Here is a 71,738-nt window from a genome sequence, read left to right as displayed (position 1 = left end):
CGGGCTCTCTGCTCAGCAGGGAGCCTGCTTCTCCCACCCCCCTGCCTGCCTCTGCCTACTTGTGATCTCTCTCTGTCAAATGAATAAATAAAATCTTAAAAAAAGAATTATTCAACTTAAAACCTTGTTTTCATATGTTTCTTATATCTTTGGTTTTCTTCTGAAATGATGGTGTTCATTCCACAAATCTGGGTGATGTGAAGATTTTGTATTTCACTCCCTTTGCACAGTGGAAAGAAAATACGCTTCCTACCCATGCACGCTCCTCCAGGAGACTAATTATAGTCCCAAAATGAGCTCAGAAAGGGAGGCTGGCCAGGATGGGGACCCCACCCCTTACCTGAAGTCTTCCCTCAGAAGCAAAAGTGTAAGGTTGCTATTTCTCAGAACTAAAACAGCCCACCCTGCTTCTTTGTTCTAGAAGGTGCAGCTAGTGCTTGGGGTTTAAGGTGACTACTTCAGCTTGCCAGAATACAACATGTTTTCCTTTTCTCTCTAGGTGGCAGCACAAAGACAGAAAAGGGGCAAGTGACAGAGTGACAGCAAGTCCAACGCAAAGCCGGGCTGCTTCTTCTATAACTTAAGACACTCTCAAGGGGCTAAGATTTTTTCTTCTGTACCTTCTAGAAATTCTGCTTATGCCAAAAGGTGTGCTTTAAGGAAGTAACCAGTAAAGATTCACTTCTTTGATTAACACCACTAGTGCATGTGGGTAATGAATGGCCTTTTGTCCTTGAGGCCACTCTGTCATGAACTTGAATGCACCCCCAGAATGCCCAGAGTGTGAGAACTCAAGCCATGTCACCCCTCAGCCCTGGCCTATCTCCCATGGTACAGTACCATGGTTCTCATTTCAAAACAGTGGGAGAGGAAGGTACATGGTGAAATGGGGGTGATTTCTGAAACCTGACCCTGTTGACTTGTGTCCCCTCCTGGAGCTAGATGAGCGTGGGGTAGGTCTGTGTGCTGACTATCAAAACTTGATTCCACAGTAAAAACTCTTACGAGCCAACTTCCTACCCTGACATAAAAGAAAAAAGAAAAAGCCTGACTTTTCTTTACTCCTTATCAGTTTGGCAGCTACTAATTTAAAATGATACCTGGACATGTACGTTTTACAATCTGCTGGAGGTATAAACACTGATTCATTTTTTTTAAAGAAGTCTAGTATGTGTATGTGTGTGTGTGTTTTTAAGTAAGAGCATAAGACATGGGAAAGTTGCAAGTAGAGACCAAAAAGTAAGTTAGTGGGGAATTCTGATGCACAGTGTATACATTGGTGGGGAAAGGGGATGGTAGTGAAGAGATTTGTGCAAAAATACCCAGAGATTTGAGCTGGTGCATCCACATGACACACAAGAGGAGTAGGGTAGAACCCACTCAGTCATCTTCCTGCATTCGCTGCGGACCCAAACCTCTTCTTCCAGAAACGACTTTGTTCTGGTTCTCTAGTTCCAGCAGGTAAGTAGAACCTCATTCTGGAAAGTGCTCTGTGGTCTTTTCCACACCTCCTTTCACACAGAGAAATTTGCTTTAACATTGAAGACCTTTCAGTATTTCTGTAGTTGATACGTGAACCCTCCTCTTCAAAAACACAACTCAGAACCTGCTGTGGAAATCGGGTGTATGACAGGCTTCCAAGAGGGAGCGCTCAGCAGAAATCACCCGTTTGGACTCCAGGCCATTTGGGTAAGAACCAAGAGCCTGACACCGAGTGCAACATACAGTTGTGGAGTTAAGATCCTTTTCCGTCCTCTCCTTGCATCATCCCAAGCCCAGTCATTGGAGGCCGGTGTATATTTTGGCCCAAAACAACTGCCCATGCTAGAGATTTACTGTCAGGTGTGCTGTGCCTCCTTGTGCAAATCGGTTTGCCTCTCAGGACCTCATTTCAGGGCAGGAGAACCAGCTAACATGTTGGCTGTCCCTTATCTCTTTCTCCTCCAAAAAGACACTTCTGGGAAACCTCTGTGTGGGCACCATGTTCCCACAGGTATAAGGCTGCCCCAACTTCAGAAAGGCTTGTCGGAACAGTTCTGTCTTCCACTGACTCCACTGTCCAATTGTGTCTTTGGCCTATTGCTTCCTTTCTCTCTCTCTCTCTCCCTCCCTCCCCACTCCACCCCTCTACACACACACACACACACACACACACACACACACACACACAGACTTGCTCACTCACTGCCTCAAATGTAACCCACTCCTTAGTGACCAAAGCCACCGAATACTGGTGACACCTGAGTTGTCACAGGAAGCCCCACTCTCTTACCTGTGCCCCAACCTCATACTCCATTGGCCTCTGAACTTTAAAGAACTACTAATACTTTAAATTCAACACACCTAAATTATAAAAAAATCATGACTCTTTAAATCTTTACATAGTAATTCATGATATAGTCCCCCCCAAAAGTTAAAAAGACAAGCATAAAAATGAGCCCTACCCCTATCTTTGCCCAGGCCCCTCTAGGTACTGTTTCCTTGAACCTGAATCTGCTTCTTTTCTTAGTCATCCAATTTCCAAAGTTCAGTTTCTATCCTTTTTCTAGCTGGCAGCCCCCTACTTTCCATAAACTACTTTATTGTTTAACCTATATTGTATTATTAAATTGGTATATATTTATATATGCTATATGATATATGATTCTATTGATTCCTCCTTCAGAAATACTTCACAGGAAAACTAAAAGTAGATCAATAGCAGTAAGACCCCAGTCCTTTCAAAAAAGCCCATTCCTCTGCATGCCTGCTGCCACAGCATAAGGCTCTTTCCCACCTGGCCTGTGAGCAGCCTGCAGGCAGAGACCATATGGCCTGTGTCTCTAGTTTCCATGGAGCCACGGCCTCACATGTTTCACCCTCAGCATGTGGGTCACTGATACCCCAATAAAATGAGATACTCCTTCCTTGTAAGATGGTCAAGGACTTCTAGAAAACAGTCCTGCTTAGAGCCAGAGAAGATGAGGGAAATGGGCCACTGCTAGGAAGGATATTAAAAAAGGGCAACTTTGGGCTCCTGGGTGGCTCAGTGAGTTAAGCGGCTGCCTTTGGCTCAGGTCATGATCTCCGGGTCCTGGGATCGAGCCCCACATCGGGCTCTCTGCTCAGCGGGAAGCCTGCTTCCTCCTCTCTCTCTCTGCCTGCCTCTCTGCCTATTTGTGATCTCTCTCTGTCAAATAAATAAATAAAATCTTAAAAAAAAAAAAAAAGGGGGTAACTTCTGGAGGCCAAGTTGGGGAAAAATATATCAAAAGCCTTAAAATGCTGTAGTCTCTTTGCTTCAGCTATACCTACTGTTAGAAATATAGGAGATGACCAGGAATGTATGCAAAGATTTAGCTACACTCTGTGACCCCTCACAGGAAGCAGGGAGGGAGAGAGAGCTTAAGGAGACGGTACATGATTGCTCCCAACTCCACCGGTGTCTCTGTCCCTTGTGCTCTGGCTGTGTACCCTTAGTACACCACTGTAAGAAATCTAAGCTGTGAATCCAACTATTTGACAACTTCTCTGAGTCCTTACAGCAGATATTCAAACATGGGAGTTGTCTGCAGGACCCCTCAACTCACCATTGTGGGGACACAATGCATGGTACTTGACATTTATGAAGTGGTTTATTACCTATTTTTTAAGTTAAAGTGAAAACAACCTCAGAGAGCTGGAGTTAAATCTATCCTGTGAAAATTCTCCAAAGAACTAAGAAATATTACAATTGATTAACTAGATCCCCATGACACAAATAAAGAATGTACACTCTTCCTCAAAAAGCAGAATAAAAAATGATTCAGGAAATTTAATACAGTCAAAGCCAGTCAACCTTTTTTCTCAAGAAGAATTTTCTGCAGCTGAAGTTGGGGAGACACAGGGAGCAATGGCCTGGATGCAAGCTCCCTGGCTTTCCCCATCTCCTCTCTCCCCCACCCCAGGTTGGGTAATCCCATCACATAGGGTGACACACAGTATGGGCACCAGGGAAGGCTTCTCAACCTTGGCTGCACGTTGGGAGTCATCTGGAAGTTTTGAAAAAACACTCACGCTAGGGCCTCTCCCCTGCAAAGTCTGATAGAATTGGTCTGCAGTGTCTGGGCGCTGGGATTTCAAGGCGCAGCACCTCCCAACGCCCCCAGAGCCCTACCATTCCACGCTAGACCCTGCCTTTGAAAACTGTATTTCGCAAGGTCCAGGCTTCCACTCAAGGCCAATTTATTCTTATTTTCAAAGACTTCCTAAAACTCATTTCTGGTTTCCTAGCTCACAGCCAGTGGGCAGGCACACTAAGAAAAAACACCACCTTTTTATCTCAACAACATGAGAAGACGGGACCAGTTAGGACAAGCAGAAGAACTCAAAACCATAAAAATCAGGGTGATTTCAGAGTGGGTCCCTCCTACGAATATCCTGATGCCGTCATTCCTGAGAACGATGTGTTCAACCATGACCGCAGTCTGCACCAGCTCTCGGTACCACGCTCTGTTTTACACGCGTCGCTTGACATATATATGCTGAGGCCAATTAATTTTAATACGGATTTTGAATATTTGGCAAGAGCTCATTCTCAGTAATGAGCTGCATATGGTACCTACTGACTTGGGGAAGCCCCCTCTTCCTTCAAATGTAAGGCCATCCATTTGCCGTCTTTAAACTTTTCTCCAGGGAAGTACTGCAGGCTCAGAAGCCCATCAGCTGTTAACTGGCAGAGCTGTGAGCGATCCTAACTTTTCCAGCCCCTGGGCATGGCTGCTCAGGGAATCCAGGAGCAGCTCGAGGTCAGCTGGGTGACGGTAGCTTGCCCAGAGCCTGAAAGCCCGGTGGAGGTCTTCAGGTAGCCTGAAACTACATGGAAATGTAGTTTCACACGAGAAGAGCAGAGCCCCAGAAAGGGAGACATGGGGATTGCGGGGTGTCGAATGGCAGGAAATGTAGCTTCACAAAAATAAGAGAAGAGCCACAGAAAGAGAGCGTTGGGGATTGTGGGTGGGGGTGGGGGGGTTGGCGGAGGAGAGACCCGCAGGTGCCCCTGAACTGGAATGATTGGGATCCAGGTGGGCGTGGCCTGAGGCGAGGCGCCAGGAGGCGGAAGGGTCCGCCCCTTCCTCAGAAGGAGAAACAGGTGAGGTCGCAGGAGGATACAGTCTCGCTCCTAAGGGGTGTGAAGAATCTCTTCGGGATATCATTTCCCTTCTCCCGGCCTGGTGTCATGGCCGGAAGATGGCAGTGACAGGTTTCAAGATAATTTGTGGTTAGAGGGTGCGCTCCAAGGAGACACCCCAAAGACTAAGTGTCCTGCCAGGAGCAGCTGTGCAGAGGCCCTGGGGTCAGCAGGCCCAGGCAAGGCCCCAGGAAGACCCCATCTACCCAGGTGCGGAGAGGAAGTCTGCTTTCACAGCCCATCCTTCGGGTCTCAGTTGTCAACCAGCCCAGAGGTAAGAAATCATTAAATGGGCACTAATCATTTTACTACTCATTTATCTTCCCAGTGAATGCTTTTCAGCACAAGAGTTTACATTTCCAAAGAATAAAGACTCGTAAAAAGGGTGGTGGGGTTTATGGCTGCAGGAAACTGGCTCCCAGTTTGCTCTGCTGACAGGTTTATAAGACCAAGAAAGTTCATAAGGTAAAAAGAATTTCTAAGCAAATATATTTTTGGAAAATGAATTTTTAACTTTTTTTTCTTTTAACAAATATCAAGGTTATTTGCATTGATTTCATTAGTGAACAGTGAAAAACGGTTGAGATGCAGGGTTCAGTTTTTAAAACGTGATCAAAAGTACCAATGAGTTTTTTTGCTTGTTTTGTCTTGTTTTAAAAGATAAGCTCGGTAAAAGACGTGTTTTGTCCGTTTTAAAAATGGCTAATTTGCCTACAATTGTTTGATTAAAGTTTGAGTAAATGAATGCCCCTTTGTTTGGAGTATAGTTTCCAGAGCACTAGCCTGAACAGACAAAATGTAGTCACCGTAACACACCCTGGATTTGGCCATTGGGGGATTAACAGCAGAGTGGATCTAATTATCGTGGTTGTATTCTTGATTATATCAATACGATATGTATTAAAATGTCTGGTTTTTAAATAACTGCCATGGAGATAGGAAGGAAGGCAGGGGAGCCAACGGGCTTGGGGACTGGAAATGTTACCATAGTCCATGCATTTCTGGCAGAGCAGGCCAGCACATGGAAGAGAATTGTTTAGGGAAGAACACTGGGCTCCTAGACCAGGAAGGTCTTCTACCCCATCTAAGTATCCTTGAGCCTAATTTCCACCATCTGTGATTCATTTCTGAGAGTTAAAACTTGGGTTGTCCACTCTGCCATAAGGCTTTAGAAATCCTTCCCTTCGTTGGAGAAATGAGGTCCAGAGAAATGATTTGCCCCAGTGATAAACCAAGAAAATATCCGGAATACTTTAAATCCATCCTAGGCTTCAAAACATCTCCATGCTCTGGAAAGTAAGTTACATATTGTTTTCCGTGAGAAGATTTTCACCATATTCACAGCTTCAATCCTTTAGACTGTTCACATGGAATTTGAAATATGAATGTCCATGGACTTTTCCCAGTTTGAGTATAAAAATGGGAGAGTTGTCTCTCCCCTTCTTTGAAGTTGTGGAAGGCAAAAGTAAAATAAAAAATGAAAATAAAATATCCATTTTCAGCAAAACTAAGAGGGAGCTAAAACTAAGAACAGCGAAATAGCAAAAAACAGCATAAATAAATAAATAAATAGATAGATAGATAAATAGCTCCCACCCAGCAGGGGAGCCGGCTGGGGCATGAAAAAGAGGAGAGAAGAGTATACGGCTTCAGAAATCAAGATGAGTCAGAAAAATACCTTCATAAAAAGGGAGAGATGAGGTAAGGAGCAGAATCTGAGTTTCATGTGTCACTACAGAGGAAACCATGCACAAATAAGGGCAGCAAGAACTTTCTGGACCCAATTTAGGTGTGAAAAGTAGAAATGACGAGATGAAAGCACGCACACGTGCGCACACACACACACACACACACACTCTTTCTTGCCTGGCAAGCCCTATCTGCAAGAAACAAAAAAGAAGAGAGGTGCTTTTTGAAAACCCCCATAGCTGCCTGTCTTTATTGGCTGGGGAGAATAGATTTAAAACTCATGTACAAAATCTTAGCTCATAACGAAAATCCCTAGTAGGCTAGGATGTGATCCTGCAAATATTTGCTCCAAGAAAAACTCGTGGGCCTCCAAGGTGAGACATTAAAAATAACCTACCCCAATTATTTTAGAGATCCAAGAAATGAAACAAGAGAAAGATCAGGAAAAGCAAATGGCAGGTGAAGTGCTGCCAAAGAGTGGATGAAAATAGTAAAAGGTGTTTTACTACAGATGTGAAATATTTAATGGCACAGTCATAAATATTTGTGCCTACCTCTACAAAGCCGGGCACAAAGGAGAGGTGTGACTGTCCTACCCAATGGCAGTGACAGCAAGACAAGAGACCAAGAGTGAGCTGGAGAGATTCAGGGTAGAAACGGGAGAAAAAATAAACCGTCAAAGAAATGAAGATGAATTGAGAGAGAAAATAGACAATGATAAAACACAGTAAGGAGTTTAGAGGATAAAAAAATGAGAAAACCAAACAAAATGAAATGGATATGGGTGTAGGAAAGATTTATTAAACAGGACACGAGAACTGAGCTTAAGATTGATACAAAAACCTGGTAATAATTGTACAACATTTAAAAACCAAAGCTATTTAAAAATACAAAGCAAAATTCTACGAAATAGACTCAAATGACACATTAAAAGAATAGTAATACGGGCACCTGGGTGGCTGAGTGGGTTAAGCCTCTGCCTTCGGCTCAGGTCATGATCTCAGGATTCTGGGATCGAGCCCCCGCATCGGGCTCTCTGCTCAGCAGGGAACCTGCTTCCTCCTCTCTCTCTCTCCCTGCCTCTCTGCCTGCCTCTCTGCCTACTTGTGATCTCTATCTGTCAAATAAATAAATAAAATCTTTAAAAAAAAAAAAAAGAATAGTAATAATATGACAAAGTGGGATTTATTCCAGTCAAAGATGGTTCAATTTTAGGAAGTCTCCTTAAATGAATTCCCATATAAATGACCAAAGAAAAAACTATGTATTTATCTCTTTAGATGATTTGAAGATGTGTAGTAAAATTCAACTTCCACTATTGATCTAAAAAGAAAATCAGTGACATAGGAACAGATGTGTACTTGCTAACATAAACCAAGTTGAAAGTCAACATTATGTTTAAAAGAGAAATACCAACAGCATTCCTAGTAAAGTCAAGAATAAGCTAAAAATGTTATAAACAGAAAAGAATAGGCCCATAAGAATTAAAAAGATATAAAATTATCATTATTTACAAATTAAATAATCGTATGCTTTGATGACCCAGTAAGATTGAGCATCTGAAAAAGACTACCAAAAAAAAAAAAAAAAAAAAAGAATTTAATGAAATGGCTTAACATAAAATCAATAAATAGTTTTAAAAGCTTTCATACATTTAAACAACTGGTTAGGAGATGTAATAGAAGACCTTTTTACACTCAGAATAACAACAAAAAAGCTAAATAGCCAGAATAATGTTCCAGATCTTTATGAAACAAAAACTTTAAACTGATCTTGAAAGATACAAAAGCAGTTTTAAACAAAAGCAGGCATACCATATGCTTGGATAAAAGGAGTGACCCTCCTAAAGATGGCAAGTCTCCCTAAATTAAATGTCCCTGTGTGTAATTCCAATTAGTATACTGCCAGATTATTTTGTGACTCAACAAGTTGATTCTAAAGCTCACATGAGAAAATTAATTAGGAAGACTATTCAGAAGAATTCTTTGAAACAAGACTAACAAGGCACATATTAGCCATCTCACATATTAAATGATAGTTTTTGGTTACAAAAATCAAGAGTGTGATATCAAATGAATAGACAATCAGAATAAAAATACTACAGATAGACCTAAATGCATACTAAAATTTAGAATATGATAAAAGTAACATTTCAAATCAGTAACAAAAATATGGACCTATTTAATATGTGATTTTTAAAAGTACTAATTTAGAAAACAAATTTAGATGCATCGGGATGAATTCTAAATGGATCAAAGACCAAATGGTAAAAGATAAAAGAAGTGGAAGAAATATGGGAGACTTAAAAATAAAATTCTTCCTAGCAAAAATCAATATAAGCAAAGTCAAAAGACAAGATAAGTGGAGAAAACTATTCATACCTCATATCAAAGAACCCATTTTCTAGAAACTGAGATATAAAAGAACAAACCAGTAGGAAAATGGGCTAGGATTTGGCACTTTAAATGAATGAAAATGCACCAAATTGCAAATGCATGTCCTTTGACTCACTAATTCCAGTTTTGGGAATTTATAAACCTGCACATGTAAGAAACAATATATAGGTAAGTTTATTCATGACATCCACTGATTGACATAACAGAAGATCGGAAACAACCCGAACGTTGATCTAGAAGGGGCTAGTTAAGTGAATTATGTGCATCTGCATATTGTGTTCAGGTTACCAATTGCTATGTAGCAAAGGACCTCAAAATATAGTGATTAGGACAAAAATGCTTCATTTTCGCTCAGTGTTCTGTGGGTTGGCTAGACTCAGCTGGGCTTTCTCATGGGGTTAGAGTCAGATGTTGGCCGGGCTGAGATCATGGGAGGCCTCCAGGGTCTTCACTGCCACGTCTGGCACACAGGCTGGCGTGGCTAAAATAGCCAGGGACTGGCCAAACACCTCTCCACACGTGGTCTCTTCATTTGGCTAGCTTGGCTTCCGCACAACATGATGGTCTCAGGGGAGTCCAATTTCTCCCCTAGCATCTTTCTCCCAGGGGAGTGTCAGAAGGTAGAGGCAGCAGGCCTCTTCATGCCTAACCTCCACACACAGGCTCACTTGCACTGTATTCTGCAGTTGAACAAATCATTTAAGACCAACACATATTCAAGGGGAGGGAAGTAGAATCTACCTCTTGATGGGGAAGAGGAACAAGGAAAATGGGTCTGTCTTTAATGTGTCACCTAATGAAAACATGCAGCTGTAAAGAAGAGTCAGGATGTTCTCTATATACTGATGTGGAAAAATGTCAGGTTCTGTTGTTAAGTGAAAAAACAAAGTGTAGAACAATGTAGATAACATCTTTTGTGTAAAGTCGGTAGATGTGGGGAATAAAAACACCCATGTGTGTTTTGTGGCTATTTTCATAAAAAAAATTAACAAGAAATCAGTTAAAAATGCTTATCTATAATGAGAGCAATAAGTGGATAGATTAAGAGATAGGAAAAAAAAATCTTAATATGTGACCTTTTATATTACTTCGACTTTTGAGTTTGGAAAATTCGATGTGGAAAACAAAATACTTGGAAATCTTAAAGAAATGCAAAGTTGTTCAATCCTGCTCATTTCCTCAGGGTGCTGGAGCTGTTTGGGAATCCATGTGATGGACTCTATTTTGACAGTCCCATTGGTTACCAAGAAATCTTCATTTCACCATCACAATAATAAAAATCAACCCAGAAAATAGTCCATCTGGTCATCTGTTTAGTTATAGGCAATGGCCCCCACTAATAATACTGCCTACAGATTAATTGTTCTACTTGTAATGGTCTGAGAGTATAGAGAAGGGGGTTATTTTTCCTCATTGTCAAAGCCAAAGTGCCATTTCAAATGCAATTTTCAATATGTCAAAATTGTCAAAATAGAAGATTAGCCAGTGGTATGCTAATTGTTAAATATTCAGGAGTTTTCCAAGCCATTTGTTAAACCACTGGTAGCTTGAAATCGACCATGGCAGCTCCTTCCAGAACACATAAACAAACAAACTAGCATCAGGTTGCAATGTATGTATGAATGAAAAACACAGGGAACTGTAGAAGAGAAGGAACAGAAGGGGTGCCCACATACACCAGGGATCAGGGGAAATGGTATATGGAAATTATACTGACTTCATAAATGAGACTTAGGGTTTCCACTTTTTCTCTTTCTGTAAGAAACTGTACAGACGTGGACCGGGAAAGGATCTTTCTTAAATAGTTAACATTTATTGCACAGTTAGTTACACATGGAAGATACTAGGTGTTCTGCAAGCATTATCTCACTAGTCATCCTAACAACTTTTGAAACAGGCCCTATGATGGTTTCCGTTCTTCAGAGATGAAACGGGGAGCCCAAAGGTGGAAATTGCTTTGGATAAGCCAATGAGCCATAAAGCCAGACTCCAAATCTCATGGCTTGGCTCCAGTGCCCACTCATTTAAGCATCATGCTGTGAATGCTTCACATTATTACTTGGAAAACTCAGAAACTCATGATTAAGAAAAATGAAGTCACCCATAATTCTAGCTTCCAAAGATGACTACCGTTACCATTTTGATCTAAACCAATGGCCTTCAATCATTCCTTCAACTCAGTCCAGCTGAGATCTGTGACTCATGAGTCACTGAGTAACTGGGACTCCCTCTGAAAAGATTTTTCTCGAGGGTGTGAAAGGTGTAATCTGAAAAATCCTACGTGTGTTTTTTTTTTTTTTTAATATGGTCTGCTCACTATCTCATGTATTGCCTCTTCTAATAAATGGCATGGTTTTTCAAAGTGCATATTGTCCATAAACAGGTATAAAGAAATTTGATACGTTTTTGCTAGATTGGTTGATGGAAAGCTTTCCTGCATTGTCACATTTCTACTGGACCCTCTTTGGATCACTTTTTCAACCTGGTTCACTTTTCTTAAGATGCTAAGTACTATGGTGATATGCACACAAAGTCACATACAGAGTTACAATACATTTACAATACATGTTATCTGAGAGCCAGGTTCATATACACACACACACACACACACACTTTAGTTTTTGGAAGAGTTGGGTCAAAATCAGTTCTGATTTTGCCAATCATACTCACTTTGAAAATGTCACAATCACAAGATTACAATAATATCTTCAAATAAATGTGTTAAAGAGAAGAAAAAAGCAAAACAAACCAAACTCCTCTTCAATCAGAGGTTTAAAAAAAAAAAAACTGTATGGCAAACGGTTTAATCTGAAAATTTTTTAGAGATTTCTGTGTGAACTGATTTATTTTTTGTGTCAAATTTTAATTAAAAATACTTTTTGATATATAAAGAACTTACGATGAAGACATTAAGCCAAGTTCTTTATGGAAAGATAATGCTAATAACTGATCTTGGACACTAACAAATTGAATAGAAGTAGCTATGACATTTATTTAATTAACCTCTGCTTTAGCTCTTTTGGATTTTCAAAATTTTTAATTCCCAATTTTTAAATGGTTTTCCCATTTTCTTTGCTCCTATTTTTCTCCTTTGGGTCCTTAGTGCTTGTTGGTCTCTATGACACAGGGCCAGGCTGGTCTTGGGGGTTACTCAGCTTGGCTCATCCAACCCCCCATGGGGTAAGGCTCCTGCTGCTTTTTTGGGACTTGTTCTTGAGTGATTTTTCCATAAAGAACTTTTAAGTGACTTGTTCTTGAGTGATTTATGGCTTCGGTCTCTTATGCTTGTCATTAGTGTCTTCAACCCTTTTGGATTAGGGTCTTTATGTATGAGACTACTTTAACGATACTTTTCATTTCTGCAATGCAAGCTTATTGTTCTTGTATTTCAATCAAATGTACTCAATAGAGATGGAAAAAGTAAAGCTAATTTTTCCATCAGCAGATATTTAATTTCTTTCCTAACTTAAGACAAAGCTAACAGTCTAAAAAGTTTTGAATCCCCTTAGTTTTTCCACCCTGGGATAAGGTAATCAGAGAGTGCCATATGTGTGACTGCTGTTTATTAGTCACTAGCCAATTAGTAAATATCTCGTCTCCTAAAACCTGTGGTTTTGTTCCTTTAATGTTTTCTCCCTGCAATGGTGTTTTGTGGACTTTCAAAATGGCACCTGTTGATCTGGAAAAGTAGCAGCAATTACTATATACAGCTGTTTTATTAATTTTGTCATATGCTTAGTTTACAAATACATTTTCAGAAAAATAAAATGTCTTCCCTTTTCTCTCAATTATGTTTGTCATCAGCTTTCATGTTAGTCCAAGGCAGCCACATGATAGGGAAATTCAGGGACTCCTGAAGTCCAAAGCCATGAGCCAAAGCCTGCTGCTAGTTGTTTCCTCCTCTACAGAAGAAAGCGATGACCAGAATCTGGGGACACTTCACTTTTCGGTAATAGAGGTGAATTTAAACTCATTTTTAGACACATTGAGTGATGAATCTTACTGCATGTTTCAGGCTTCAAACGAATCATTCATTTTCACTGCTGGATATCTACTGGGAAACCGTAAGTTTTAACTTTTATTTACGTCTCTCCTATTTGGTTCGCTCCAACTATATGTGTCTGACATTACGGGCTTTGTCAAGGGCACATGAGCGAGTGCACCTCTGCACCCGCCTCACACATCCCCACCCCTGCCACTCTCCATTGAACCATTAGTGAGGCTGCAGGTAAACCACCAAGACCAGAGCTGTGCGGGGTGGGGCGGGGGGTAGGGAGGGGTCTAGAACTAAAGCCCAGTTCTTGCACTTAGTTCTGTCCCTCTTTTTTTGTTTTTTAAAGATTTTATTTATCTATTCATGAAAGAGAGAGAGGTAAAGGGAGAAGCAGGCTCCCCACAGAGCCGGGAGCCCGATTCAGGGCTTGATCCCAGGATCCCAGGATCATGACCTGAGCTGAAGGCAGACACTTAACTGACTGAGCCATCCATGCATCCCTGTTCCTCTTTCCCCACCCGTAAAATCAGTTACCTACCTCATGCTCCTAGGACCAGAGCACTTGGCTGGGGCTGGGCACATGCCAAGTACACGACCAGTTCCAGCCACAATAACGTAGCCGCCACATTTTCTAGCATGAGCACCTGCCTGTCTAACACTGAATGTTGACAGGAAGCGGCTCCATCCCACAGACCTCGGGCTGCAAGCAGCTCCTCTTCTCTATAGGCCAACCTGAGCCCCCTGTCAGAGAGAAGCAAAACAAGGGCAAACACTGTGAAGCTGTACATTTGGAAACGGAGAAACAGACGCACAGAGCAGCGTCCGTCGGTGTCTGAATGCACATTGTACCCGGGGTTGTTAATGCCGCCTTCACAAGGATGGGTTCAGCGGTTCATCGACCTATCATGATCCTGTATGGAAGTTAAACAGCCACAGGATCTATGAACTCCCATCCCACAGTTCCTAGATTTTTCTGCACGCTTAAAGCATATTCTGTTTATTTCCCCATCTCCTGGGAGCGCGGGTCGCCTTTGTCCCCACAGCACAGCCAGCGGTATAAAACTTCTGCATCTGTCAGATTTCTCCATGGGGAGCATAATTGCCTGATTTCCATTTGAAAGTACAGCGCTGACATTACAACTACATAGACCCACCAGTGGTAACAATAGTGTCCTGACACCTACAAGGGGACAGGGCGTGCGTAATGGTATAAAAAACACAGGCACCGAATGCACGCTTGCCTTCAGATGGACCAGGTCTGAGTGCAGCTGCGGATGAAGTACGCCCAGGAACAAAAAATTTAAAAATTAAAAAAAAAAAAAAAAAAAGAATAAAGAAAAAGAAACCCTCAGATTAGCATCAGCGTGAGTCTGGTGGAGCCAGATGGCTCTCTGTGGAAATCAAGCTTTCCCGCTTTCTTCCAGTAACCCCGACTAGCAGACAGCAAGCCTGCTAAGAGGGGAGAGAAATGATCTCATTCCTCCACCAGGCACATGATCCGCCTTCTTTCTCTCACACACAGCTCCAGCTGAAGGAAAGTTGGAAAAAAAGACAGGGTGAGAAAGAAGGGGTGGGGAGTCTGGCTCGCTGTAAAGAATTAGCAGTGCTACCTAGAGGAGGGGCGAGATCCCAGCCCCTGCCAGGCCCCCAGCATTCAGAAACCAGGCTCAGATGACCCGAGAGAAAGCCGGGTAGATGGGGACAGGGGCAGCAGAAGGGACATTCTGACGTACTGGTGTCCCCCTCCACCTGCGTCCATGAACTTCATCTCCAGAGACTTGGTGCACAAGGGTGGAGAGGTGGGGCAGGACTGGCTGTAGCAGCTCTCCATTAAGCCCTGGCCTCCTTAGGGAAGGAAGGTGGATGATGTTTTCAGGTTCTTACTAATGAATGTGTGCACCACTCTTGGTGGGCTGGAGGCCAGTGATTCTGTAACAGTGCTTGGCTAGCCAGACCAGGTCAGAAGCCGGACCCGCCATCTGCCTGGGTCTGAGTCTTCTGTGCCCAGGACCGTGGCCTGGAGTGCAGGGAGCTGAGGGGCTCGAGCCAGATGGGGTTGCCGCCTGAAATGAACCTAACAGGTGTGTGGGTAGGGGGCTGCCTCTCCTCCAAGGTCCTATAGCCTAGAGGGGGCTCAGCGTGGACTCATCGTGCCTTCCCTGCCTAGTAAAGCATTTGTGGCCCATAAACAACAGTCTGTTTCTGGAGTGACAGCCAGATGTTTGGTGGATGGACATCAGGCCAACCACCAGATGTTGTTGGAGCATAGCCCTTGCAGTGGTGTGCAGGGGTGCAGCCATCCCCCATGCTGAGCTGCCCTCCTCATGGATGTTCACACCCCCCAGCTTGGCATGTGGGCTCCTGAGGGCTCCCACACAGAGAAGCGCATCCAAGAAGGAAGGCTCTCTTGAGAGTGCCAGGGGCTCGAAGAGCATGTCAGCAGCCTGGCTGGGTTTCCCTGGGCACCTGAAATTGGTCTCCGCCAGTGTTTACTCCGGAGTCAACACTAGGCTCCAGCAGGATACCCAGTGCAGGATGTGGTCATTCATTTAGAGCTGGAAATAATGATTCCAGTCATAATAAACACTGAACAGAATCTGCTCCATTTTCAATCAGGGCAAGGGCACCTGCTTCCCAATTTCTGGCCATCTTGGGTATAACTAGGCAGTTAAGTGGCATATTCTATGGGCAAAGAAAGCAAGGCAAGCTGCTGGCTGGGAGCCCAGGCTGTGGGCCCCTGCTCTTCTTCCAAAAACAAAACAAAAATCTGCCACTCTACCAAACAACTGTTTGGGTCCTCTCTCCAACAGTGCTACCACCTACCAGGGTTCATAGTCTTGGGTGGGTTTGTTCTTGCTTACAGCTGAGCTAAAGGACTTTGAAGGGAAGTACACAGGGGAGGTAACAAGAATCATGAGCTGGATCATTTTCCTTTGTCCCTGCTCTAGCAGGGAAATCACTTACTAAGAGCATTAAAAAAAAAAAAAAAAAAAAAATCCCAGCACTTGAAAAGGGCTTGCAAAGTGTGGATAACTCTTCTAAATGCTTTGTGTATATATCTGACATCCCTACGAGGCAGGTTCTCTAAGTATTCCCATTTTACAATGGGGACACTGAGGCACAGAGACGTTAAGCAACATTCCCAAACTCACACAGCTGGTAAGTGGTAGGGCCAGGCTTGAAAGCTGGCTCTACCCGGCTCCAGGGTCCATACCTCCAGGCTGTCCTGCATGTTTTGGTGTCCCAACATCGGCAGCATGTATCTTGCTCAGGCACTTGGCCAGCATCAGCCATGTGGTCTCAGGCTACTGGATCTCCCTGAATTTGTTTCTTCATCTGTGGAGTAGGGCCTGGAAGAGCTGACTTAGTATGGGATTGTTGCCAGGAACAGAAGTAACGTGTAACATATATGAGGCCTAGCATGTGTTTGATGGTTAATAATTGTTAGTAGCGACATTACTATGAGTCTCGTGGTCCTATTTGTGCTTTAATATTTTACTGAATCTTCACCCAGAAAACCTTGGAGATAGGTAGGACTGCTGTCACTAAGCCTATTTCATAGTGGGTGAGGCTGAATTACCAAGATACTGAGCAGTAGAGTCAGGACAAGAACCCACATCTCTGGACTCTACCCCTTGCACTCAGCATACCCTGACTCGCTGTAACCTTGCCGAACTATGGGTCACACCTGCCTGTTGCCAGACACAAGACACAGTTGCCTCCCAGAAGCCTGGGGCAGGGAATTCAACTCTTGTTGCCTTCCCAACCCCTTCTGCCTCTGGGATTAGCTGGGGGCAGTCAGGTCCTGCCCATGTTTTCCTGGGAATGGTTGAAAACACTTAGTGCCTCTTGGGCCAAGTAAGGTCCTAGTGAGGGTGAATCACAACATCACGTGTGCCTTCAGCTTTTGTTTATTATCTAGGTAAAATAGAAGCAATTTTCTGTTCATCCCCAAATGCAGATGCATAGCCCATACCCACATCTCCACTTCCCGTCCGCTCCCCTCACCAAGCCTCTGAGAACATCCCCAAACTCTTTGAGGCAGAAGGTGTTTCCATCCCCACAGAGAGACGCCTAGAGGAGCCTTCTGGGTCCTGAAGGCAACTGGCCAAGGAAGCTGGGCGTCTGGCTGTGTTCTGCTTTGCTTCCCTATCTTTCCTAGCTCTGCCCTTCCTGTGATTTTTACATTTTCCCCTCCATCTTACTCTCAGAAAAGCCCTGGGGAATGCTGCTTTTGTTCTATTGCTTCACACAATTCCCAGGGCTGGGAATGAAAATTATTTCCTTTCACAACCCCTGGCCGGGTGCCTTTCACATCCCGGCTGTGTTACGGGGTGATTTATAAACTGCGGGGTCTGGGGCTCTTTCCTCCGCCTCCTCTTTCCCCTGCCCTCCCACCATCATTTAAAACAAGACATTGCACACGAGGCGCTCAGAGGTCAGGGTGTCCTCTGAAGTTGGCCACTGGGGCTTTTGCTCAGAGGCGAAGATTCAGTGGAACCATAGTGATGAGAGCATGAAAGCCATTCACCCCTGGTAGAAGAAAACAGAAAAGAGGCCCCACAGCCGGACTTATCATCTGTGGGAACAAACAGGACTCAGTCTCAACGTCGGGGGTGGGGGGGTTGGCTTTGAACTGAGAATTGTAAAAGCACATTTTCCAAACTTGTCAGGATTGTGTTTCATTTCTAGACTTTTATTCTCAAAGGGACCATGAGGAAGAGACGCAGCTTAAGAAGTTTTGAACTGAAAAATGAAAAGAAGTAACTTTTCTTTGTCTCCGTAAAACCGAGTAGAGGAAAAGTGAAGCCGGGGGGTTCATTTTTCCTGCATCACAACAGAGCACAGAAAGCAGATGGTAGAGCATCGTTAGGAAAGTGAGGTGTCTGTGTCCGCTCTGAAGACAGTTGTCTGTCAGCGGCCTCCACGGAATCCTGCCCTGTCACTGAACTCCCTTCAGGGGTTGGTTCCTCAGAAGCTGAAATGAGACAATGAGGTGAGCCAGTCAGTCAAGCTTCAGACTGGTCTCAGTGGTCAGGGGGTTTCTGTCCCAGCCAGACCCCAGCAAACAGTGTGGCCACCCTGGGCTTCCTCTCCTACCTTCGGAGCAGGAAATCATCTTTGGAAGAAGAAGTCCAAACAGACCTCAGCCTCGTCAGCATCGTATTTCTTTTGTCCCACATTGTGTCATCTTCTTGGTCACAGACCAGCTCTCTACTTGGACATAACTTACGGAACAGCCCCAAGCCTCCAGACTTTGCTGGCCCTATGACTGTCTGTGAGGTCCGAGCATCAGAATCACACAGGCCAAGGGTCACAAACCAGCCCGGCCACGGTTCACACTTAACCCCTTTGGGCCTCATTTGTCCTCATCTGAAAAGTGGGGAGATGATGATTACACCTACCTCCCCAGGTTGTGGTAATAAGCAAAGCAGATGATTTACAGAAAGTGATAAACATAATGATAACACAGAGTACAAACTCAAGATGCTGGTTCTTATTCTAAGTTTGGAAGGGAGCCCAGAGTGAAGGTACTGGAAAAGAACTACCTCAGGGACCGAGCCACACAAGGAAGGAGGGAGGGAGGGAGGGAGCAGGACTCAGAGAAAAAAAGGAAAGAAGAAGGCTGTTGGAAGATTGTCTCCACTTCATCCTGCTTGCCCTGTGGTTTCACTTGGAAAGGTGAGCATCTAAGATTTTCAAGTCGTGTATCATTCCCGCTTCTTTTTCTTTCTTTCCTTTTCTTTTTTAATACTGATCATTGTTCCAGAGACATTTGAGTTCAGAGAGGTTCACATAATAGATTTGTGGCTCAAGTGCTCTAGAAATCAGGAAACACAGGAGGAGCTTCTCACTTCAGCCTCATGTTCCCAGATTAATGAATGACGTCTTTCACCAGAAGGGGCCCTTAGCACTTCAGACTTCTTCTAGAAACCGGATCAGTGATTCACCTTGTTTTCCGATCCTAAAAGCTATGGTTTGTTTTCAGCACAAATAATTTGCTAAGGTTATGTCCCTAAGGAATATGCGGAAAAATTGGGGCTGCTGGGCCTGTCCCCACTCTCTCCCCTCTCTCTAGCCCAGGATGGGCTGAGAATTTGGGAAAGGAGCCTGGAGCACACAAGGAGGAAGATCATGGGCCACCTAGAATGAACTCACTGGGCCAACTCTGGGTGATGAGTCATATGGAGTTCACCACTCGTGCATACGTTAGGGCTACTCTGACAAGGAATCAGGGTTCGGAAGACCCTAGAATGTGGCATTTTTATGGAGTATGGCCAAAGAGGTGTTCCTTCAGTGGAGATGTCACTGAGTACATGTTCATTTGAGCTCTGTAGTATGTCCTCCCCCTCCTCCCCCTGAATTGCAAAATACTGAATCATGGTTAGCAATATTTTATCCTCTCCGGAAACTGTTAATTATATGGGTGCTTTTGGTTTTTTGTTAATTCTCTATGAGTTTTATTATTCCCAAACCATTTATCCCTTTCACTTTGAATCAAAGTTTATTGTGATAATGGCTTTTCTTTGAAAAAATAAGCACTATTACCATTTTTAAAGGAACACAATTTTTCCAAAATGGAAATATGCAAGATTAGTGATGAAGACAGTATGTTTGAAAAGTTTGCGATTGGTTTCATTGTGGTATCATGGCAAATAGAGGGGACAAGTGTTGATTACAGGTAGAAATGTAACTATTTCTGTTGAGAAGACATGGCTGCCCCTGCTCTGTCACTGCCCATCAGCACTAAAAGGGGCAACTGAACTCTCCCCATCTAACGTCCCTCCATGCCTCAGTTTCTCCAGATGTAAAAGGATTACTGCACCATACATCTGCCTTCCACTGAACTCCTAGAGTCGTTATGAGAACCTATAAGAGAACACCTCCACAAGATTGTGAGTGCCGAAATGTGGTTTGTGTCTTTGGAATTGTACAAAAAGTGGGGGTCACCCAAACAAAAATACAAACCAAACAAGAAGGGGTTGGAGTTACTAAAACAAGGGATTCCAACAAAGGAAAACTTTTCTTTAGTTATCCACAGGCAGGCTCTGTGTATGATATGCCCCTGCTTCCAGAAAACAGCACAGTTACTTTGTGGTGAAGACGACTCATCTGTTTTCTGGCTTTACCTCTCACAAAGAATTTTGGAAGTAAACTCAACACTAGGAAAGAATATCTCACAGACCCTTTAGCCTCCCTGTTATTAAACACTTTCTCACGTTTTCCTTCCTCCTAATTTCTCTTCTCAAAAAGTTTTCAACTTACTCCCCCCCACCCCTTTGTGTCTCTTGCTCCCACAGCATACTTTTCTTTCTTCTAACCAGGCCTTTTTTTTTTTTTTTTAACTTCCTCACTTGTGTCTTAATTGTGGTCCTCTTTCTCTTCCATTTCTACCCATGTTTCCCTTGCACTTTTATTAAACTCTGTTCTTTCCCTTTTCTGTCCTTGAGGAAAAAGTCCCTGATGGACAAGGAGGAAAAAAATGGCCAGCTAGCCTGTTGTTGGGAGAATAGCAACAGCATTATTGAAAGCTAACGGACCAAACATGACCTTGTCAATTTGAGCCAATGCCACCTGATGATTCAAACGAGACTTGATCAGTATGGAATTGCAAGACTCTCCTGGAATTTCTACACAAATATATATTTGACATTTTACCCCAATCAATTCCACACTCCAGATGGTGGAAGAATTTCCTTGTTTGCTGGAGATGAATTCTCACTCATCATCTTTTACTCTTAGAAGACCATGGCTCACAACCCCCAAGGATAGCCTATTAGTACCACCATCTTGCTACAGTTAAAGCTTATTATTGGGCATACTTATAAAATGGGGTGTCATCATTAATTAAGTTTTCTGACTGAGAATTCCAGTGTACATCTTCTATCTAAACACTAAAACTCAGGTTGAATTCGATTAGTCTCTCTCGGAAAATTCAGAGGCAACTTTAAGACTCACAGAACATCAGAGACATCCCAGAAGTATTACAGATTTGCAGAAGTGCAAAATAATTGGAGTTTCCACTTGATGCGATGCAAAATGTGACTTGAGATGTGCAGCAAACAGCATGAGTCACATGGGAAAAACTGTACCACATTGAGCACGTCGTGTCTTCTTAGTTTCCCTCTTCTGTTTTGAAATGTTTTTAAATGTTCAAAGGAAAGAAATTCATGACCTCCCAAGTTACAAAACAGTGTATGTGTGACAATCCCAATCACACATACACCATGGGACCCTCACATACATAAGTTTGGCAGATAGGCCCCCCAAATTTGCTATTAGTCTCTCCAGGTGATGGAATTATGGGTGATTTTGCTTTCTTCTTTGGATTTATCTGCACTTTTTGGTTTTAAGATAGTAATAATAATTCAGTATTCTGTCTATAATATAAATGAACAAATAATCTTCAGTTGAGCAAACCAACACAGCCCAAGAAAGAATTAAACGCAGCACAGAAACCCACTTCAATAGCTATTAAAAATAAATTAAGTTGTGGTAGAAGCCATCTTCCCCTGTTTGGAAAACAACCAGTGCTTAGGCGGTGTTGTCAAATATGAAATTGGGGGATGTCCTAGTACAGCGGTGAGAACAAAGAGCAGTTTGGGGAAAGGTTGCTGCCTTGGGAAATACACGAGTACTTTGGGTCACTGGCTGGTCATTACAGACAGGACTCTATGACTCATAAAGGGTATGACATGGGGTTATAAGAAGGAATTCTTACATTCGTGATGGCAATAATTCCTGGTCTGCATTCTTCATCTGTATCTAATCTCCTAGATAGAGTAAGATGTGGGAAACCGAGTCTTGGTTTCAGTACTGATTTTCCATTATGGGGATGATGTCTTCATCTTGAAACTTAAGTCTGACTCTCTGTTGGGTCTTCTCAGTCATCCTCAAGACTTCATCCCATTTGGATGCTTCCCACATGGGTCCTGCCAACGGGGGTCCCTTCCCACCTGTGCTCTCACCCTGTACCCTTTCTGGCCTTTACTCTGAAGGGTTTTCATGTGTGCAGAAACAGTTTATCTCCTCTGACTTGGTTCCATCTGGATTTATTTTCCAATGAATCCACCTGCTCTTGGGGGAAGGTCAGGCTCACCACACCGTACTGTTTGTAGGTGTGAACAGAGAAAGGGGCCACGAATTCTAGAAGTGATCTTTTTGAGGGGAAACTCTACCAGTGAGAAAAATTTAACCTTGTTATACAAATGGTGCAATGGGGTCTCCAGGTTTGGTGAGAGTGGTTGCCATTCTAGAATCACCCTCCCCTTTTTCTCCTATTTTCATCCATGGGCAAAAGGGGCCATGATCTGGAGGAACCACATTTCCAGCTTCCAGAAGCCCCTGCATTCTCTAGAGATCAGAGCAGAGGCCATCCCCTTGATCTGCCTGTTCCTGCCATCACATATTTGTTAAGCGAGTGAATTCCCAATATTAGGGTCCCTAACTGACAAAGCAGTTGGCACATGGGTCATGTCTTCCACATTTCACAGCTTCCAGATAATATACAGCATCTCATACATTCCTCAAAGAGACTGGGTAAAGCGGGCATTCTGCTTTCGGGTTGAGAAAGTGAAGCAAAGAGGACTTGCCCAAAGTGACACAGTTGGTTACTGGGCAGCAAGCCGTGGACGTGGGCCCAGGAATTCCGATTCAAGCTAATTCTCATTCCGTCATGATGGTGGTCCCCTAGCCTGGCAGCTCATCAAAATGCCCTTTGGAGATGGTAAACTAATAAACCAGAGTTGACAGCCTCTCTCTGAGCCTTCTGAGTCACTCTGGGGCGAGGCCCAGACATCTGAGTCTGACAATTGCCACCCATCGCCCTCCCATGCCGACCGACTCCCAAGGCCTCATCCCCGTCGATGATATCAAGCCCAATAACAAAGGGCCTTTAGAAGCCCCTTTAGAAGCCCTTTCTGCCGCTGACAGTGTCCTTCCATTAGTAAACTCCTCATTTGCCCAGAGTTGGTTCATACGTCCCAGGATCTTCCTTCTACAGAACATTGGTGGGTTAACAACTCAACTTCTAAAAAGACTGAGGTTAAAAACAGCTGTGCCTCGGGGATAAAAGGCACAGCATAGGGACTATCGTCAATGGTACTGTAATAACACAGCCTGGTGACAGACGGGCTACACAGGGATGAGCACAGTGTAACGTATACACTTGTCCAATCACTGTGGTGTACCCCTGAAGCTGAGGTGGCATTGTGTGTCAACTCTACTTCCATATTAATAAATAAATACGAAGACCAGTCCTCTAGCAAAAACAAACAAAACAACTCTGCCATTCGTCAGCCCCGAGTAGAAAAGGTTGGAAAGATCTGACAGCCAAGCTTACGAAGGCCTTAGCAAGGCCTACTGCTGAAAGGCCTGGGGGCCAGGAATACAGGCCCAGCCTCCTTTTGCTGCCTCCCCCAACCAGCCAGGCCCCAGCTCCCCGGACATGTCTGGGAAAGGCACTTGTATTGTCAAAAGTTTGCAAAGCGAGGGAGGGACAGGGACCTGCCGATTAAGTGGCCACAAACTCAGGCAAGACTCACTCACCAGGGGGCTTGCTGGGGCTGGGGAAGTTCTTCCCATTAGGATTTGAGGGACTCGGCAAAGCCCACAGCAGGTAGACCACTGAACTCCGACAGAGACTCCCACTACTAACGTGCTCCAGAGGAACAATTAGGAGTCCTCCAAAACCGACCTAGCCTGCCATGAGCCCAGCAAGGGGACCCCCCCTGGACTGATTTATAGGAAGGGGTCACCTCCAGAGAGGAGCCTGGGCCACGTGCCTGAATGCTGCATGCAGGTCAGCCTGGAACCCATTATTCTAATTGTCAGGAGAATCAGTTAGGAGACAAGTTGAAGCAAGTTGAAATTTGAAAAACACATTAACAGGGGTCTGACGAGATGCCAGAAGAGCCTGCCAGCAGGGACAGCTGGAAGGCCAATTTTTGAGTCAATACTGAAAGGTGGTCGCTCAAATATCTGAGTCAACACACACTGATTTCTCTCCGGCTCAATACTCCGGGTTAATTGCCCCGGGGAGTCTACCCCACTGACACATCTAACACCCAATTCCATAGTGGAGTCAAAGAAAAGCATGGTATTGAAGTGCAAATGAGGTCCTGGGTGCAGCCTGCAGGCCTGGGTCCTGCTGGAGGGTTTCCTATCACCAGGGCAGACACTTCCTGCAGAGATGCGGTGAGCCCCCCATTTGCAAGAGGGCCAAGTGGTGAGCATCACATCACAGCTGGCCCTCAGAGAGGGATCTCTGGGGTTCGTGTCTCGCCTCTGCAGCTCCCTGTGCTGCTAAGGCCAGAATATATGTTTCAGGAGTGGTGGTCTTCACGGGGAGTGGGAGTCGAGGGGATACCTACTTCCCAAATTTGGGAACAAGTAAGAGGGAAATGCGTGCCCCCAGAAAGGGATCCTAAATTTGGCAAATTTGTGAGGCTGATGGCCAATGTGATGGATGAAGTGAGCCTAGAGTGTCCTCCCGAATGCTTAGAGGTTGGACAGTAGGCAGATCTCAGAAGCAGCAAGAGCCAGCAGCCTAACCTTCGGGGTCCTGACAGGTTTTGGCTACTCATGGAAGCACTGTCCCATAACGGGACCCACAGAGGGGCCAAGTGGGATGACCCCATGGCTGGAGGTAAGAATGGGGGCTCCTGCAATGACCGTCTAACAGCCCTCCCCTACGTCAGAGCTAAGCATGACATCGTGAGATGCAACCCAAAACCTACGAGAACTGAGATCTAAATCACAAGGACAAGGCAGGCCCCTAGGAACAGGTGACATGAATCCTTCAAGGTGAGATTCTAGGTCTGCTGCCAATCATCACAGATAAGGAAGAAGCCTGTGCCATGGTAAAACGAAACTCAAAATTCCCCGGGGAAGCTGTGAAAAGCCGTTTCTGATTTGGTAGGTCTGAGTTTGGGTAGCCTGAGTGAGATTCAATGGCCAGGCTGGCTTTCCAAGCCTCTGGCTCAGTTTATCACTGTTTATCACTGACCCTCAGGGTATGCGTTGGTCCTCACTAACAGGCCTGCAGGATCACACGCAACAACCAGAAAGCTGCTCAGCTGGGGCCTGGAGGATCCCAGAGTAATATGGCGGAGCCTCTATGAAGCCTGGGGGTCCACACGCAGCAGCCTACCACCAGGGGGAACTGAAGTCCTTCTGGCCCATTGCTCACATGGACATGGGCTGCCTGAGACAAACCAGCATGAAGATCCAGTCCAGCTTCTTTCATTTACTTTGTCTGAATGACACCACCTTTCTGAACTTCAGGTTTCTTACATCTGTTACAGGGATAGTCAAGGGACTGTTGTATCAAGTGAGATAAAGTGGGTAAAATGCCCAGCACTAACTAGTTGCCCAACAAATGCCTCTTTTCTAACCATCCAGTTTTCACCCCCAAACTGAAGTGGCCTCAGTTTCTCCTGAGGTTGTCTCCTGTGGTTGTTGATATTGGTTTATGTCCAGGGAAGCAGCAGCTGCAGGAGCTACTAAATCAGGAAACTGCCTGAGAAACTTCTTCTTTTTAAGCAAGAATCCCAGCCCTGCCCAGACCTGTTGGTTTCTTCTGTGGAGGGATCTCCATGTAGCACAAGTCTGAAAAATGAGTTTGTTCATCTTCTTGGAGCATGAAGTTCTTAGACCTCCCAACCTGAGCTGGTGACGCAGCAGTCATTTCAGAATGCAAGTGCCAGAGACCTTCTCCTGGGGAACGTTCCCATGGAGTCCCAGCAGCTCCTTACCTTGCCTCTTACTTACTCTCAGACTTTCTGTATGTGGCTAGGAATGCTCCAGGCCACTCTGACTTCCTCCCCTACTGCTCCCTTCCCCTTCGACCCCTCTTTAGACACATGGCCTTCTTAGTCTTCTTTGAGCTTGCTAAGCTCATGTTTGCCTTCAGCTTCCTCTGGAAGCTCGCATGATAGCCTCATGGCCGGCTCTGGTCTTTCTTGCACACTTCAGCTCAAATGCTTCAGCCCCAAAGAAGCCCTCATTGGCCCTCTCTTCTCCATCACTCAGTTTATTTTCTGGCTAACATTTGTCATTATCTAAAGCGATCTTATTTTCCTTGATGTTGTCTATCTTCCATACTAAAATGCAGGCCGCATGAAGCAGGGACTCATGTCTTTAGTTCAGCGAGCACTGACAGATCCCAGCCTAGGGCCTGGCCTCCACTCTCTTGTCTCCCTGGAGCCTCAGCAGTTTTCTAAGAGATGCTGTTAAATGAACCTATGAATTATAATCCCATATGTAAGATGATCTCATGCTGTAATAACAGACTATAATAACATCACAGAGCGAACATCACTCAGAACCATACAACTGTAGGAAGGAAGGCGATGGGGTGGGGAGGGCAATGCCGCCCAGTAATGGCAGAAAGTCTGCTTAGAGCGGCTCATGCTCCAAAGTCCACGATTCCCCAGGATCCCCGATCAGAGCAAGGGACTTTTTATTCTGTCTCCTCTCAGAATTGAATGGAAGGGTGCTGATCATTCTCTCGACTTCAGATTCTGGGACTGAACTGGAAGGAAGTCTTCAGGCATCGGAACAACATCCAATGCCAAGGCCAAGGTCTCAGGCAAAACTCAAAAGATACTGTCTAATAAACATAACCATAATGTCTTAAAAGATACTATCTAATAAAAATAACCAGCTCTTTAACAGACAGACGCTGCTGCCTCGCCTCAAAAGCTTAATCCCCTCTGGATTAATCTGGACCCTCTTGCATGAGGTTTCCAGAAAGCAGGAGGGCGGCAGTGGCTGCACAAAGCCAGAGAGGACAAGTTGGCAGGGGGCAGTGAGGTGTCCCTACAGCAGTTCTTTCTGTAGACCCATCCCTGGTCCTTCATCACAGCTCTGTGTCCCCATCCTCCGAACCCAGGGGAGTCAGTGCTGCAAACGGCTCTTGAGGAAGCTGAGTGGCTCACCGGGGCAGTTAAGAGTAGGCATAGGTGGAAGGAAAACTTCCATTCCCACCACCTTCAGGGACAACCAGAGAAGAGAGTCATAGGGCCTACACTTTGTCACTGCTCCGAGGTTGCTCTGACTCACCCTGTAATGGAACAGTGCAAAAATCTCTGGCACTCCTTGTTCACAGGCGGTGTGCAACTGAGAGCATGGTGTCCAGACAAGCCTTGTTTCATGGGTACCGAGAGACCAGTATGTTTTTCTGAGCACTAAACATTCGTTTGGAGGGGGGCATAGAGAACCCTTCCAGAAGGAGGGTGCCCCGCACACTTGGGGTGGGGAGGTGGGTGGGTTGTGTTCAAGATGCAATGAGCAACCATCAGAACATCCTGCTCAGGACCCCAAACTCCATCTGTCCCCATCTGGCTCTGAGCCACACCTCTGAACCCAACGGTTCCCCCTCCACGCACCACAGCGCTGCGGGTATATGGAAGGCTCTGCGTACTCACCGTCTGCCTTGCCGCTCGTCAGGGGCAGTGGCTCACTATCCTTGTACCGCATGATGGCAACAGTCTTGCTGTCTTGACCTCCTGGAGCACTTCCATCTGCAAACGGGCATGCGGGGAAGGACAGTGAGAATGGCTAGCCGGCTTCATGAGCTGCAGAGGTGGGGGACCTTTCTTTGATGCCTCTGAACATCAGTCTCCCCTTGGGTATTTCCTTGGGCACCCGTTGTATGAAGGACCAACTGGATAGTGGTTCCGGCTGCTGGGGGGACGCAGGACACTTAACATGCCTAATGCCTTCACCAGCTAGAAGATGAAGGAGCAAATGCACCTGCTTTTGAGAACAAAGGGGAGAAAGGAGAATGGTTTGAGGAAGAGCACTCCGGGGTGCCGTCCCTTGTTCTGTCACTTCCTGGGTGTCCCCTCATGCCAGGTGGGGGAGGAGTGCGGGCTGATGAGAACCCAGGAGGGTCACTGCTGAGGACTTCTCACCCTGTTCCCCTGCCGTCTACCCACGGATGAGTGCTGGCTGCAGTTCCAATCTGCTCACACTCATTTTCTTGGTCTTCCTCCCACACCTCCCCCAAATCACCCAAAGAAGCCAGTGTGTGTCTCTTACAGAAGATCCTCAGAGGAAAGAGGCCAGTATGGGAAGAACAGTAGCATGCATATTAGTGTCTCTGCATCCCCATCCTCCATCCCTGGCTTTGAGAGACTCAGTCTTGCTGTGTGGGACAAAGTCCCTTGGTCTCTGCAAGTAAATGGGGTTCCCGTTCTTGCGGCCCCAGCCCCACACTGCAGTGGGGATGGGAGGGACAAGCAGTGCCTTCCCCAGGGCCAGACAGCTGAGGCTTATCGCAGGAGACCCTTGCCTGATGCGGAAAGGGGCAAGAGAAGCCAAGAGAAGCATGGAAAGAAAAGAAGAGAGGCAGAGATCTTTCCAGGTTCTGCACACAGGGTTGTGCCCTTTCTCTGCACAGAGATTCCTGGCCAAGAAGTTCAGGCTGGGGGCTGACATCAGCCCAGAGGAGCAGGTGACTTTCCTTTATCATAAGCCATACCTGGAGGGTTACCTACCCAAAGTGGGCCTTTTCCCAGCTTGCACGGAGAAGCTGGTTCGGGTCCACAAGGGGCTACCCCTCCCCTTCCTTCACATCCGTTCTCCTCTGTCTCAGGGTCCATATCGAATCTTTAACTGAAACAAGCTTACTCATATTCTACTGTCAGTTATTTCTGTTCTGTTTGGTTTTTCCAGCTCAGAAAAGTAGGTTGGAGTCTATTGACCCACACCATGTTCTAGAAACCTGTTCGTCAGACTTTCCCATTTGAGGACCCCTGCAGGGGGAACAGGAGAAAGTGGTATCCAGCTTGAGCCAAGGGCACCTTCTGAGTAGAATTCTGCCCTGTCCTGGTGTGAAAGCCTCCGACTCTGTCTCCCCTCTCCCACAATCAGGTGGTAGAACACCTCTCCCCATTTACATTGTCCAGTTCTGACAACAAAGAAATTGCTCATCCCTCCCTATCCGTCCTCCCTGTGGAGAGGGAGACGGTGAGGCCATGGGCGAGGCATCCCGAACCTAGAAATTCAGAGGCCAAACACTCTGTTGAGAGTGGCTTCTGGTCTTCAGTAGCCAAAGTTATTTCTAATTTTTAATTTACATCTTTCTATCTCAGTGTCTTTAGCACTAAAATGTGGCCAAAACCTGTCGCAGCCCACGGGGATATTAACATGCACCAAAAACGCTATGAAAACAAGTCTAAAAGTTCTTCCAATACCCATCTCTTTAGTAGTATGGCCTCACTTTTTGAACTAGTAACCGTGATTCATATGTCCCAAAGAGACATCCTGCGTGTATTAGCAACGAGAAAACTCTAGATTTCAAGATTTTCCTTTGCAGGCCCCTGGATCAGTTAGAGATTAGCTCCTGTCTAAAGGAATCCATTTCCTCCTCCAGTTTGCTTCGGAGGCTCAGGAAGGTTTGCCTTGTGCTACTGGGTCTCCCCCTGGGGTCAGCACCTCCCTGCATTAACCAGGGAAGATGGTAAGGAGCCCCAGCCACTCGGGGTAGAGGGCAGCTAATGGGGACCTCCTCGTCGGATTCCAGCTACTGCTGTGAGTCCTGTGAGCCTAGTGGTAATCCCCGGGCTGGCTTAGCACTCCGTTGTTTTAACCTAAACTCCCTCTCCTGTCATTCCAGGAGCTGGGTAAATCACAGATCTCGTCCTTCTTCCCAGCTTTAGAAGCCAGCAGCAAATCAGGAAGGTTGTGAGGAAAGCCCACTCGAGGCTAGGGAATAGGGAAAGATTCTAACATTGTCCACCAGCTGCAGGAGAGGCTGATGAGAAGAGCCCCTTTCTGGGGCAGGAGAGAAGCTGGAAAACAAACTCAGGAGGGACCCTCCAGGCTGGGCCCATCAGCCCAGCTCAAGGAACATCAGACTAGCCAGGATGCAAGGGTTCATCCTGGTTGCTCTGATCCTTGAGATGTCAAGGGATAATGCCCTTGCAGAGCCTGCATACTTAAGGGCCACACTGAACACATCCCAAGTTGTTAGTGGAAAAAATATCCAACACCGAGAGGTGGCTTTTCCTTTATGCTCACCCTTCCGGTCAAGCAGGCTTTGAGGTCTGCCCATGATCTCGTCCTCTGAGGCGTGCAGGTTCCGGATCAGAAAGTACGTGGTCATTTTTCCTTTACCTTTCACTTCAATTTCACCCCTCTCGATTATTTCAAAGCCTTGATTTTCCAGAGCGCTGCACAGAGGGGGTAAAATATGCACCAATTACCAAAGATTGGAGGTCTGCAACTTGAGAGTTGGCTACAGTGGAGAGGGTGATGCAGGAGAAGTCTGGGCCGTGGAGCACACAATGGATTGTGGGAGGGGAGGGTGACCACAGGACATTGGCCAGGCTGGTTAAGTGGGGCAGGGAGGCAGCTGGGGAGAGGAGGGAACCTAAAGTGGCAGAGTGAGAGCACAGGGGACCCACCCAAATCCTGTGACTCTACACCACCTTTCCTCCCTCCAACACACTGCTCATACCCACAGCTGCATGTCCTCTCTGGCCATGCGTGCACCAGCCCTGCGTGGTTCTGAAACAGGAGGCTCCTTGGAAATCAGCTCTCTCCTTTCCAGCCTCCCCAAGCACCTCCCCAATTACCCCCATGTGGTCAGCATGCTCATCCTCACCCCCCAAGCTTTCTGCATGGCTTCTGGCTGCCAAGGAACTGAAGGGAGGAGTATAGGGGGAGGGGACCCTGAAAAGAGACAGAGCTATGGGATAACTGGAAAATGTTTGCTTGTTCATTTATTTACTCGTGGCTGCCGGGTATTGGAGAGAAACCACAGAACAGTGCGTACCAGCCAAGTATCGAATTCACGGTCAGGTGGGTGCCTCAGGCAGCTCTCAGCACTCACTGACCTTCCCTTGCCCTTGACCAGTTCCATGGAGATTTCAGACCCTCACCATGCTCCTCTAGTTCCCCCACTTGGCACCCGCTCTCCTCACTCTCAGGTTTCTGACTCTGCCTCCTCCTTTGTGACCTTTGTGATTCTTCTCTAAAATTGCAGCCACTTACAGGCAAGACCCCACAGCATTTCACCCCCTCCTGGCCACACTCCCCTTTTGCCCCAGTCTCTGAGGCTAAGATGTCTTGTGCAAGAACTGTTCCCTTCCCACCTCCTTGAGGGCTGGCCGCATCAGCCACCTCTCCCCTTCTTTTCAGTTCCCACAATTTGCATCCTTCCCTCAACCTCCTAGCCAGCTAAGGTCTCCTCCATCCGAAACAGAAGGAAAAAACCTTCCCACTTCATTATTTCCTGCTTTAATCCCATACACTTTGCCAATCCCTGCTTTAGGTCAGAAGCTCCTTGGGAGCCAAGGTGTCATACAGGAGAGGCTCAGGAGTATTTACTCTCTGACACAGCGTCTTCTGTAAGCCAGGGTGGCATGACTTTCCTTTACTACCTGTGTCCCATGGCGGCTAGGCACTCTCTGTGTTCTGGAATTAGGGTAAGTCAAAGGAAGGCATGAATGCACAAAGGGCTACCTGTAGGCAGTGGGGCTGAGGTGCACTTTGTCGGGGAGCCCGTGACTTTCCATCCTAGAAGCTGTGTTCACGGTGTCACCAAACAAGCAGTACCGTGGCATCTTGTCTCCCACCACTCCTGCCAAGACCGGTCCCGTGTGGATGCCCACTCTGATCTGCACAGAGAAAACCTCACTGAAGCAAGACCATCGAATACTCCTGCTTTTCTTTTGAAATTGAGGTATAATTTATATAAAACAAGCAAACAAAAAAGATCTCAAGTTGTTAGCTCCGGGAGTTTTGACAAGAGCATAGGGCCCTGCAGCCCCCACCGAAAATCAAACACAGCCTACTTTCATGACCTCGCAAGATTATCTTGTGCCCCTTTCCAGTGAAGCTCCAGCCCTCCCTGCAGGGGTGACCACTCTCTTCTTTCTTTTCCCAAAGGTGAATTTGCCTGTTCCTACAAGAAAAGGAGCCTGTCCAACACCGAGTACCTCCGCCTCATGCAGAGTACGACCTCACGTATACTGAAGGCTATATGAGTGAAATAATAGAAGATCTCGAAGAGTCCTAATTTAAAAATTATTGAATTGGTGGCACAAAATGTTTCAAGTCCTTTTCCCTACTTCCTTAAATAAACCCACATGGTATGTTGTTTCTGATGGAGAGTCAATGATGTGCCTAACCAGGTCCCTCTTCTTATCTTAAACTTGATAACATCTTTTCCTGTTTTCTTCTTGGTAAATCCACCAGGAAAGTTTCCAGGAATGCATTGTTTAATTTCATTCTTAGTGGTGTAGCATTACTGTCATCTCTGTAGCTTTCTCACACACATACCCACACACACAGACACGCACACATGCACACACGCACACCCTATACACACACTCTATTTACACAGCAGTATATTTTCAATAATTCAGTGGCTTTATTTACAGCCCTTTAAGCAAAACTCGGATCTCTTATCTGACCTTTTTTATCTCGTTCCCTCATTCCCTCCCATCTTGATTTTTTACTGGGGCTTTTTTTCCACAGATGTATCTGTGTGTTTACATGGGCTGAGTACTGTGGATGTGTCCTTCCTGCAACCACCTAAAGCCAGCTTTTGCTCAGAAGGCTACAGTGGGCACGACCACCAGAACGTGCAGCATTTCCCAATGTTGGACTCATCATGAGGGTGAGTGGAATGCTGCTTCAGAATCTCCTATGGAGGGGCTGTAATTGAGAAAAATTGTATTCTTTTTTTTTAAATTAATTTTTTATTTTTTATAAACATATATTTTTATCCCCAGGGGTACAGGTCTGTGAATCACCAGGTTTACACACTTCACAGCACTCACCAAAGCACATACCCTCCCCAATGTCCATAATCCCACCCCCTTCTGAGAAAAATTGTATTCTATCTTCTAGTTGTCTTCATTTACTCTGAGTTGGCTGGGTAGCTTATCTTGAAGATCTGACTGCCAGAAAGAAAGAAGGGATTACATTTTAAACCCCAGAAACACTGCTCTGAAACATCTCAGGGCGGCTAGGATCTGCTGAGCAGACAGAAGAGGATGCTTACTTTTCATCTCCAAAATTATCCATCTTTTAGAGTGTGAACAAACTTCCATGCTTGGAAGAGTAGGTTCCTGGGAGAGAGGTGAGCAGATGTCTCGCTCAGGGCCACGTGGCAAAGAGGAAAGCTATTCGAAATATCTCATGGCACCCTGGTGCCTCCGCCTACTGCTGAGGGCATTTTCCCCCTTCAGTCTGACTCCTGAACCTCCGAGAAGGCATGTTGAATACACAGTTTCCTTTGGGGTGGGAAGGCTATTCAGTAAACCAGAAACACTTGTGGAACTGAATGCTTAAATTAAAAACCTGGAATTATTTAAAAAAAAACAAAAACAGCTATCAAGATGGATTGAGCCCTGCAGAGTAAATAGAGAGCTGAGCTCAACATTACAGACAAAGAAGCTTGCGGTCAATCACATGAAAGTACCAAGCTCTAAGACCTTCTCTGAAGTTAAAGAGAACTTGGGATGATGATGACCTTACTATTATCTCAATGACTTAGAACATGTGCAAGAGAAGACAAGAGGTGGGAAAAATTACCCATTTTAACTAGTGTAACATACCCAGTAACCATCTGAACAGACGTATAAGCAGAATTCTACCTTTTTGTGCGTGAAATGCTTCGTATTCAGCAAAATACTCAGTTTCTCTCTACCTGGATGGGTTCTCCGGTAATAGGATTCATGACTTCTTTTGCAGAAATTCTCATTCCCAAGGCAAAGTTGGCCACTCTTTGAGCATGGCTTCCGACAGGCACCGGTACGCCCCCCACCACCATGTAGGCATCGCCTATGGTTTCCACCTGGAAGGGGAAAAGAAGCATTCAGAGCATCCCCTTAATGCATTAAACATATGATTAAATATTTGTGTCATTTTCCATGCATTGACAGAAGGACTGCATTAAAGCTGGTATTTGTTTGCCAGGAGGATGAGGAGCATGAGGGAAGGCGTGAGAAGAAAAATGGTTCCACAAACACCCATGAGAGAGCCCAAAGGCCTTTCTGCTTCTGGCAGAAACAAGTTCCAGAGAAGATGAAGTTCCTGGGTTCGTGTATGACTATGTATTAGATATACATTATTTAGATTGGACTTTTTGCTGAATTCAAGGGGTAGAATTATTCCCTGGGAAAACAGGGTGCCCTTCAAAGATGCCTTAGTGCTGAGAATCATAAAAGGATTTCTGCAAAGACTAAAATTCCTAAAATAGCTCCAATCCCGTTTTAGCTCTACCTGCTGACCTCACCACTCCCATCCACACCAAACCGCAGACCAGGGAGGGTCCAGAAAGCTGAGTCCAGAGTCCCTGCCCTTTCTGGGGGTAGCACACCCCCACAGTTCGCAGACACTTACTTTGTAGACCTCGTGGACACTGGTTAGTCTGTCAAACTTGGAGTACATGGAATTCAGCATCTTCACTATCTGGATAGGTTGGCAGGCAGCACAGATGTTAGTAAATGTAACCACATCACTGAAAAGAATCGTGCACGTTTTAAACTCCCCTGCAACATAAACCAGGTGTCAGTGACAGTCCAGGATATGGAATAATAATCCTATGAATTCTAGGTGCAGGTGTCCTTTGGGAACCAAATCTGACTGTGCCTTGGGGAGAAGGAGCCGGATGCCATTCAGCCAGCAGACCTCCCCCGAGTGCCCACTATGAGCCAGTCTTCATACAGGGAGAATCACGTAACATGAAACAGACAGGACCTTGGCCCTTGAGGAGCTCACAGTCCAGTGGAGGAGACATACGTGTCATCAAACACCCTGTAAGGTGTGATGAGAGGCATGGGAGAGCAGAAACGGGTTGAGCAGGCCCTGGCTTACCAAAAAGCCCTTGGCAAGTGGGCTGAGGCAGAGACCCCGGGGCAGGGCAGAGTACTGCCCACCGCGACAGCAGAGACTGGTCACCATGAGGTGGTGAGTTCCGCTCTCCTTGTATGGCGAGAAGGCCACCATATCCTCAGCATGTGCTCCCAACTTGTCAGGCTACTTCCAGTCCTGCTAATTTTCGTAGAGCAGCTAGAGGACCTGCTTAAGTCAGACCCCCACCTCCTCTGCCTTACATCCATGACTTCCATCACACTGAGACTAAAACAGAAAATGTTTACCGTGGCCAGTGAGGGGCCCCCTCTGTCCCCACCACCTCTCTGGCTTCACATCTTCACCGCTCTCTTTGGTTTACTCCACTCCAGCCACACTGGCTTCCTTGGGGTTTTTGAAGTGCCTCCTGCTTGGCGTCCTAGCACTGGTTGCTTTCTCTCTCTGACCCCTCTTTTCACAAATATCCAAGGTTCTCTGTCTCACATCTCACATGTAAGCACCTCATGAGAACTTCCTTTACCACTCTATTTAAAATAACAGTCCCGGGATGCCTGGGTGGCTCAGTTGGTTTGACGACTGCCTTCGGCTCAGGTCATGATCCCGGAGTCCTGGGATCGAGTCCCGCATCAGGCTCCCAGCTCCACGGGGAGTCTGCTTCTCTCTCTGACCTTCTCCTAGCTCATGCTCTCTCTCACTGTCTCTTTCTCAAATAAATAAATAAATAAAATAAAATAAAAAATAAAAAAATAAAAAAAAATAACAGTCCCGAGACCCTGTCCTCTTAGCCTCATTGCTGCCCCCAAGCCCGTATGCCTTACATGTGGGATTATATGGGATTGTTTATTTGCTTATTGCCTGTTTTCCTCATTGGACTATAAGCTCCATGAGATGAGAGACCATTTTGGTCTCTGTTATATTCCCAGTCCCTAGAGCGGGACCTGGCACATAGTAGACGCTCAGTAAATATTTATTAGATAACTGAATATATGACTCCTTGAACACAGCTGGGTATTGTCTGTATTATTTATACCTCTGGTAATAATCTCCTGTTCATGTAACTTTCCCTTCCCTTTGGCTTCTGGTCTACCCTTCTTCTTCAGACTCTCCCTACCTTTCTGATCTTGTTTTATATATTCCAATGACTTTTCTTCCTTCTCAAATAAGCGGTGTTCCCTAAGTTTCAATGCCTAACCCTCTTCCCTTCTCACCTCATGGCCCCAGATGACCTTATTTATAACTCATACCGCCCATGATTAACCACCACCCACATTCCCGACAACTTCTAGATTGATAGCTTACCCTGGAAATTTCCATTGAGTTCTCCCTACAGTTCCTAACTACTTACTGGTCATGCTACATGGAGTATCCCACCGGCATTTTAAACTCAGCTGCTCCAAAACCGACCTTACCATCCTCCCCTCAAACCTGCTCTTCTTTCTGGTTCGGCCTTAAAATAAATGTATCATGTGTCTCTATGCCAGAAACTTCACACTCAACCCTGACCCCTCCCTCTTCCTTTCTCCTGTCTTCTTGGTCATGAAAATCCTGCTGAGACCCTTCCCATATGTGGGGTCTTAATTCAGGCGTTTACCATCGCTCACCTGTACTGGGACAGGCTTTCTGTCTGTCTCCCTCATGTGCATTCACTACTCTGCAGCCAGAATCATATTCATCAAACTAATCATGAAACTTTCCTTCTAAGAAAAAGAAACCTGAGGGAATCCTCACCCTAAGTGTCCAGCCCCACCTGGCATGGCTCTGCCACGTCCCCCCACGTTCTAGGGACAGTCCCCTGCAGACGGTGTTGGTGCTGCCCCACCTTTGCTCCATCATCCCATTCTCCTGCAATGCCTCATCCCTCTTTTTTTTTTTTTTCCTGAAGTAGAATCTCAAGGTTTAACTCAAGTGTCAGACACTTCATGTAAAGCCTCATAGCCCCTGACCCTGTGTCTTTCTCTCCGACGTCTACTTATTATTAACTTCCCTAGCATCTGTGTTTCCATACCTTTGCAACAGACAGAGCATGAATTCTGGAGTTAGATAACTTCTGATTGATTTTCAGCTTGTTTACTCATAAACCGGGGTGCACATAAATTTACAAAGCTAGTTGGGATAATAACACTTCCCTCACAGAAACGTTCAGAAAATTAAATGAAATGGCCTGTATGAAAATGTCTATTCCAGGGCGCCTGGGTGGCTCAGTGGGTTAAGCCGCTGCCTTCGGCTCAGGTCATGATCTCAGGGTCCTGGGATCGAGCCCCACATCGGGCTCTCTGCTCAGCAGGGAGCCTGCTTCCCTCTCTCTCTCTCTGCCTGCCTCTCTGCCTACTTGTGATCTGTCTGTCAAATAAATAAATAAAATCTTAAAAAAAAAAATGTCTACTCCAGATCCTGGAGCAATCAGGACTCCTTAACCCACACGAGTTTCCTTTCCTTTGGTTACCCTGCCCCCCATGAATAGATCCATATAGATGCCAAACCCACAAGACCGTGAACTCTTTTGGGTCAACACGGGGCAGCACCCTGAAATTCAGTAGCTTTCCCACGGATGTCTGGGTGCGAAAACACACCCGTGCCCGATGGAAAGGGAGTTCAGAGTAAACACGTCATTCTCTCCTCCATAAACGGCTTGCTCTCCCAGACTGGTCCTTCCAGGCACCCAGTGACTTATGTAAGGTGCGGGAGTGTTATTCCCGGGGTCCAAGCACACACAACTCTATTCACGATCCCCAACAGACAGGCCAGGCTCAGGCCACACTTTCAGGTCTTAGAGAGTGTGATATAGGTGGGCATAGTTGACGGGCATTTTTATTTAATCCGTATTTCACAACTGTGTTCTTTCCATTATTCTTATTGTTGGGAGAAGCAAACTGAGGCCACATGGCTTATGTAACCAGCCCAAGGTCATGTCATGAACGAGGGACAGAGCCCCAGTCCAGCCCTAGATCTGTGCGGGTTCAGAGCCTGCGCCCTGACAGCGGGGACACACCACCTCCCGCGCAGAGGTCCCTGGCAGGGAAGGGAAGCTCTACCTGCGGCGACCTTCTTGCCCTCCTTCAGCTGGTTGGCCACATGTTCCGGCAGCATGGCATAAAGCAGGGTCTCTGTTTTCTTCTTTTCTATGGCCAAGTGCTTGGAGAGGATCCGCAGCTCCTCCTTCTTCCTCTCCAGCTGGTTGGACAGCTCAATCTCCGCCAGTCGCTGCTGGTTCAGGAGGATGAGGTCCCTGGTGGTGTCGTGGGGGGCGATGTCGGAGAGGTGCATGCCGCGTTCCTCCAGCTCCTGCAGGCTGCGAAGCTTCGGGGAGCACATGTATACCATGCAGCCCACGGCCTCCATCCAGATCATCTGGCCTGCCCATCACCGAGAAAAACACGACAACAGAGCACGTCGCCGACAGGGGACACAGCTCACCAGATCACCACCCACACAATATGCCCTTTCATCCCTTGCACAGTCTCACGCCTTTCCTGTCAGCCCCATTTCTTGAGGGCTCTATGCATACTTCCTGTCTCCACTTACTCTTCTTCCCTGTCTCATGGGTACCCTTTTTTACTGGGACGTGGCCCTCTTACTCCAACACAAGTCTGTCTCCCTCACCTCCTGAGCCCCCCTGCTGTTGGGTAGTGTCATGCAGAAACCCCCTCCCTGTAACCTCACTTCCGGAGACTTCCCTGACACTGCTTTGTTTCTGAGATTCCCCCCACTTCTTTCAATTTTCCCTTTAAGGTCTTTTTTTGCTCATTCCTTCAATGCTGGTGTTCCCCAGGTTTCTGTCTTGGTATTCTCTTAGTATTCCACAGTGGCACCCTACATCGTGCTGACGAGGAATCTGAATTTCCAAAGAAACCCTGCTTCCTGCACTCAAGTGCATCTTTCCTTAAAAAGAGATACGTTTATTATTTCACTATAAAAAGAGTATTCATGCATTGCAGAAAATGGAAGAAGTCAAAGAAAACAACAAAAGTTGCCCATAATCACACCACTCAGGTAATTACCAAAAATGGGTTTTCTGCCATCTTCTTTTTGTAATCTGAATTTTGCACTTTAAATTTATAATAGATATATCCTTCCCTAGCATAAATATAGGTATGCATCATACTTTTTTTGCAGGCTGCATTGATTATACCATGTTTTATTCAACCAACTAGCTAGCACTGATTATGTTAGGTCCCTTTTATCAGTCTATAAACAGCATGACAATGGCCAAGCTTAAGGTAAGTCATTGTGTATAATCATGCCTATTCTGTTAAGGATGTAATCTTAGAAACTGGATTACTGAGACAAACAATATGCTCACTTTTAATGTTTTTGGATGCATATTGCTAAAATGCCCTCTAAAATGATCGTGACAATTTATACTCCCAACAGCAGTGATTTTTTTCTTAAACTACTCACCAGTATTTACACATGGTTACAGCTGAACTCACCTTCAGTCCCCTCTGCTTATTTCCTTGCCCTCACCCCTGCTATGAACCAGGCACACTATTCTAGGTATTAAGGAGTCAGCAGTGACTCAAACTGGCCAAGTCCCTGACCCCAAGGAGGTCACAGCATGTCTGTTCAGCTAGTTACCCAAGTTACCTAGTTTTATCACTCAGTTACCCAAGCAAGAAAGCTAATCATTAGCCTCAGTATTCTCTCTTTTTTGCAACCTTTACATCCAATCGCCAACTTCTATCTTAATTCTTTCCTGAATCTGTTCCTCATGCACCACCCCGGCACCACTGCTTGGGTCCTGTGGGGCTTTAAAGCTTCTCACCAACTCTCCCATGGCAGCCTCCCGCTTTCTATGCAACTTTTTGAAAAAACCAAAAACTCTGCCTTGTGCCTGTCTGAGCAATGGCCCAGATGGCAGAGAGCGATGAGGGGAGGGGTGAGTTCCTTACCTCGGAGTTTGAGTGCGGGCTGACTTTTCCATGCCTCAGGCATCCTTTCTCTTCGTGCCTTCAGGACAAATTGACTGTTGATAAATTTGCAGATGCTGAAAATGTTGAAGGTAACTTGGGGATGAATGATGGAGAAATACTCATCTAATCGAATCTTCTGGGTTTGGAGTCCCGGGACATACTTCTGAATATTCACTCCAGCTTGCTTGACCCTCAGCTATCCACAGAGGACAGATGTGAGACCAGGAAACAGAAAGCAACCTGCACCACGCACTTCCCCTTGGAAATACCACTCCGTATCCTCTCTGACTCACTAAGGAGGAGAAGGGGTCACTAATGGAAGAGATACCGTAGAAGTAATAAATATTATTTTAAAAATCAAATCTGCAGCTAATCTCTGAAAGAGGAAAGGGTAGTATAGGGTGCTCAAAAGCATATTTCTTACTAACAAGAAGTCTCAACTGGGTTGAGACTGTTCAAAGACTCAACTGGGTTGACAGTTCTTCTCTAACTCTGTGGGATTTCTCTGTTTCTGTCTCTTTCTGTCTCTCCCTGTCTTTGACTCTCTCTGCCTTCCCTCCCTTCAGAATTCATTAATAAAGAAACTAGCAAATTCTGTAGCTTAGATCTGACACCCAGGCCCCAGGTGAAGGAGTCCATCACAGACGTGAGGGGATATCTTCCATTGCTGCCTTCAGGGGACACACAGAAGGAAGAGGCAAAATGGGTCTCCTGTACATAAAATGTCCAATGTCTACATAAGTTGCCCATAATACTTAACATCACTAACCCCGGGCTGTCTGTTAGGCTACAGAAATTGACTTAACATTGTACAATAATTATCATTAAGTTTTCTGTGATTCTTAAAAAGAATCACTATCACTAAATTTTCTGTGATTCTTAAAAAGAAAAAGCAGTTTTCAAATACATCAGAATTTAAAACATTAATAGTAACAATAATAATATCCTCATAGCACCGGGGAAATGCCAAAGCATATTACTTTATCATTCCCTAGTTGTTTCTTATAGGAATGTTTGATTTCCTCAGTTAGATCGATTCTTTGCAAGCAGAGAAGACCCTCAAATGAGTAAATTTCATAGAATCTTTATCCAGCAGTCCACTGGAGGTGATGATTCCAACAGGTTTCTGATGATTCCAACAGATCAAATAAATATCAAAGAAAATCGCAACTACCCGAAGACATTTTAACTGATATTTTTTACCAAATTTATTTTGCCTCATTGCCCTTTAAATGAGCTTGTAATCAATTCAGTTGACATCATTTTAGCCAAGGAAATTGACACCAAACATTTTCCATTAATGGTCATCCTTACAGCTCCCACAAAACTGTGGCATGAGTTGGCACAGACCTCTCCCCTGATTTCAAGCTATAGAAAGAGAAGCTTGGTGGGATTGAGCCTTTCACAATGGCTACAAGGACGGCAAAGACCCTGATCTAAAATGTCACCCTGTCATTACTGTGTTCTTTCATCTCTCGGTGTCGTGAACTTTGACGTTATGTCTTTTTTTTCTAATAACAAACTTTCCCCCATGCACTCCCTAGTCTAGTCTCCTTGGTGCAGTCCCCAACCCATAGGTATGGGAGAAGATCCTGCACTCTGGTTTCTGGAGGATGCCAAAATGAAAAAGAAGTCAATGGTCCGTCACACCAGGCTAAATCCTAGTCTCCCAAACCCTGGGGACTCCTCAGGGACTTGAAAGTCCCCACCAGCCATGAAAGACCATACAACATCTTCCCTTCCCAGCTTATCCCTAATCCAAGCGACAGAGGGAAGGGGCCTCTTACTGATTCATCAAACACAATGTGGAAAGGAAAAGCATTGCAGAACGTCTTCTGTTCAATCCAGAGCTGCTCAGGATAAACTGGCACGAAGGTATTCACGAGATGCCCTGGGTGCAGAAAAAGAGAGTCCTGCTCACAGGCAGCTCACGCCACCAACCTGGCACAGAGCAGAGCTCGCTCGGGATAGCATCTTAAACGTTCATGGGCAAAGAGCAGTCCCCACTCTCTATCACAGGCTCCCTTAGCGTCTCCAGATGGCCACAGCAATTCTTCCAAATTAAAACAAACAGAAAACTTGCTACCGGGTTGAGAAGTACCCCCCTACCCCCTGCCAAGTTTCTGCCCGACGCTGAAGAGTTTCTGGGCCAATTGAGTATGTCTCGCCATGCAAACAGAGCCGGCATTGAAACGGTGACAGCCAGACAATGAGCTAGCAGAGCAGAGCGTGTGTGCCCGGCCCAGCGTCAGGGACATTTGCCATGGAGCTTTTTAGACTGACAGTTTTGGGTGGCACATGAAAATTTAACCAACAGCCCTATTTGGCAGGGGGTAGAGATTCGAAATGGAGCCTTTTTGATATGAAAATCTCCCAGACAAAGGATGTCAATTGCGTGTTTGACTCGCTTGCCATGGCTTGAGGGACTCAGAATGCAGCCTTTTGAGCCCTGCAGACCTCCTCCCAGATGCATGTCACCAGGACCTACGGGGCAAAGCGGGGAGGGCTCTAGCTCCGGGCTCCCAGTGGGGCGGGGCTCCCATTCTGGCTTAGTCATTAGTGCTGATCATGGGATGGGCTCTGTGTCAACAAGGGCACCTTCAGAGCCTGACGCCTTCATTTTTCATGCAGAAGATGGAGGACCTTGTGCAGGGCCATACAGCGCCTCAGGGACGGAGCCAGAAATCTGCTTTCTTGGCTCCTGATCCAGTGTGCTTTGCACTACTGGACACCATGGTTATTAACTGCAGACTTCTAGATCAGAAGTGCATACCAGTCCCGAAGGCCCAAGAAGCTGTAGAAAATGCATTGTTTTTGAAAATATGTCAGTTCTCATCCTCCTTCCTTTCAACACAGTCCCCAGCTAGGACTGATTCCCATCCTCTCTCCAGTGGCTTTCCCTGATTATCGGGGAGACTGTGTCTCTCTGTGTCACCCAGCACAAAAGGGACAAAGGAGGGCAAGTTACAGTCTGACGTTTTAAAGTTAAAAATCCTGCCTCCAAATCCAAGCTCTGCAGAAATCAGTGACATCATAATCATGGAAGACTTGACCCATTTGTGTGCACCAAGCCATTACTCGGCTCCAAGAGTCACAATCAGGAAATCAGGAAACTCACCTTTTCCAAACATGACTATGCTTCTCACAATTTCCCAGTGTGATTTCTTCACAGGACAGACAGAGACACTCAAATACTTCTCTTTCATCCTAAGGAAAGCCGCCTCCATAGCCTGTAGATGACAAAAAGAAAAGCACGTGTGTCTGGTCATGGGACTGGTCATGTGCCTAGACGTGCACAAGCCCCATTCTGCTGTAATCAGGACCAATGGAACAGCAAGTCCACACAAGGTCAGTCTTAGCAAGACTTTCTTATCCCTAAGATTTGTACCTAGTTAATCTTCCTGTTGTTTCTCTGCCAAAGGCAGCAAGGACTTCTTACAAATCTCACGATAGGGCTGGCATGAAAATTACATAGGAACATCTTCTCTTCTTGTGGTTGGAGATTCTGTAGCCAACACTTTGAGGGGGGCTTTGAATGCTCTAAGACATAAACACTGGGTGCTCCAGGAGACACAGAATCATCGGGATGCTTGCATAAGCTGTGTGGATATATGTAGGACCTAAGTAGAAAATGTTCACTCTACAAGTTGGAATTGAGGCAGCCATCACAGGATCAGGAATTGACTCCAGACTCCCAACTGGTCCCAGCTCTAGAAGTAGGCGCTAAGGGCTTAAAAGGTCAATTTATTTTAGAAGGATTGCAAAATAAGCCACAAAGCCAGATGTCTGGCCTTCATATTGGTGTTTTTAGAGGTGAAAATATTCCAGGCTGAAGTTCGTCCCCGAAAACCTCCCAGTGTTTATCCAAGTTTTCTTAACCTAGCCATTCTCAACCAATAATGATTTTGTCCCTACCACTGCCCTGGAGATATTTTTAATTCCCACAGCTAAGGAGTGGGGAAGCAGGGTCCTACTCACGTCTGGTAGATGAGCTAGGAATGCTACTAGACGAGCACAAGACAGCCCATCATAACAAAGAATTATCTGGCCCAAAATGTCGGTAGGGTTAAGGCTGAGAAGCTCTGCCTTAAATCCACGATTAGAAGGTCCATTTGGTTCTGTTGCATCGATTGTTCGGAGACTGGATCTGTGCTTCGCAAAGACATAGCAAACCCAGTACCTCTTGGTCTCTCAGGATGTCCTGATTGTCTTGTTTCCAGTTTGGTTTTGCCCTTCTTATCTCTCTGTGAGACTTCTGCACAACCAGAAACACAACATGCTCCTTCTTTCCTGTCCTCTCCTCTTCCTTACTCATGTTAAGGATATCCATGGTCACATCAGTGTCAAAGAAGTCTTTGGCCACAGCCTCAATGATACCTACAGCAGAAGGACACTTAACGGTGAGGGATGGCAAGAGGCAGTTTTGCCACCAAAAGTTATAATCAAGTTAGACTTCAGATGAATATCCCAGAGTTCACTAAGCCCAGGCCCTGCATCAAGACAGGCAACAGAGGACAGATTAATAAAATTAAAAATAAAATAACTTCTGGGTAGTGGTTTAAATTATATATGTCTGCATAACAAATATAGCCCTGCCACTCCAATTTCTAGTTTAACATCTATTCATTTGTTTGTTTATTTCAGGAAGGCATTTAACTCACTAAACCAACTCTAGAAATAATGTAAACAAAATCTAGTTATAAAAGCATTAAGGACCATGTTCTAAAAAGAGGTGCTCTGGAAATCTATCCCGGAGTTATAATATAAGCATGGGAAAATTGTGCATGAAAATGTTCACCAAAGCAATAACAAAAGAGTAGTATCGACTAAAAATTCAACAACAGGGGACTCATTATTTACAATATGGATTATCACTCGGCAGTTGAAAATGAGTTTAAAGGACCATGTGCAAACATAGAAGGATGCTTTTTCTCCATAATGCCGAATACACAAAGAAATGTTGATACAAAATAATATGCAGAATCATCATAACTATGTAAACATGTAGTTCAAAATGTTAAAATAAAAAATGGAAACTGTTCCTTCTTTTGACACCTTGGGAACTTATTTTAATGGCCCAAAGGCTTTGGGAGTAATGATCAAGATGACAAAGAATCAGATAATGGAAGAGCTGGGGGAGCTATGAGCCATCCTGGAGACTCTGTGAGGAGAACTCCAGAGACGTCGTAACTGTGGGGCTGGTGGGGCTGTTCCCATACCTGGTACGATGTGGCACAGACCACTCCTGTCAGAGTAGTAATGGAGAAGCATTTTCCCATCTGCTGCTTTCTCCACACGGAATGATGGTGCGTTCATCTCCTATTTGAAAGACATGACATGTTTCTCCCAGAAAACCCAAGTTATTTAAATTATACTTTAAAGGCTTTGTGCACAACAGTACTTACCCATAACGACACAGAAAACTGTATCCCCAGCCCCTCTCCAATCACACAAAATCCAGGATGGTTTTGACCCCTACATGTCAGGTATTTGATATTATCCCTAATTCCCTAACCCACTCTATATGGCAAGTGTTAGCTCTCTTTTAAAGAGGAAGAAACAGGCTCAGTGGAGTCAAGGCTGAAGTCAGGGTGCAACAAATATGGACCCCAGTGAGCCTTCGCACCCTGTGCGCTGCTTCTAGCCACACTCCAGGGCGGGCCAGCCGCTTGGCCTGTGAGCAGGTGACCATGGGTGTCTTCACCCTCTGAAAGATCAGGCGCTCAGAGCGACTTGGAGAAGAGTTCATTTCTTATCCTGGAAGTCACATGCTGTCTGCGGTGTAACATTGCACATTTGGAAAATCAAGATACATCGGAAGAGATCATCTTTCTCTGGGAACAAATGTTGACATTCAAGTTTGCACCATCTCATGGTAGATGTATGTCAAGAAATAAAGATGGAGACGTTGCCTGGGGGAGTCTCTGAAAAGAAAGAGCCTCCCCCCCCAACCTTGATTAGTAGGCAGCTCAACACCCAGGCTTATAGCCCGTGGTCCAAGTGAGGGAGGAGACTTAGGGAGGTGGGTTCCTACCATGATATTTGCTTTCTTCTATGGTAGGAGGGTTTCTAGTTAAAATAAGTTTCTTTTAAAAAATTATACACACACACACACACACACACACACACGTATATATATAATTTTTAAGAATTTAAATATAGAAATTAAAGAACTGAAAATTTTTTAAAGAACTTAAAAAGATTTTTTTTTAAATTTAAGAATATTAAATAAATAAATATATGTATATATAAAGAGGATTTGAGGCAACACATATAAAAAGCACATAATAAAATAGGAGATTGAAAGTTATTTAAAAAACTTTGCCCAAGCCCTGCATAGTGAAAAAAATAACAGTCTGAAATTCACAGCCTCTTGCTATCACTTCCACCTTCAGTCCTCACCCCCAGCCTAAGCTACTTCCCAGAGATGCTGCTCAAAGTCTGTGATTTTAATTCTATCCAACTCTCTGAACAGTAAGATAATACTTTTGTTTTTTTTTTATTGAAATAGAGTTTTATGGAAGTGGAGAATCAGGGCAAAGGGAAATAATGGGAAGCAGACAGAGCATGATCTTTGGGAGACAGGTTTATGTGGGGTTGCATCCCAGCTCAGCCACCATAACCCGGCAACTGGGGCAATTATTTGACCTTTCTGGACCTGTTTTCTCATCTATATCGTGAGAAAAAATAAGAATACCTAATCTTAGGGGTGTAAGGAGGATGAGTCAATGATTATAAATTACTTAGCCCAACGTCTGCCTCATAATTAGCACCCAATGAAAGTTAGCTTAAAAAAAAAAAAGCAAGATTAAAGGCACAGCTAAAATCAGAAACGTATGCCTTAAGGCTTTGACAGATGACTAGAGGCATCTGAGACATAAAGAGAGACATAAAGAAAAGTCAGCATTATCTTATTTTACTTGTGCCTAAAGAAACAATCTAGAATGTTCTGCGCAGTATAAAGCTCGACAGCTAACAGGTATCACTGCCAGTGTTTAATTACAACTTGCATATTAAAACATTTATATATTTTATTCATGTCATCATGTGCAAAATACCCTCACATACACCCTGAGAAGTTCTATTCTTTTAAGATTTTATATATTTATTTGGAGAGAGGGAGAGAGAAAGAGAGAGAGAGAGAGGGTGAGAGGTACAGGCAGAGGCAGAGAGAGAATCTCAAGCAGACTCCCCGCTGAGCACAGACCTGACTCGGGGCTCGATCTCACGACCCTGAGATCATGACCTGAGCTGAAACCAAGAGTCAGACAATTAACTGACTGAGCCACCTAGGCACTGCTGAGAAGTTCTGTTCTTTAGCATTGGTTTGGGCACATGAAGGAATGACAGATGGCTACTCCAGAGGAAAGGTATTAGGAGTTGGGTGTACAAACAATGGGCTTGAACTTCAGACCCTCAGTTCCACCCACCCTTATTCATTAAAGCGGGAGTAAATGGTGGGCACAGTATCTGGAGCATAAAAGATGATCCATAATTTTTTGTTGTTGTTGTTTAATGAATGAATGGGAGAACAGTAACATTCTCCAGGACTGTGATTTGAGATATTAGCCAAATTTACAGGTGAAAGATGCTATATTAAAATATGGGACATTATTGAAGGGGCCCAACTGTATTTCTTTGTATCCTAACGGTGGTGCTTTAACTAAGAAATTTTAAAGGAAGTTGCCATATGAATTATTATCATTTTTTTAACTGGCCATATGGAACAGAGAGAAAAGGGAAAAGAAAGAAGCTATTATTATTTGTGAAATGCCTTTTCTAGACTGAGCACAATGCGGGGGACTTGCGCATGTGCTCTCTTATAATTCACACAATAATATGGGGGTGGATTTTTTTTTTTTTTAACTATTCATCCCTTTTTGTCTCTGTGTTTGCCCAATGCCTACAAAAAGGGCTTGGCACTGAGTAGATAATCAATACATACCTACTAAATGAATAAGTGAGAACCTAGAGGTCCATTGAGGGTACCACACAGCAAGTCAGTTGGTCAGACAGTGTGGTAGGTCCATATGACCCCATAGTCAGAGCTCCTTCTGTTCCCTCCATCCTTGAGTAGTTCACAAGATAGCAACAGGACAGCCCACCTACTCATCCTACTTGAAGCCAGTTAAGGCTTCTAAGCTTCTTATTCTTTATGTGAACAACAGAGAAAATAATCATTTTCCCATGGAACACGCAGAAGGGTGACTTATGGTTGAGGGGGCATTTAGCTTGAATATTCCCATTTTATCCCTATGACAACCCTTCAAGGGCAGTTATGAACCAGTTATGAACATTAAATATAAAAATAGGGAAGAAAGAGCTTAGTCAACTATCAAGAGTCCTAAAAAGAAATATAAATAATTTTATATAAAATAAAAACATCTAAGTGCCATTTTGCCTATTTAATGGAGCATTTTCTTTTCTTAAAAAAGAAAAGGAGGTCTAGGCGTTTGAGTTTCCTTCCTTCCAACAAGGAAGGAAAACCAAGGGAAGAACTCCAGAAGGATAGATCCCAATAGGGACATTAGTTTCTCAGCACCGCAAGCGGCCACCCCGCAGTTCACTCAGCGCGGGATGGTTTCCGACTGTGGCTCTGGGCCCTGTCAAGCCCTTCCTTCTGATATGTGAGAAAATGAATCTGGCTACAGAAGCTATTTATCAGCTCCATCCAGGCCAAGAAACCTGAGGAGCGATCTTGCAAATCCACCGAAACCTGATTGTTTCCCAGCCTTCATTCCCGCTGGGATCAGTCTTTCAGATTTCATTCCAAAGCCACACCAGAGACTGCTGGAAGAAGCTGACCTATGTCGCCAAGCTGACCTCTTCAGCTTGTCCTTCTTGGTTGCCAGCCAGCTGATCAAAGTGGCCAACAGGCATTCATTGTCCCGTCCTTCCAGACACCGAGTACCAAGGATTCTCCCCGCCCCTGCACCTGCACCCCTCCTGGGGCAGGGCGACGATGACCGAGGACTGCCTCAGGCATTTGCTCCCCCTTAGAGCCACCAAGACCGGCCTCAGAGAGTCTTACCTGATAAGACAGTGCGAGGTAACTGTGGAGGGCATCAAGGTTTTCAATAAACTCCGTGAGGTTTCCGCCCAGTGTCCGCAACATCCTGTCGTAGCCAGACATCTTGCAGAATTTAAAGAAGTATTCTCCAAAGAGTTTCAGAATGGCTTCCATGGACACGCCTGTGGAACCCAAAGCATAGCCCCCAAATAAAAGCACCTGCAAAGTGTTCATTCTCATTCGGGCGGTCTTCCTTGGGCTCCAAAGTGTTCACATCCTGCCCATGGGACATGTTATTAAGCAGCTTCCAAAGGGTTCACTTTCCACCGTGAGGAAGCCAATGAGTCTTGACACAGGAACATAAGATTCTTCTAAGCCTACCCCAGTCTTTTCTGTGGTCCCCAAGACATAAATTCCTCTACAGTCCAGAAGCGACAGCTTCCCATCCCTATACTGGCTGACTCTGGCTTCCAGGGCCAAGTTCGCTCTGGGCAGGGCTGTGTATGGCCCCCTCCAGTCTCCCCTACTACTGTTAAATGTCTTTAAAGACGACGGCTTGTAAATGAAATGAAAAGCTATCTCTGAGAAAGAGCTAATACCACAGCTAAGAAACAATAGGGATGAACCTATTTTGATTTACCCAGAAAATGATGCCGAATGCTTGCAATGATCTCCCCTTTTCCTCTTGTCCTCTCCCCATTCCAGTGTCCCCACGGGGTGTACTTTGCACACTGCACCCTCCATAAAGATTTCTCTGAATAGCCCACGTCACACTGGGTACCCTTCCTAAGGGTTGCATTTTACTTTCTTCCCAACTGTGAAATTCCTGAGAGGCAGTGACCGCATTCTACACATTTTCTGTGCCAGACACAAGGTAGGAGCTTGATAAAGACCTGGAGGTAGATTGATGGCCTTTGCTGGGGCTGCTGCCACTGTCTGCACTGTTGCAATAGACGAAATGTGACTGTTTGCTTTATAGAAGCAGAAGTCTTTATTAAAGAAATTTTATAGTTCCTGAAACACCCATTAATCATTAAGTACTCAGTAATCAAAATCATCAATTATTTTTCTCGGCACATGCTGAAACCTTGTAGGTTAACTAATCTTATTATCATGTCCCCTTTTTTTTTACAGGTGAGGTGTCCCCTTTTTGAAATTGAGAGTCGTCTTTGTTAATGGACCTAAACCAGGGGCAGAAGCTCTAACTCTAAATTTGGTGATTTCTTTTTCTTTTTTTTTTTTTTTAAAGATTTTACTTATTTAAATGACAGAGAGAGAAAATGCAAGCAGGGGGAGCGGCAGGCAGAGGGAGAGGGAGAAGCAGGCTCTCCGCTGAGCAGGGAGCCCAATGCAGGACTCGATCCTAGGACCCTGGGATCATGACCCAAGCCAAAAGCAGACACTTAACCCACTGAGCCTGCCAGGTGCTCTGCATTCAGTGATTTCTCTACCACATCCCCCAGTCTCTAGAGCTGCAAAAAAACGAGAGTTCTCCTCAAGAGTAAGGTCTGCTTATGTGTTGTCATCACTGACACAGGAGACAGGACATCCCTTGATGCTGGTGGCCTGGTGTGTCTGTGAAAGAACATTCTCTTATTTCCTGTGATGTGGTGACCCTGGGAGGTCTCGGGGGCTGGGATAAGGTCTGGAATGCCCAGGCTCACGGGAGACCTGCGGAATTTACAATCACCACAATCCCTGGCTGTACCCTCGAAGGGCTCTGTGGTATTCTGGCTGAATCTGGAATTCCCAGTAAGGGGCTTTCCAGGTCCCTTGAGCTTAAGGACAATTCCTGCAGGGGTGGCAGGGGATCAGAGGAGGCCTGGGCACTTCCCACCCTCTGTTTGCTTCTTGGGATGATCAGAGAAGCAGATTTTCTATGGCTCATTGTTCACACCCAGACTCTTGGGCAGATAATTGTTTTGTAATCTGAACAGGAGAGAGCCCTGTTCTGAATTGGCCTGGCCTTACCAAGGGTGAGTAACACATACATTCCAAAAATATATTACCCAGGTCTTTTGAATCAAGACAAAGCTTGGGACAGGAAGGTAGAGGGTGGGAATGGCTTGTGTTAATTGCCTCTTTTGGGTTCTCTGCTTCTGGGTCCATCCCAAACTGGATGCAGGCAGGCTTGTCTCCCATCCAAGTACTAACCAGGCCCGACCAAGGCAGGCTTGTCTATAAGAGCAATCAAGGGCCACCTGCTAAGCCGCAAAGAACTGAAATAAATTCCACCCAAGTCCTTTCCATTGCTTATGAGCCCCTGGGAGAAGAACTGAAAAGTGCATGGACAGGTGTGGAATCATTCTTTCCTCTTTCCCCCTTCCCCCTCCCTTCCTGCTAAATCTGGCTGATGCAAGCTGAGAAAAAACAACTGTGCTGTGTGTCCCATGGGCTGGAGTGCTGAGCAGGTGCATCCTGTTACCCGCCAGGAAAGCACAGATCCCAGAGACCTCCTTCTCCCGGGAACCATACTCAGGAGGACACGGCTGTCGGCAAAGCAAGCAAGGTATAGCAAAGTGACAGTGGCATCCTTGTGTAGAAAGACTATCTGACTTTTCTCTTAAATCTGTAATCCTCCAAAAATCCATGAACATGCTTGTTCAAGACCCTGGTTATTTTGTTCCTGGGCACCCAGCTCTATTCATAGGAGAGGCCATCTTGTTCAGAGATTAATGGTGCTTGACCACAGATCTCGAGTTTGGGTGCAGCCTCTTCCATCCGTGCTGGGTCTGTGACTTCTTCTCAGATTTCTGGTTGAGAGAGCTTGTCTAGCAGACTACAGGTCACTTTTAAAAATCAGTGTTTTTAAAACACTGTGTTGTGGGGCACCTGGGTGGCTCAGTAGGTTAAAGCCTCTGCCTTCGGCTCAGGTCATGATCCCGGGGTCTGGGGATCGAGCCCCGCATCGGGCTCTCTGCTCAGCAGGGAGCCTGCTTCCTTTCCTCTCTCTCTGCCTGCCTCTCTGCCTACCTGTGATTTCTGTCTGTCAAAATAAATAAGATCTTTAAACAAAAACAACAACAACAAAAAACCACTGTGCTCTGTTGTTACACAGTTTAGCTCAGTGAATTTATGATTCCATGAGTTCTCTAAGTCACAGGGAGTCAGGGAAAAATAGGAAATGTCAAGAAAATGAGAAAACTGAAAGAGTCATAGGTGCCTTAACATATTTTTTGATGGTGCAATGGAGAATCTGTAGTATGCTTAGCATTTTATCTTTTGTGTAACAGAGCAGGGGAAATACAGAAATATGCATTTATCTGTTTATTTGTGCAAAATGAAACACCAGAAGGATAAACCAGGGACTTTTGGGATTGCCTACCTACAGGGCATTGGTAGGAATGAGGTAGAGAGGTTAGAAAAATTGTGGAGGGCGGGGGACTGACATTGCTCTGAGCATAACTTTTTGGACAGTTCTGGTTTGAGGAATCATGTTAATGACTCATATACTGAAAATAAAGAAAATAAATACGGTATAAATAAGGATAGGGAAAGCTCCGAGATACAATTCAAACAAACAGATTAACAGAACAGTATTGTAACAGACCCGGTTTTGAAAAATCTAATTACCCAGGGAAAAAAAAAAAACCCAGTAACATCTGAACATAGGATTTACACTGCTCTGTCTTTAGACTAAACCCAAAACCAAACAAATGAACAAAAAACTGTAAACAAATATTTAACTGTAGTTAGTAGGTTTCCTTCCCACAATGGTGTTAGTAAGCAATTCTGAAACGACTTTCTGAACATTTGAAGATTAAGGGTGTAAGTAAATATATTGTGAAAAGTGGGGAACAAGTTCCTCACTGTATGAGAAGGCAGTTACAGTTATGGAAGGGGAAAGAACAGAATGAAGTCTGTGAGGTAGATTAGCAAATCTACTGTAATAAGACAGTAAGACTCATCATGGTGTTAGATGGAAGGATGGATAGATCTATTGATCAGTTGATTGGGGTGTGTTGCGGGGGGTCAGAGCTCCTTGGAGAAACAATAGATTTCAGAGCTGGGGCAGGGAAGGGCTAAGACAAGCCTGTAACATCTAGTCATCCCAGAAACTAAAGAAATAACCAAAGAATCAAAAGGACAAAGAGTCCAGCTTAAAGGGTCTCCCACTGGTTCAATCTTGGAGAATTTGAGCATCAAAAGAAATAATGAAATCAAAGGATCATAACCTATTTAAAAAATAATAGTCAAGGGTTCATATTGATATAAATAAATGGGAAGAGGGGAAAATCCTTTCTTTCCCTGTAGAAATCCAACTAATAAACATAAAAGAACAATATACCATTTGGCCACCACCGTAATAATGGTTTCAGGCAAGAATCACTAGTGAGTACTAAAACTGGGGAGGGAGGAGTTTGAGAAGCAACTAGATATTTGCATAGTCTTCAAGTATCTTCTCACAAACTACTGATTACAAAGACAGGACTGATGTGGTAGAGAAACCTGGCAGATCCCTCCTTAACCGAGCAATCAAAGTTAACACCAAAAACAGGACAATGGGACAAAAGGACATCATATGCCCCCTGCTACAGTGACCTGGGAAGGACAGAACATCCCTTCTGGGGTCTTCCCACCAAAAAAGCACAATGTGAATTGAATCAAGAGGAAATATCAGATAATCCTGAGTTGAGGGCATCCTACAAAATAGCTAACCAGAATTTGCCAAAGATAGCAGTGTTACAAAACCCAAAGAAAGATTCAGGAACTTTTCCAGATGTCAGAAGATATCTGACATGTGACAACTTCTGCAGTCCAAGGTTTTCTTTGTTCTAAAGGATGTCACGGAGACAACTGGAAAAATCTCAATAATGTCTGTAGGTTACGTTATAGCCCTCCATACACATTCATTTCCTCAGTTTGGTAGTTGTATTACAGTTACGTAAGAGAATTTTCAGGACTAATGAGACATCATATCTGCAACATACTAATGATTCAGGGGAAAAACTTACAGATAGAGAAGGATGGATCCAATATAGTAAAATGTTAACATTTGGGGAATATGGATGAAAAGTATATGGGAATTCTTTGTGCTATTCTTGCAAACCTCCGGTGAGTTTGAAATTATGTCAAAGTTTTTGCTGATTGTCCTAAAAAGACCTTAGTAAATCTAATACAAAAAGACCACAAAGACCACATTTATCCATGGCCAGCTGAGATACAGCTGGATTCTGGGCCTCTGTAATATTATGAATTTTGTTAGGTATAATCAAGGCATTATGATTATGTTTTTAAAATGTCTTTATCTTGTTAGAGACTCATACTGAAATATTTATGGGTAGAATTATAAGAAACCTGAGATTTGCTTTAAAACATTCCAGCAAAAACAAAACCAGAAAAAGGGTGGAGGGACCAGAGAGATGGAACAAGATTGGTGAAATATTAATAATTATCGAAGCTGGGGGAAGGGCACACGTGCTTGAGAATATAGTTCTGTGTGTGTGTGAGAGAGAGAGAGAGAGAGAGGCTAAAAGGGTTGTTTGTTTTTGTTGTTTTAATGGAAGGCTTCTTTGCTGGCAGGAAAATCACTGTCAGGAAGTGTCCATTTTCCAGATGCTTGGCTCCCCAGAAGAGATATGGAGGCTTTGAAGTAGGTTTTCAATTGGAATGATGTCTAAACTCAAATTTTCTGACTTAACAAAGCTAGCTCTTTGACATCACTGGGAAATGTTACTTCTTCCTGGGTGATGGCTTAAGGGACTAGAAAGAGCAGAGGCGGGCTGTCCAGGGTGGAGGACATGATACCTACCAAACCCTGTGTGAGGGCTGACAGGCAGAGGAAGGCCACAGAGCCACAGCTGCCTGTGCTGGGCCTTCTGGACACAGGGCCCACTCAGGGCCACACCCCCAAGACCCCTGCCCACCTCCCATCCCCTGGATACAGGAACAAGAGCCATTCCTCATAGTGACCCACCCGAGGGGCCCAGGGAAGCATGTGCTCTCCCACAAGACGGGGACGTGTATGTAGTACATTTTAGAAAATTTTCCATCGAAAATGGGTAATTTTTTTCCCCAAGGCTAATGTAGCCAAAGGAATAAGCTTCTGATATCTGGAAAAAGCCATTCACCTAGAATATTCTCCTTCTCAAATAACATCACCAAAGCCAGGCCCGAGATAATAGGAGAAATCTTGTGTAAGTAGGAGGAAGGAGCTTAAGAAAAGCCGGAGGGGCGCCTGGGTGGCTCAGTGGACTAAGTACCCTCCGTGGCTCAGGTCGGGATCCCAGAGCTCTGGGATCCAGCCCCCCGGCCTGCTTCTCCCTCTCCTTCTGCCCCTCCCCAGCGCTGCCCTCCCCCACCCACCCACCTTATCAAGCTCACGTTCTTGTTAGGGTGCTCTCTCTCTCTCTCAAATAAATAAATAAAATCATTTAAAAAAAAAAAAAAAAAAAGAAAGAAAGAAAAGAAAAGCAGAAAACTGCTACCCATGTGAGTACCACAGGTTGCAAGGAGGAAACAGACTTTAAACTGGGAGGGTGGGGGTCCAGAGGGAGCAGGACTGTTCACCCGCCCACAGAGGAAGACCAGCCGGGCCACAGATGACACCAGCTCAGGCGGGAGGCCCTCTGCAGCAGATCACAAGCTGCCTTCTTCCCAGCAAACTTGGGAGCAGAGGCTTGGCCTAGTCAGAGACCTTCCAGGTAGGGCTAGGGGAGGGGGACAAGGTGAGGGTTTGCTCTGTGGAGTATCTGCTCTGGGTGAGATGCCTGGCTTGCGGTATTGTATTGCATCTTTAGGACGGGCCCTCTGATGTAGGGGCCGTGGGTGTCAGGGCTGCTTACCGATGGGGAGTTTGGTCCAGGTTATATTAGTTACTAGGGTATGGGGGTTCAACCTAGTCCAAAGGATCCCAGAGTCCTTGCTAGAGAGTCCGTGGTAGGCAAATTGCAGTCATCAGCTGCTTGGAGCTGTGTGCTTGGAAACTGGGCTCAGAACCTGCATGCCAGAGGTCAAGCCCTTAGCCTTGGGGGCGGGGTGGGGGGAATCACCCTTCTGGGGCAACTTGTCCCCCCTCAGAGGGTCATGGTAAAGATCAAATATTGTAATGCTGGATTTTGGGACTTTGTAAATTTTACATTGTTGTTCTTCTCTTAAAAGAGGCAAACGCCGAGAAGGCTTGTTGGCATTTGCCGCTTGCTAACTGTTGAAACGTGTTTGACTATTGGTCTCTTAGCAAGCAGAGTCTAGACTGACACAGCTGTGCCAAATGGCTGTTGTGTACTGTTTTGCATTTTGTCACTTCAGATCACTAATAACCCACTTACACACTAAGTAGGTACTTATTCATACCCAGAACAATTCCTTATGCAATGCTTAACCTGCCATCTGGTCCCATCCTGAATTCTGCTCATTGAAAGCACAGAGCTATGCAGTGGCAGAGTGGTCTGGAAAAGTCCCAACAATTTGCTTAAAGGTAGGCAAATTGCATTCTGGAGCTCACTTGGAAAGCAAAGCATTGACTAGTGGTAACTGAGCGTGCTTTTTTCCTTTGTCTGAGGGAAGAGTTTGTCTCAACTGACCAGTGTATTTTGTTAAATAGTTAAATGTCCTTCCTTTGGGGGCACCTGGGTGCCTCAGATGGTTAAGCATCTGCCTTCAGCTCAGGCCATGATCTCCAGATCCTGGGATCGAGCCCCACCTTGGGCTCCCAGCTCAGCAGGGAGTCGGCTTCTCCCTCTCCCTCTGCCTCCCCCCCTGCTTGTGCTCTCTCTGTCTCTCTGTCTCTCAAATAAATAAATCTTTTTAAAAAAATTGTCCTTCCTGTGGGCTACCTTCTGGCAAGCCATGCTCTCTCTGATTCATAGAATATATACATCAGTATATGTATATATCTGTATATATCTCGAGAGAGAGAGAGAGAAACCTACAATCCATGTTTCCCAGAGCCTCCTGATTCCAAGACGCCTGCATGTTATTTACTCAATTTGCATCCCACCTTTTTCTTGTAAAGATTTTATTTATTTTTGTGCTAGCACAAGCAGGGGGAGCAGAAAGCAGAAGGAAAAGCAGGCTCCCACTGAGCAAGGAGCCTGATGCGTGGCTTGATCCCAAGAATCTCGAGATCATGACCTGAGCCACCCAAGCATCCCACATACCAACTTTTCATTTGAAAACACGCTCACCATACTTATATGCAACTTGGGATAGGCCAAGAGATGTTACTGAGATAAGCAACAAGAAGTTAGAGAGGAATCACAGTGAAAGACTCTGGCTTTTGGTAGAAAATCGACAAATGTCTATAAAATCACTGCTGCTTCCAAATGTATCGGTTGGTTTGGAACTATGAAAGCCTGAGGGACACGCATGGGAAGACACCTCTCTGTGAACAGAACTGCCACCCCCAACGGTGTTCATAATCACACACAGTTACAGAATGGCCTGGGCATGATACCAGACGCAGGAAATAGTTCTTTCTGGAGATGTGAAAACTTTCTCAAGTTCCTGCTTGTCTGCTGGGGCTGCTGTCACAATATACTATGAGCTGGCAGCTTAACCACAGAAATTCAGTTATTCCGAATTCTGAAAGCCTGAAGTGTGAGATTCATGTGCCAGTGTGGTCAGGTTCTAGAGAGTTTTTCTGGCTTCTCACCATGTCCTCACATGATTGGAGCCGGAGATGTGTGTGTGAGAGAAAGAGGAAGCACGTGCCCATGCTTCCTGAGAGAGAGGGCTAACTGTCTGAGACCTCTTCCTATGAGGGCACTAATCCCATTGTAAGGTTCCACCATCGTGACCTCAGGGGAACCTCATTATCTCCCAAAAGCCCCGTCTCCAGATACCGTCACATCGGGGGTTCGGGCTTCAACATATGAATTTGGTGGGGGTTGAACATAATCTGATAAACAGTAGTTCTCAAGGAAAAAGGGATTTAAGAAATCTTGACAAAGATCCATTCTCTAGAGCCTTAGGTGACAAAACTGGTTTTGTAAAGGGTAGATAGTGTTTTCAGTTTTGCAGGTCTCTGCTGCAACGCTTCAACTCTGCCACGATAGCTCAGAACAGCCAGAGACAAGATGTCAACACATGGGCCCAGCTGAGTTCCAATAAAATTTTGCTTACGAAAACAGGCAGGGAGCCAGATTTGGCCCAGGGGCTGGTTTACCAAGCCCTGCTCAGAATGGCTCCAGAACATTATACTATAGCTATTTAAGGCAAACACCAAAGCTCAGTCCTACTTTTAAGGGACAACAGCCAGAGACACCAAACTTTGAAATGTCCCTGCCCCCCCTTCAGATGCAGTTGACATTCGCTGAGTACCTCTTCTGGGCCCCAGATGTTGCAGAGGGCCTCACGTTTCTTGTCTCTTTCATCCCTTCCTTCCCATGACCATTTGAAGTCAGTACGATTTCTTTTTGAGGAGAAGATCAGCGCTCCATGAATTTCTTTCCCTGACCCAAGGTCACACCAGAAACCAACCCCTGGCACTCCTAGAATGTGGACTAGACGCCCTCTTGGCAGAGGGCTTAGAACCAAACAGAGCCTGTTTGATGTAGCCACTACTGTCTCCTGCTTCTGGGAAGCCTTGAAAGAAAATCAAAGAAAGGGTGAAGGAGAGCTTCATCCCACCTTCCAGTTCAAGCTCCGTTGCTCTTCTATTTCCTAAGCTCTGTCAAAACTCCAGCTTTTGGGTCAAGTCTAGAGTCACCTCCCACCCGGTGATTTTTATTCCTTCTGTGGGAGAAAAGGAACCGGACACTCCCCTGACTTCACTGGGAAAAGGGCGGCCACTATACTAAACACTAAGATTTGCCCCAGAGGCCCAGCAGCCCTCACTCAGAGTCAGGGTCAGCCTACCAGACTGGGGGAGCGCTGGGCCTCGCCTAAGAGCGGATCAGAATAAGGAAGGAGTCTGCCTGCACGGTTTGAAAAGCATATGTAATGTCATCATCGCATGTCCTAAAATATTAAAAAGCAATGTTTAAGACAACAATCTCTTTGGCAGGTGTGTTAAGCAAGAAGGCTGAGAGGCTCACTCTGGTGCGGGCGAGCTGTGGTGTGAAGACAAGAAGGCCTAGGAGGTGAGCTGGGTCTCGAAAGTTCGTCTCCAGGCTCCCAGCCCAGGGTGGGCGGCCCAGCACTCTGAAGAGTACACACACTGGGGTCAGACTCCTCCTGAAATCCTGACTCTACCCACTTTTGAATAGCCCAAGCCCAACATCCATTTCCCCTGGCATCAGCTATTGGGGAGGCAGAGGGGTTGGGGCTCCCTAAACAGGTCAGACGGGATAGAGCTGTGGTTCACAGGTGCCACTGATGTTCCCCAGATTCTGGCCCATCTTCTTCCTAGAAACTCTCTCTGTGAACCTCTGTGGAAGGGGGAGGAGTGGTGGGCGCTCAGCTGTGATTCTGAGACGCCACGTGGGCCCTGTCTGTCCCCCTCCTCTGCCTGCCTCCAAGGACCTCTAGAGAACAAGGCAGGCCGTGCTGGCTGCTCCTGGAGCCCGAGCTCCAGGAGCTGCAGGAGCCAGTGACTGTATCATTTCAGTACCTGATGTCCAGGCTCAGACACAACCTTGTCTCGTTCCGTTAGGAGGTGTGGCTGGCAGGTGACCAGGAGCTCAGTTCCCTGAGCCTCACAAGCTTCCCCCTCCCAGCTTCACGGACACTTGGGGCTTCTCCCCGCTGCAGATACCTGAAGAACGGTTTTCTGCATCTGGGGAATGACCAGGAGTATGAGCAGAGACACAGATGTCAATCAAACTGCCGTGTGGAAACAAAGGGAAAACATGTGCATGAGGTTAAAGCTGGCACAATTTTTTTAATCAGAGAATTTCCCTAATAGTCACAGGAAAGAGAAATAAACTCAAGGCCTCACCCAACCCCAGCACTTTACGCATCCGCGTTCTGGGGAAGCCACCTGTCTCTGCAGGCTTCACGTTCACTAACCGCCCCGGCGTGTTCCCCAGCTGGGCTGGTCACTGTGTGCCTGGGGCAGACTTTTACCTGTGACCACCCCTGGAGGAGGTCCCAAGGACAGAAGGCCAACTTGCAGGACCCTCAGAGACTCCATGACAAACAGCTGGAAACCACAGCCCCAGCTGCCTGAGCCCCTGGGGGCTGCACGGGATCCAGCCTTCAGCCATGCTCCCAACAATTCTATCCCAGGGTCTAGGTGCTAGGCGAGGAAGCTGACACAGGGTCCGCCTGCAGTAATCCCTAGATGCCATCTCACCACAGCCCAAGGCCTCAGTGCCTGGAGGGGTAGCCTAAGGAAGTTCAACTGGGACCAGAAGAGCATGTTGTCAAAGAACCCGGAAGCACCAAGGTACTCTCTCGGCTTCCGGTACCCAGCCTGGAGCCTGGGACAGTAGAAACTCCTTCCTCTCCAGGCCCCAGCTCCATGCTGGTGAGAAGGAATGGTAAAGGAAAGAAGGGTGTGCTGGCTTGAAGTGTCCCCCAAAACCCATGTCTCCTTGCAACCTCCAAATGTAACCTTATTTAGAAATAGGAAATTAATACAGAGAGAAGGAAGGAAGGAAAGAAGGAAATAAATACATTTTGAGAGCTTATTATTGTGCCAGATAACACCTCTGACATTTTCACATATGTCATCTCATCTAATCCTCAAAATAACTCTGGCAGGTAGATATTATTATGCTCATAGATCAATGAGAAAACTGTAACCAGGTAAGTAACTTGTCTTCAGTCATTAAACTAGAAAGAGGCAGGACTGTATTCTCTCTCTGTCCTGAACCCCTCCCCATCTGGGCCTGGGGAGCAAGCAGGTTAATATAATAAGCCATAGCTTGCTGATACGTCCATGTGAGGAATCACCTGGGAAGTACAAGTGCATTGTAAGTGGAACCATCCACAATGGGCCCCCCATTACAACCCATGGCAGAGCAGATGGGGAAGAAGGCCCTCAGCACCCCCCCCAAAAAATACACCAGCTCTGTTTCCAGATAAACACAAGCATGGTTGGCCTTAGAGGATTCCCAGAGCTGTCCCCCCTGACACCCGGAGGTCATCAGGGTGATACATTTCAAAGGTATGACTATCTCTGTCAAGGCCACCATCAAGGCCAGGCATGAGAGTGCTGATACAGATGCTGACACTGAGAGGGACCCTCACGATTTTTGTCTGTAAGAAGCTCAAGGCTCCTCAAATGGAAAGGGTAGGTGACAGGATGAGGGCGGGCCCTAAATCCAGTGCAAGAAGAAGAGGGAGATTTGGACATAGAGACATAGACACACGGTGGGGAAGAAGCAGAGAGTGGAGTTATGCTGCTCTACGGAACACCTGGACCACCAGAACCCTGAACATTTTCCACTCACTAAAACGTGTCTGTAACCCCAAAATCAGTACCACCAAGCGTTTGCAGTCATTCAGGAGCAGGTGCAGAGAAGCAAAAACTCTTCGTCCCCGAGCACACGCATTCCTAGCTAAGGTCAAATGAGGCAGTGCCCTGCGTCCTTGTCTCCTTTCTCCTACTGTACATTAAGTGTCCTTTTTGCAATCGATTTTGTATGCTGCTTTTACACGTTTGTGCTTTTTTTGCTGGTGGTGTGCTGCTGAAAATGCCCCAAGAACAGCATTGAAGGGCTGCCTCGTGCTCTAAATACAAGAAGGGTGTGATGTGGCTTTCCGACAAAAGATGTGTGTTAGAAAAGCTTCGTTCAGGTGTGAGTCATGGTGCTCCTGCCCACGGGTCCAATACTAACGCTATATATGAAATAAGGAATCTTGAAACAGAAAACCACAAAACAAGGATCTAGAGTTAGAACCTGAGCGATGGCTCAAGATTGCTAACTCGGTGTTCGCCGGGTCTTAACACAGCAGGACTAGATGAGAACTAGTTGTACTGTGTGACGGCAGCCCTGAGAAACCCCGACAAGCCCTCTTCCTCCTTACCCAGAACTCTGCAGGCCTCTTGGATGAGTTTGATGGTGATGATGTCATCATACACCGTGTAAGTCATGAAGGCGTCTTGCACTTCGGCAGAAGCTCTGAAAGAGAAATCACGGGGCGATGAAAACCCAGCAGCTGGAGCTCTGCCTCAAGCATATACCCACGGACCGAGGAAGATAAGAGAGAGCATGAACACTCTTGATCACCAGGAATGGGAGGCCGTGGAGGAAGTCTTCCCGGATCCCAGTTTGGGCCAAGAGTTCTCTTCTCAAGGATCCACAGAAGACTACGTGTTTCCCTAGTTGGTGTCAAGTCTATCCTCTGGACTGTGCTCCTTGAGCATGGGCTTGTGACTTAAGTTGATCTTTGAACCCTCAGCAAGAGGTGCTGTACTGGGCGCATGTTAAATACCCAGTACACGCTAGTGAACACAGAGCTCGGCAGTCCCAGAGCCTCATTCTCTGAAGCAACTAGAGCAGCTGCTTGAGAGTCTCACTGTTTCCAAACGTGGTTAACTATGTTTTAGGAGTAATGGATGGCCTTGAGTCTTCTAGCGATTAACCAAACCCAGTGAAAAGTGGCTTAACCTGGGAGTCACCCTCTTGGCTCGTTCTTTGTGTGAACCATTGAACTGCAGTTACCAATTCCGGCAAGTCAGGGGACAGGAGGCTGGGCAAGGAGTGCTTCCTGGGAAAGGGAGGTTCTGCTGAGACTGAAGGATGGACGGGCAAAGACGAGTGTTCTGGACAGAGCGAAGAGGCTCCAAGGCAGCAAAGAGAATGTTTGAATAACCAAGAAAAGTACAAAACATTTGAGTTTATCCCAGCTCACTTTACAGAATCTCGGAATTGGTAGAAGTGTGACATTTCCTAATTGTCCAATTCCCCGTTCCTTACTACCTCGGACTGCCAATCTTCTAGTTTATTCTTAAAGACTTCCAGTGACAGGAAACTCACTCCTCTGCAAGGCAGCTCATCCCATTTACAGACTCCTCTCTTTGATAGAAAGTTTTTTTCTTATGTTGAACCAAAACCTACGTCTAGACCCTTATAATACCTTCTATTTATTGGGCGTATTTATTGACAAATCATTTGTGATCATCCCTCTTACTATGGAGGAAATGGAAGCTCAGAGAGGCTGTCTGGCCAGGATCTCCCCACTGACACGGGAGGGCCCTGGGTTCTGAGCTCTGAAGCCCACAGCTCCAGCACCTTGCCACCGGCCATCTCACTCCCGGGTTCTGGATCTGCCCCCTGGGCACATGCAGACGGGGATGCTTCCCCCTTCAGATGCCAGCCCTCTAATATCTGAAGATCCTTATTCATTCCTAAATCTTTTCCCCCCTCTGAGTTAGCTACTCCTTTATCTCCCTGGACTTCATCCTCCCCGCTGTTAAGTGGGAGAGTGACACTTGTCCCACACTTCTGACAGGTATTGATGAGGATAAAAGAGAATAATGAGAGTGAGAAGAGAGAAAGAGAAACACCGCACAGAGGCAGTGGGGAATGGATATAGTAGTGAGAGCACAGAGATAACAAGCTGTGCCGGGGGCCACCTAGCCGGGAGCCAGGACACCCTGATTCCAAATCTACCCTTAATACAAATGAGCTCTGAGGGAACATTACTTTCTCCCTTTGGGCCTTGATTTCCTTATCAGTGAAGTAAGGGAAGTAGTTGGTAAGATCAGTGTTTTTTTTACCTTTTTTTTTTTTTTTTTTTTAAATCCGTGCTCCCCTTCCACTCCATACACATTTGCTAGAGCTTCTCAAACAGCCCTATAGGGGCCTTGCCCTGCACTTGACCATCACTGAACTAGAAGTTCTCTGGGTTTCTCTCTACCAACAAGATTTCTATTTGGGTCCCTGTCTGTACGGTGGTCTCTAAGCTTCATCAGATGTTCAGAGAAGCTGAATGCTGGGCCCGGGGCCGACAAAGGATGCTGTTACCCACCATCCCTTGCAATGATCTCTGCCATGTTGTCATCACCCTCTATCCACTCCCCCAGGGCCTCCGGGCCTCTGTGAAACGTGCACCTTGCTGCGATGCCTATGAGTCAAATAGAAACACGATGAGCAAGATCCAAATTGAAGCCTGACATGGTATCACAATGTATTCAGAAGGTCCCAGAAGGGATTATGTCATCACCAAGACCCTTGGAAATGTTAACAAGTTCTGTGCCACCTTCCAGGCTTCTGGTGGGACCACGCATTCCTCCCTGTCTGGGTGTGACAGACTCATCTTTCCTTTAGACTGAACTGATAATACTTTAGCGTCAAATATTGATTTGGTTTATATATATGTTGCACATTTCTGGGATGCCAGACATTCCCAGACTATTATGATCACACAGGAATTGTTAGCCTTGTTTAATGATCTTCGTGATCTTGCGTATAACACTTCCCAGAGAGTTGGTGTACATTTGCAATACGCAGTCATTCAAACCGCTCTAGTGAGACTATATGTTCACCAAGAATAAAGAATAAATAAGTAAACCAAGTGATAACTTCCCAGTGAGATAGCAATACCTCTGATAAGAAGGGAAGGAGAGAAAAATGGCCATCAGAAAACATTTTGAAGGGGCACCTGGACAGGTCAGTTGGTTAAGCACCCACTCCAGATTTTGTCTCATGTCATGATCTCAGGGATGTGAGATTGAACCCAAGTCATCAGGCTCACACTCTCAGTGGGGAATCTGTCTGTGATTCTCTCTCCCTCTCCCATTACCCCTCTCCCTCCCTGACCCCGCTTTCATTCTTTCTCACACTCTCTCCCAAAAAAGAAAGAAAGAAAGAAAAGAAGAGAAAAGAAAAAAACAAAACAAAAGGAAAGAAAGAAAGAAAAGAAAAGGAAGGGAAGGGAAGGAAAAAAAAAACATTTTGAAGAGATTAGGGAGTTAGAGAAATGAATTGCGAGAAATGAATAAAGTTGATGTTTCCAACTCACACAAAGAGGAGCACATTTCATATTGTGTGAAAAATACCAACCACAGAGGTGACCATATAGACACATATTCAGGGGCTCTGACAAATCAGAATTTAACTGGAATAGTCAGCCATTAAATGTATATTACTTTTGAGTTAGTTTTAACTAGAGATACCCAAAATAACTGGGCAGGAAACCAGGGCCAGGCTGCCTATTCCAGAATAACTTGGGGATCAAAATAAACATACTGATTCCTGGGCCCTGGAGGTGGTGCCTGGAAATCCACATTTATTTAACCACATGTCTCAGAGGACTCTCCAGGTTTGGAAACCACCGCTCAGAAACACTTTCTAGGATTCAGTCTGGCAAGGCCACACATGACAAATTATAGATCTTACATTGTTCAGCGTTACAAAACTGAGGTAATGGTTTCTAAGAGTCCAGAGTGAGCCATAAAGCCCACAGGAAAAATAAAGAGCACGTCGTAGCAAGTTTCAGACCAAGAAGATGGGATCAATTCTAAGCCATGGGAAATTGTTCCTTCAAGAGCTCCTTTCTGGTAGGTAGGGAATTGCTATTACAAACTTGTGTGTAACCATGTGACTCAAGGTGTAGTTGGGCAAGAAGAGACCCTAGAAGTTACATGGCATCATGGCCTGGTGTCCTGGTGTCATGACCACATGATATTTAGAAGTTCCAGCTTGCCCATCTAGCCAAGCCTCTAGCCAGCTGCTCTAGCTCCCAAAGGCCTTTGTGACCAAGTCCAGACTTGTTGGTTTAACACATGCCACCTAGCCCCTGTCCCCTCCCCTTCACCTCCAGCCACCTCCCCTACTCATTCCTCAAGGTGCTCCAGGCCCCTGTGACCAGCCATGCCCGTTCTTTCCCATGGAAGGACAGTCTGGCCAACTTGTTTTCCTCCTTCCCCACTTAGCCTGACAATCACCAACTCTGGTCATTATGAGCTGCTGTCAGATCCCAGCACCCCTCCTCTGAGCTCCTGAGTCCCCACTATTTACCTGTCTTAACGCCGGCTGCACCTGTAACTTTGATGTACCTGTCCCCAGGCTTCCTGGATGACAGGCCCCAAAGAGCAGGCAAATACCATTTGATTTCCCGTCTTCAATACCCAGCATCGTATCTGGCACATAATAGTAGCCTGACAGAGAGTTATAAGAAGTTTACAAAGGGTGAGAGACCTCGCTTGATAGAGGCGTACGTTTCCACCGTATGAGTCAGCAGACCTGGGAACGAATCCTGACCCTACCACAGTCGATCTGGATGACTTGAAACAAATCTCACTGTACCTCCATTTCTTCATCTTTGCAGTGACAGTGTCAGGTTAGGTCAACGTTTCTGTAGAGAATTTGATGTACCACCCTGCCCACCAACACACGATGTGATTCACTTGAGAATGACTCTGGCTCCTAAACCAGCAGTTCTCAGGTGTGTTCCATGGAACCCCTGGGGGGCACCCTAAGAAGCTTTTCAGGGTCCGTGAGGTCAAAACTATTTTCATAATAAAATTAAGACATTATTTGCTCTTTTTTCCTGGTTAAAATGTGTTGTAATGGCTCAAAAGCATCGGTAGGTAGACCTGTTAGGGCCTTGGCACGGATCAAGGCAGCAGCACTATCTGTACCAAGTAATGATATTCTTTGCGGCCACACACTCATGGTAAAGAAAAACAAAGCCGGTTTCACTTCAAATCGTCCTTAATGAAGCAATAACACTGATCAATTTCATTACATCTTTCGAAAATTCAGCAGGACGAAGCAGGAAGTACAAACCTCCGCTGTCTACACAAGGAGGATGGTCAGCTCAAGGAAAAGCAAATTTATGATTGCTTTGTGAGCCGAATTTGCCCCGTTTTTCATGGAACACCATTTCTACTTGAAAGAACCACTGACAGACGGACAACAGTTATTCAGAACTGGATATTTGGCAGACATTTTCTTAAAAAAAGAACAAAGTTAACTTGTCACTTCAAGGAAAATAACTGACAGAATCTGTTGCCAATGATAAAACCCAAGCTCTCAAGTGAGAATTGGAATTTTGGAAAACTTGCACCTGCTACTATGAGCTCATTAGCTTCCCAATTCTTAGAGGCTTTGATGAGAGTGTCGTGATATTGACAAATGTGATTTTGATATTGTATAATGCATTATGGCAATATTCATAAGATCTGCAGTCAGCTAATATAATCTCAGTCAGTTAATATTTTCCAAATGACTGATGCACAATCGTTCAAAACAATGGCAAAAGATATTCCAAGGTGTGACAGAGGCCAAAGGATTTGCCCTCAACATTGTCACTGATCTTGGAGAAACTACCACTAGTGGAGCTTTTTGTGAGGTTTAAAAGAAACTCCACAGGGATCTGAAAAGAGCCTGAAAATGCTTCCTCCTTCTACATTTTCTTCATAAATTTCATCAGAAGCCACAGATCACAACAGATAGAGTACAGAAAATGGAACCCAGCTATCTTCTACCAAGTCAGACATGGAAGCAATTTGCAAAAAATATGAAGCAATGTCTCTCCTTTCACTAATTGTTTTATTTGGCTGATAGTTATTTTTCATAAAAATGGGCTATTTAGGGGCACCTGGGTGGCTCAGTGGGTTCAGCCTCTGCCTTCGGCTCAGGTCATGGTCTCAGTGTCCTGGGATCGAGCCCCACATCAGGCTCTCTGCTCAGCAGGGAGTCTGCTTCCTCCTTTCTCTCTGCCTGCCTCTCTGCCTACTCGTGATCTCTCTCTCTCTGTGTCAAATAAATAAACAAAGTCTTTTTAAAAAATGGGCTATTTACACTCACATGTAATGGACTTATTATTGCCATTTTAGGCGAGTCAAGAAATAACCATCTACTAAAATTTCTCTGGTTTAATTTCCAGTAAAGTAAATGCCAATAGATAAAAGCTCTCTGGGTCTTCAACTGTTTTTAAGATTAAAATGTCTTCCTAAGGCCAAACTGTTTGAGAACATCTAACTTAAATCCAAGGTGAATCGGATTTGCTTTGGGAGCTAAGGAAACTGAGGCTTCTGGGAAAGCAGCAGCCCTGCCCAACCTCCCTCGTTTGGAGCCAGCCCAGTCTGCGCAGGTAGTGAAAGGACCTCCCTATATGCCCTGATGATGTTTTTGGGTGCCTCTGGGAGGAACTGCAGGCCACCCAACCCCCAGAGCCACCTCCCCTTGGTAGACTCAAAAGCATCTAGACCTTCATGTGACCCCCATAATAGGCATCTGAAGGAGAGGCTGCAACTCCCTGACTGGGGCCACCTTCTGACAGAGAAGTGCCAGCAGCGGGCAACTGGGGGCAGAGGGATGAGACATGCAGAAATAGGTGAAGGGCCAGGATTCTCCTAGAACTCGACACCAGCAAAGAGGCACACTTTGTAGAAACTGCCTAGAAGGTTATAGATGTACAGAAAAACATTTGTCCCTATCAATAAAAATAAAACACAGTAAAAACAATTTTCAGCCAACCATGTTAGAGGAACATTTGTTCTCTCGATGGAGAATGATCTCATTATACCATTGTCACATGAACAGGCAAGCCACAAGCAGCCAAACATGCAGGGAAAAATATAAAAGTGGGTCAATAATTAATGATAATGGATACACGTTACCTTTTGGACCTTTGGTGTTATTGGTATATGTCAGCTTTTAACATTTCCTCATTCTAAATAAGTACTCGGTTTTGTAGCTAAATTTTTATTTGTAATTTTATATTATTTTTTAAAAGAGGATCTTCAAATTACATAAGTTTGAGGCCATATAATATCTGTTTCTACTCTTGCTAAATTTACCCTCCATGTAGTCCTGCTAAACCGAAATGTTTCTCAAGCTTGACTTTCAACGGCCTTTGTTAGAAAAACAGTTTTCTCTTTTGTATGTATAATAATATCACAATATTAAGTATTTTTTTTAATGTTCTAAGCCCTTGTCTATTCCGGTATGATCTTTTGGGGAGTAAGTCGCCCCATTGAGACTTACTAACCAACTGGATTTCTCAAGGCCCTTGTGGTTCTGATACCACGATTTTAGGCAGCCAGATAAATCAGCAACCGTGCTCATGGCTCAAGGAGTAGGAGTGAGGAGACAGGCAGCATTCCTTGATAAAAGTTAAAAAATAGAAGCTGTCTGCTTTCAGCTACTTTTTAAGGAGACCTTATTTATGGGAAAAGCAAAGAAGATGGAGGGAGTGGGCGAGGCTTAGTGAGTGGCTGGGACGGAGGAGGCAGAGCAGGAGGAGGGTGAATGGGAGCCCTCCCGATTGTTTCTGGCTCAGTTTTCAGTGTATTTGAAATGAGGTTTTTTAAGATATCAGAATGTCAGGAGCTTTTCTTATTTAGTAAGAAGAAAATCCCAGAAAAGTAGAGGCAGGGGCCCTTGAAATTTTTAGGTCCTAGAGCTCTTAGGGATTCTGATGAATAGCACCTACCCTTTGCCCAGAAAATACACGCAGACACGCGTACACATTTTCAAAGATGATCTCAGACGTTCTCAGAGCCTCTCCAATTACTTTTCATTCATTCGTCTTCCATTCATGGATACATAAATCATGCAGCTCCCCATCCCTTCCCCCACACTTGTTTACACAGTGGAGAGACATTCACGGTGGCTCTACCCAGAACCTCTTCTCAGGGATCCTACCGTCCAAAGTTCACCTGATGGGTCCAGGTATGGGCACATGACCAAAGGCAGCCCAGCAAATCCTCTATCCCAGGTGTCTGGTATTGAGACACTGAGAAACTGAGTCTATATCAAATGATTGTGATCTCTTAAGTTGAAAGGGCACATGGAAAAAAATGGGAAGAAACAAATTAAGAAACTTGCAGAGACAGCCAGGAAAATAGGGTGAACATGAAAAAAGGCACAGAGAGGGAAAGAGGTACACTGAACTTCCACGTCCTGAGAGATTTCTCTGTGTCTCTGTGCTTTCTGCAGTTGAGCTCTGTGAATCCTACTAACGCCTCCCGCTGACTCTTACTAACTTCCTTAAACTTTAGCTCACAGAGTGAATTGCTGATCCTTACGAACAAAGTCCTGCATTAAGTTCCAGAGGCTTCACGTGTGTCAGTCATGCTAATCTTCACAAGTGGGTGAGGTGACTACCATTATCATCTCCATTTAGAAGTAAGGACGCCAAGGCTCAGAGACCTCAGTGACCCATTGCAATCAGAATAAAATTCCCACTTCTTTCCATCTCTAGCCGCCTATATATTCTGATCCTTAACCATGTCTCCACTTTCATCTCCTAACCAGACTCTCGACCATGATACTCCAGTCGCACTAAGTTTTCTTCTGGGTCTCAAATTTACCAAACTCAGTCCCACCTCAGGACCTTTGCACTGGCTCTTCTCTTTGCCTAGAATACACATGCTTTCCTAATTCAAAGTTGGCTCCTTCCTGCCTCTCAGCTCAAATATCACCTTGGTATAGAGGCTTTTTCTGACCATCTCAGAGAAACTGACATCTTCCACCCCTGGTCACTATCAAGTACCCTGTATTTTTATAGCATTTAGTATGATACTTTCTTTTTTTCTGCCCCCAACCTCATACTGGAATATACATTCCAAGAGAACAGAACCCTCATCTGTTCCCTTCACCACTGTTCCCAGTGCCAGGAATTCTGTTTGGCACATACTAGGAGCTAAATAAATACTTGTTGAATAAATAAACTTGCCCATGTCAAACAGCTAGTAAATGATACAGGCAAAATGTAAAGGCTGATCTGACTCCAGAGGCTTTACTCCTCCCAACCTATTAGCTGTGTCTCATTGTTAAGTCCTGATAAAGATTTGAGCCAGAAGGTTATAAAAGAATGGTTCATAATTAGAAATCTATAAATCTAGGTTATATGAGAGAGAAATAAACAATGCAAGCAAAGGAGGAGAAACATCTGTTTCTGATTATATCATATAAAATTTGTCATAAAGTCTGGAGACATACTTCATTTTACCTAATCATTCCTTCTTAAAAATTTGTGTAGGAATTGATGGGTTTTTCTTTTTCAGCTAAAATTCTATTTTAAAAGCACCAGGGAACTTGTTATTTAAATGCCGCCTGAGGCAAATCCTTTTGCACAGCAAATGATCGTGCCTTAATTTGCATTTTATAAGCTGAGTTTTCTGCACTATAGTTTTGTTTTGTTTTTTTAATGAGTTCTAGTATGATGCGATTTTTGTTGTTGGTTGAGCTGGTTAGGTAGGCTTTGCTTTTCATTTAAGGTTGCATTTCCAGTGCGATCACATACGTGTCTAGTGCTGTGTATGCAAACATACCCTTGGAGACTCAATCAAGCACAGGGTTGGTTCTTCAAGAGTAAAGGAGGTAAAAGCCTAGCTTCAGATATGGCCTCCCTGGGGTCTCTGTTCCTGGACATCTCTCTCTCTCTCTGATTCTCTTGTGCTCTTTCGGACCCCAGCTCCCAGTGTCCTATCATCCTGGAGTTCCTGTGCTTGCAGGGCTTCCTGATGGGCTATGCCGTGAGAAACGCTCCTCACGGGCAGGAAGAGAAATCTACGTATCATTCCCACAGTGAGGGCACACCCAGGATCTGAAAAGGAAGAAATCACTTTCATCTACTCACACATGGAAACCTATTTTTTTCCTGGATTCACAAAGATGCACTGACCATCTTAACCGATCAGGGTTCCCACAGCTAGTCCTGGTGCATCTGCTCCATAATATGGGGGGACACAAGCAGCCTTCTGTGAACAATGCCTCTCAGCCTTCGCTGGCTAAGGACTGAACACGTTTATTGTCTTACCTCCACTCATGTCTAAGTGCTCCCTCTCTATCCAGTTATTTCCAGTTATTTCTAGAGCCCTGGCCTTTCTCCTGGGCAGGACAGACTCTTACTGGGCCACCTGATAAGCGGAGGCTAAAAGTTCTAGCCAGGAATTGAGATGATAAAAACATCATGGGTCGAAAATTTATCACCAAAAATCAGTCCCCCCTTCCCTCTTATGAGCTGG

The 71,738-nt window shown here is 45.3% G+C and overlaps 2 protein-coding genes across 2 annotated transcripts in view; one reads left to right on the top strand and one right to left on the bottom strand.

Moving 5' to 3' along the window:
* RNASEH2B (ribonuclease H2 subunit B) overlaps window positions 1–696 on the top strand; it is a 63,953-nt gene extending 63,257 nt beyond the window's left edge. Inside the window, exon 10 of the mRNA XM_059377582.1 lies at window positions 500–696. Within this exon, the coding sequence (XP_059233565.1) occupies window positions 500–532 (33 nt within the window). The 3' untranslated portion in view covers window positions 533–696. The remainder of the gene's footprint in view (window positions 1–499) is intronic.
* A 17,364-nt stretch (window positions 697–18,060) lies between these two features.
* On the bottom strand, window positions 18,061–61,919 carry LOC132002640 (guanylate cyclase soluble subunit beta-2-like). The gene is made up of 14 exons (XM_059377777.1): window positions 61,838–61,919; window positions 49,004–49,164; window positions 45,192–45,291; window positions 44,153–44,349; window positions 43,091–43,202; window positions 41,760–41,863; window positions 39,952–40,168; window positions 38,095–38,415; window positions 34,592–34,740; window positions 33,897–34,043; window positions 31,703–31,857; window positions 30,257–30,408; window positions 27,658–27,753; window positions 18,061–18,206 (listed from the first exon to the last, which is right to left on the bottom strand). The coding sequence occupies exons 1-14, from the start codon at window positions 61,902–61,904 to the stop codon at window positions 18,061–18,063; spliced, it is 2,124 nt and encodes a 707-aa protein (XP_059233760.1). The 5' UTR covers window positions 61,905–61,919.
* Between the last annotated feature and the right edge of the window lie 9,819 nt (window positions 61,920–71,738).

Source organism: Mustela nigripes, chromosome 15 (genome assembly GCF_022355385.1).
Source record: "Mustela nigripes isolate SB6536 chromosome 15, MUSNIG.SB6536, whole genome shotgun sequence".
In the NCBI taxonomy this organism is placed as follows: Eukaryota; Metazoa; Chordata; class Mammalia; order Carnivora; family Mustelidae; genus Mustela; species Mustela nigripes.
This window is presented reverse-complemented; position numbering and strand designations above follow the sequence as displayed.

What these genes read in the sequence shown, in the direction of transcription:
- LOC132002640 (XM_059377777.1), bottom strand. Translation starts at nt 61,904, where the DNA reads ATGACTTACACGGTGTATGATGACATCATCACCATCAAACTCATCCAA. An exon ending in AGAGGCCTGCAGAGTTCTGG is followed by an intron (nt 49,165 to 61,837) that starts GTAAGGAGGAAG and finishes TGGGTTCCACAG; the next exon opens with GCGTGTCCATGGAAGCCATT. An exon ending in TTACCGGAGAACCCATCCAG is followed by an intron (nt 31,858 to 33,896) that starts GTAGAGAGAAAC and finishes TTCTCTGTGCAG; the next exon opens with ATCAGAGTGGGCATCCACAC.